This window comes from Mandrillus leucophaeus, unplaced genomic scaffold (assembly GCF_000951045.1).
Source record: "Mandrillus leucophaeus isolate KB7577 unplaced genomic scaffold, Mleu.le_1.0 Scaffold10, whole genome shotgun sequence".
In the NCBI taxonomy this organism is placed as follows: Eukaryota; Metazoa; Chordata; class Mammalia; order Primates; family Cercopithecidae; genus Mandrillus; species Mandrillus leucophaeus.
The window spans coordinates 3,367,989-3,440,077 of NW_012098098.1; the positions used below are offsets into that span (position 1 = coordinate 3,367,989).

General features: G+C 47.3%; 1 long non-coding RNA gene across 1 annotated transcript; it reads left to right on the top strand.

Moving 5' to 3' along the window:
• Positions 1-38,925: 38,925 nt before the first annotated feature.
• LOC105533223 lies at positions 38,926-45,827 on the top strand. Its single transcript, XR_001005091.1, has 3 exons — positions 38,926-39,048; positions 43,137-43,217; positions 44,000-45,827. It is a non-coding gene; the product is annotated as an uncharacterized LOC105533223 (long non-coding RNA).
• The last annotated feature ends 26,262 nt before the right edge of the window (positions 45,828-72,089 follow it).

Here is a 72,089-nt window from a genome sequence, read left to right on the forward strand (position 1 = left end):
CGGCTGCTCACATCCTTGCCAGCGTTTAATTTTAGCTGCGCTGGTGGGCGAAGGCATTATGCATATTTTTAAAAATTAAACAACTTTCCAGCTCTTGCGTGTTCTCCTTCCTTGAAGGCATTCTTCTCAGTCACTCTCATCCTGCAGCCCCATGACACACACACGCAGGCGGGGGGTTGCTGAACAGGGCTCTGGTGAAGGGCTGACCCGGGAACTGTGGTCCTCATGGGAGCGTCGGAGGAGGAGGGACTGGGTGAACTGAGAAGGAGTCCAGGAATCTTCCCCCCTCCCACTCCCTTCTTCTGAGGCTATGCCGGGTGGGCCTTGAGGGGTGATCCTGTGCCGATTTTGATCCCATAAACTTGTGTGGGAGGCCATTGGTTTAACTGAGCCTGCCAGGCCTCCTTGGCAATTTGATTTCGTTGAGGCCCTGGGTGGTGGTCCCTAACGGTTCTAAGGCAACTTACGGGGTTTAGCTTTTACGCCGTGTACTTCCCGGCTGTAATAAGTGAGGTATCAGGGTCGAGTGAGTCCCATGTTGCTGGGCACAGGCTGCCTTCACCCCAGGGCTCCCAGGAGCCAGTGGAAGCATAATGGAGACCCTGGTGGTCCATACCTGTCCCGGCCTGGGAATTTGATCATAACTCGACCTTACAAATGATCCCTGCCAGCTTTGTGTCCATTAAGAACAGAAAAATGGCTCACACAGGAGGAGCAGCCCTCTCCTTGGGTGGCCTGGTGTGCAGATCCCCCTCCCCCGCCCCCAGGCCACCCACATCTGGGGGGAGGTGGGGCAAGAGGGAAGCGGCAGGCCCAGCCGCCTGAGGATTGGGTACCTGGCCACAGCCGGTCTGAGACAGCGGAGGGCCCCAGCCCGCGAGCTCCAGCCCCCCGCCGCTCCCTGTTGGCTCCCAGGCATTGGGACTGTCTCCTCCACAGCCCCAACCAGATGATAGAAAAAATGTTCCTGGTTCGAACCAGAGGGTCTCTGTCACGCCCAACCCCTAAACAAGACCCTCATTCCGCACTTTAGGACCTAATACAGTTACTGTTCCTCTCTGTTGCCCCTGCCTGGAGCTTAACTTCAGGAATACACTGCTCTTCCTTATTCAGAGATGCGTGTGGAATCCAAAACCGTGTGTGGACCCGAGGAGCTGTCTAAGAAGTGGGACTCACGGAAACAGAGAGTAGAACGGCAGTTGCCAGAGGCTGGGGATGGGGAATGGGAGGATGTTACAGTTTCAGTTATGCAAGAGGAATAATTTCTGGAGAACTAATGTACAACAATGTGACTCTGGTTAATAATACTGTAGTGTATTCTTGCAATTTGCTAAGAGGACAGATCTCAAGTGTGTTCACCACAAAGAAAAGAAAATGGTAACTGTATGAGGTGATGGGTATGTAAATTAGCTTGGTTGTGGTAATTATTTCACCAGGCACATGTATATCAAAACATCAAGTGTACACCTTAAATAGGTACGTTTTATTTGTCAGTCATTCCTCAATAACGCTGGGAAAAAAAAAAGTAATGGTTCTCGCCTTCCTTCTTTATCTTTCGTTTGGGACTTGCTAAGCAGCTGTCCTCAGAAGTCCTGCCCAGAAGTCAGGCGCAGAGGGAGACTTTCTGTCCTCCTCACTGCAAATTGAACACTTTGAATTGTTTAAAGCTCTGACAGGTTTGGGCTTCTCTGTCATTACGGCTCCTCCCCTTTTCTGTCTCTCTGCTCCCTGGTTTGTCTACGCTGCTCCACCTTGGTACCCCATGTCTCCTGAGGACCCCCTACAAACACACACATACGTGCACACACAATCTATTTGCAGGAAGTTCCAGGCAATACCAGATGCAAACCATGCCATCCCTGTGGGAGCCCAGGCACGCTGTGCTCACTGCAATCGGGAGGCTGGGCAGGGTTTTGTGTCCCAGGGCTTAGGGGTCTGAACAAATCCACACATGGATGTAGCACTCCATGTAGTTAACATGGAGATTGCTTTCCTCGTGTTAACAGGAGAATGTATATTGATGCATTTATTTATATGTAAGGTCACCATTTAATTTATCATCTAAGTCCTCACACATTTGAGAGTGAAAAAGTGCCTCTAATACTGGTCCCAGTACCAAGATGTGACCGGAACTATCCCATCCTATTTGTATATGGCAGGCAGTGGTGTGTGGGGAGGGCACAGCCTCGCCTCACTTCACCTGTTTGGGGCCCCGGAGCAAGCACCCCTCATCTCTTGAACAAAACCACACGGAGAGCTGCCCCTTCTCACCGCACCTGGGAGAGAGGACTAATGAGTTCATGAATGAAGACCTTAAAAACTAAGTATTTCGTGACAAAAATGCAGACAGATTTCGGATTGCATCTATGACACCTGAAGTCTAGATTTAAGGCATAAAAAATAAGCCACTTGCAAGATACATTTTCTGCCTTAGGTGGATTTTAAAAATCCTGACGTTGAGATAACCGAAGGGTCCAGTGAATTTCCCCCTTTCCATTGAAAGTGCCGGCCTTCCCGGACGTGGAGGGAAGCAGTGTCTCCCCTGTGAAAGCAGCCGAGTCACTAGGCAGAGAGGAATCCAGCTCTTTCTTCCCTTCTCTTGGGAAGGTGCTGGAAGGAGATTTTCCTTTCCAGCGGTTAAGTGGATGCGGCTTGGGATGGTTAATCCGTCCCCAGGCCTGGGGACAGCCGTCCTCCCTGGAAGGCAGCCTGCTGTAATTTATTCTGGGGATTGTTTGAAATGTTTGCTGTTATTGGAGAGTGAACGTGTTCTTTGTGATCAGTTAATGCCCCTCTCACATTTTGTCAATGTGAAGAGAACTGCATATTTTTTAGTTTTTATTTAATGAACCAATTACTTCATTGCCCAAATAAAGGGTGTTTTATTCCTAAGACCCTGAATGAGAATCTATAAACCCTATTAAAATTACTTATTAGATTTTAGCTATTATACAAATTCTTTTAATTTAGTTTGGTTTGTATTGTGTCTAAGTTTGAGCTCCTATGAAAACTATTTTAGCATAGTTTAATTTGTGTTCTGTCTGAATTCATAATAAACCTAGTAATGCATATTACTGCCAGTGTGCTCTACTGCAAAAACTTGGTACCTAAGATGACTTTGTACATTTTATATGCATAAATATGTAAATAGATATTTCTTGAGTGACATTTGCATGAAAATAATTGAAATAATTGAAAGCAAAATTCATGCAGAAGGAATATTTAAAGGAGGTTTGAAAGAAACAAGATGGGCTTTTCTATGTGACTCCTAGGTACTTTTAGAATTTGCAACAAAGTAGGCAAAGAGAATAAACTATATTAGAATGCTTACTTATGATACACACACACACACACACACACACACACCCAAATGCCTGCTGGAGAGAAATTGATGATTGCATACTATTCATGTCAAAAAGACACCTTTGATTTCTTTCTAAATCTTTTAAGAGAAATTGAACAGAGGCAAAAATATTTGTTTTAAAATTTACATTCTTTATGAAAGAAGCAAGGCATGCTTTTATAAGACATATGTGCCATTCTGTATAAATACAAACATTTGCTTCTTACCTTGGCAAGTATGTTTTAATTGTGTCTAAGTATGAGGATTATGAATTCTTTGGAAACTTTATGGCAATGACTTTTATTTTCCCCTGAAGCTTTTTAAAAAAATCTCACTGTAGGTATTTCATCTGTGAGTGTGTGTGGGACACGCAGAAAGAGTGACAGAGATTTAAAAATTTATAATTAAAGATTGAAAAAATGTACCAGATGCATCGTCCCGAATCTTTGTAGCTTCTATGTCCTTGAAAATGCCCCAGAGAATGTTTTCTTCCCTTTTGTAGGATGTAGGCTTCTCTTCAGCTTCTCCACCAATCCTGAAATTCCTTTGTTTAAAACAAAACGAAACAAAACAAAACTTGCGGCTTTTCTCAAAATGACAAACTAAACATGCAGAATCTAAAAATCCCCAAACAGAACCCAGACTATAAACCTTTCTGACTCAACAAGCAGATTTTATGGAGACCCAGTAAAACCCCAAGGATGGCAATAAATAAATCGCCAACCGGTTCTCCCATACAGCTGCCTCTTGTGGACCTCAAGCCTCTGAAGGCAGAGGGAAGATCCCGTGCATCTTGGTTTGGGGAACTTATAGATGAGCCATCCAAATGGCCGAGCTGCCCAGATTTCTTCCAAATAGTCCCGATGGAAGGTAGCTGAGAGTTGGGGGTGAACATTCATCACAAAGCATTTTCCCAAATTTCCACCTCAAACAAGGATGCAAATATTTGGAATAAACAAGGGCAGAACTAATACAATGAAGCAACAAGTAAAAGCGGCAAGGACAGTGGTCACATGGAAAGGATGTGAAGAGGGTAAGAAGCAGAAGGAGATAATTATTTTCCAGAGTTGCATGACCCACTGGTGTGCACCTCATACTTTTAATAGGAAATTCTGTCTCATTCCCATTGCTGTGCCTCAGGGGAGGTCCTAGGTAGAGTAGCAAACCCCTGGGATCTTACCCACCTCCGGCATCTCCACTAACCGTGGCACTGGACAAGTCATTTTAAATTCTGCAGCAAAATATGAGGATCATTTCCCCCATCTAGCCCGCTCCCTGGGTATCATTGTGAGGATGAGAAGAGAAAAAAATAGGAAAGATAAAAGACATTTATGATATTTAAGGAGTTGTATGATCTCTCTGAATGTAAAAGGAGAACTGCTATTGTCCTCATCACAGGTCGCCGGCGGCACAGCCCTATTTTTCTCGTGGAGCGACTGGGAACCGCTGTGCTCCGGGAGCCAGGGTGAGGCACAGAATTGTATTTCTGCAGCCAGATCCCCTCCCAGCTCCGGGGCTGTTTTCTTCCCTCTGACAGGAAGGAGCTTCCTTCTGGAAGTGTCCTGACATTGTTCTTGGTATTCCAGAAATTCCCTGGCTAACTGATGGCATGTCCAGAAGGGAACAGTCCCAGGGCACAGGAGTGCATCGAGCAAATCTGTATTTAACATCTTTTATCTCACACACACATACTTGTGCACACTCACCCACACTTTCACACAAGTGCACGCTCTTGCGCATACACTTAGACACCCTCACACGGTCTCACACTCACCCACGCCGACACCTACACTTACACACACACACACACAAACACCCTCACAGGCTCTCACACTCACCCATGCTCTGATGCACACACATATTCAGACACACACCCCCCTCATGCTCACAGTCACCCACACTCTGACACATATACCCACACACTCAGACACCCTCACATGCTCTCACACCTACACTCTGGCACACGCTCACACACTCAGACACCCTCACACACTCACACTCACCCACACTCTGACATCCACACTCACACCCACACATTCAGACACCCTCACACGCTCTCACACTCACCCATGCTCTGACACACTTTCCTGTATCTTGCACAGTCAACAAACCACCCTGGGCGCTCCCATGTGATTAGGGGGTGTGTCCGACCACCCTTGCCCCCAAGCCCAGAAGGAGGTCTGCTGTTGCTGAGCCTTCGCTGCCTGCACACGGGTGTGCAGGAGAGAGACGTGCTGGCAGGAGACCAGCAGGGTGCCTGGCCGCACCAGCATGGAGGTGGCCTCCAGGCACACTCTCCCCTCTTCCTCGTGGGACCTGCCTCTATCTCCGCTCAGAGCGTGACCCTCCAAGCGATAGACCAGACACGGGTTCCAAATGCTGCTTCACTTCTCCAGTGCTTTCCTGGATGATGCCTCTCTTTACAACCCCAGTCTCCAGGCCCCTGCAGCCCAGAGCCCCATCATATCTCACAAGCCTGCCTGACACGGTGTTGAGGACATGCCATCCTCACCGAGCACCATCCCGCAAGCCTGCCTGGCACGGTGTTGAGGACATGCCATCCTCACCGAGCACCATCCCGCAAGCCTGCCTGGCACGGTGTTGGGGACATGCCATCCTCACCGAGCGCCTGCTACATGGGCAGCTGCAGTTCCTTGGGAGAATCACATGGGGAAGAGAAGCTCTTCCAATCCATGTGCGGTTTCAATCCCAATGACAGTGTGGGACTCAGCAGCTCACTGTCCTTCCAACCGCCCTTCACTGAGCCCTTTGTGCGACCCATCCTGAGGACAAGGGTTGGGGATCCATTCAGGAATCCCTGGATTTGGCATCCACACTTCCCCCCTTGTCTGCTTTCCCCGCCCAGGATCGTTTGCCTGGGCCTCAGACCCCTCATCCACAAAATGAGCTTGAAAGTCACATCTCAGGGGCAGGACTTTCTTTCCCAGTGCTTGCCTTGGGGTGAGGTCTGATATTTGTGCAATTGTTCGGCCCATGCCCCTCTCTCTAATTTCCAAGCTCAGCTCCCCAAGGGGAGGAGTGGGCCACTGATTCCCGTGTAGGTGCTGAGGGCACTGCCTTGGCAGGTGGACAGTGGGCACCTGCGTGCATCTGAATAGGGCAGGCTGTGGGGGTTAAGATGTAAAGTGCACAAATATCAGTGTTGCTTCTATTATTATTATAATTCTATTGTTATTGCTAGACGTAGCCTCTGCTTCTAGGGAAGCAGACTCATCACCATGCCCAGTGAGGAGTGCAGAGAACACACAGAAGGGCAGGCGGGGCCCTGGCAGCTGCATCTCTTGTGTAAACCCTCTCACAGTGGGTTTTGCGCCCAGCTTTTGTGGGCACGTGCAGACCATCCCCTGCTGAACAGTGAGCTGAGTCAGTGGCTTTTCCACTTTCCCAGACCCTAGGGAGCCCCAGGTTCCTGGGGAGGCACGGCTCAGAGTGCACCTGGCTGGGAGTGGGAGTCCCAGCGAACCAGCCTTCTGCAGCCACTGCCTGCTGGGCTGGGGATGGCAGGCGAGTGCCTGGTGTTTCAGGATTCTCATCTTTCTCAAAAACCATAAGGGCACCATGGCCCACCTGGACCTGATGCCCACTGCTGAATAACTTGGCTGCTGCCCTGCCCACTGTCCCTGAAATTCATTTAACAGATGTTCTAATTCTGCTGCCTGGCAGGCAGCTTTCTGCCCAGCGACTGGCACCAGCCCTGAGAGATGTGCCTCTCTCCATCACCCAGAGGTTCCGGGCAGCCAGGCTGGAGGAAAACAGGAGGAGCCAGAGCCACGAGCTTGAAGACAATTATCTTGTCACTGTTGGAGCCACAGACTTATGAATTGTCACTGTCCTTGAGTGGAACTGGCCGCCCCTGAGCTTCAGAGGCACCCTCTGGTGAGAGATTTACAGCCCAGCCACAAAATAAATCACTCCCTTACAGGGCCTCTGGAGAGCCGAAACTTCCCACAGAGGCAGTCATTGCATTGGTTTCTTTGTTAAAATAAAAATGCCCCAAGCATCCGCCCATGGAAATGTGTTCCCCACTGGGGAAGGAAGGCGGCTGTGAGGAAGGCAGCTGGCACAGGGGCAGAGACGTCATGGGGGTGATGTGCAATAACTTCATCCACCACTGGCTCACTAGGGACTTCAGAACAGTCCACAAATACTAGCTGAGCTCCTACCATGTGCCAACGAGTGTCCTAACCCTCAGGGCTGCAGGTGCAAATTGGACAGAGTTCCTAACTCAGGAAGCGCACAGTGTAACTGGGGTGGGGGACAGAAAATAAACAAAAAAGGCCAGGCATGCCAGGTCGTGCTAGGAGCCGAGATGAAAATGAAAGGAGATGAGGCGGGGAGTAGGTGGAGAGGGGTGGGCTGCAGGGGCCATTCCAGCCAAGTAGGAGCCGGCCATGTGGAGATTTGGGGGAAGAACATTCCAGAAACAGGGAATGGCTAGTGCCAAGCATAAGTGAGCTTGATGAGCTTGGGGAATAGACAGAAGGCCCACATGGCTGGAGTTGTCATTGGGAGGGAGGGGGAGGAGCAGGAGACATGACCAGAGGGGCAGCTGGAGGTAGACGTTGAGCCACGAGCCTGATGACAATTATCTTGTCACTGCCAGAGCCTACATTTTTACAGGGTCACTGCAATGAGGGGTTGAGAAAAGGCTGAGGGGGCTGCAGGTGGGTGGAGGCCAGGAGGCTAGAGAGGAGACCTGTATAGCTGCTGGGCATGGCATGGTGACGATGTGGATTAAGGTGGTCTCTGCTGTATGACACATTTCAATACACATAGCAGCTTGCAAAAACACTCAATGACCTCACAGTCTCTGTGGGTCAGGAGTCTGGGCCCAGCTCAGCTGGGGCCTCTGCAAAGCTTTGATTAACGTGTTGGCTGGGGCTGGTCTCATCTGAATGCTTGAGTGTGGAAAGATCCAGTTTCTTGCTTGCTCAGGCTTTTGGAAGAATTCAGGTCTGTAGGGCTGTTGGACTGAAAGCTGCAGTTTTGGAGTGCTTTGTTTTGTTTTGTTTCATTTGTTAGCCATCAGCTGGAGGCTGCCTTCCACAACTAGAGGTCAACTACAGTTCCCCGCCACACAGGGCTCAGCAGTGTCGCCACTTGCTTCTTCACAGCCAGCAAGGGGAGTGGATTCCAGCCGGGTGAGGGCCACAACCTTAGGCAGAGCCAACCCGTAACCGCGTGTATGGAACCGTTCATGTCTGTCACCTTTGCCAGACCCTGGGTCAGAAGCAGTCACAGGCCCTGGCTGTTCTCAGGGAAGGGGATCCCACAGGGTGTGCACACCAGGATGTGGGGTCCTGGGTCCGTCTATGGGTCTGTCTACCATGGTGGTGTCCATAGGTATGTTGAAAAGTGGACACTTCTGCTATGTATTTTTAATTTCCTCTGAGAAACAGTGCATTATCATCCCCCATTTAATATATGAGGGGTAAAGTTTTGTCCTACGTGTGGCAAATGATGATTAAGTTTTCTTCATTAAATCCATAAAATACCAGAAGGAGGACAGACAGACAGAAGCTTGGCAGAAAGGGTTTGAAGGGAAGTTGAAGGGAGCCCCAGGAGGAACCTGGAACTCATACATCACAAGCGGTGATATCACCACTCCTAGTATCCACCCCTGCATAGCAGACCAGCCCAAAGCTTACAAGACTGACGTTTACTTTATTTGCTCCTCTACCGACGGCATCCACTGGGCAGGCTCAAAGGCTGGGGCTGGGTCCCCCAGAGAGCTGTGCACTTACACACAAGTACCACCAGGACCACAGCAGGGGCTGTGGCCAGAGGACTAACACATGGCCTCTTGTGGGGCCTGGTTCCTGCACATGGTAACTGGGCTCTAAGGGTGGGCACCCAAGACAGAGAGAGCGAGGCGGGAGCTGCATCTCATTCATACTCCATCCTGGAAACCACACTGGCTCATTTCTACCTCATTGTATGCACCGGAGCAAGTCAATGTCCACAGGGAAGGAGATCAGCAGCCACCTACAGAAGGGAGGGGAGTCACAGGGTATGCAGCCATGTTTCAGGTAAAACCGCCACACCGTCTGGAAACATACTGATTCCAAACAGGCCACAGGCGAGGGCTTCAGGACATTTGGGTGACTATTTGTAACCTTGGTGATTGATGGAAGGAGAAAAGGCAGGCTCTTCTTCTTCAGTCCCAAGGGTCACTGGGTGGACACCAGCCTCAGCGTTCTCGTTGCGCCCTGAGATTGCCTGGGAGCCTCAGTTACTTCATCTGTGAAATGGGGCAATAACCTCTCTTTCTACTTATTTTGGAAGACATCTTAGAAACACATCATCAAGTGTCGTGGCAGATGTAAACCACATGGCTGTTGCATGGGATGGGGAAAGCAGGTAGGGGGCAGCTGGCTCAGAGCCCCAGGAGTTTCCAGAACATACGAGATGGACCCAGTTCCCATCAGCCCCCCATAGCCTCACAGAGACCCAATGCCTCCACGGCTGACAATCCCCCGCAGGCTCCTGTCCTGCCACGGAGCCCCTTGGGAGGGAGCGGGCACCCTTCACACCTCACCACAGCTGTTCCAACACAGCCACTCCAATTTTAAGATATTCCCAACAACGATTCTCACTCATATGCACTGTACACCTACATGTGCCAAGCACTGTTGCAGATCTTGGCAGCACTGTGCCAAATTCCCTTCCTCACGGAGCTCAAGTGCAAGACCTGGAACCTTCCAGGAACCCATGAGCCACCTGGGAGGTAACTCCTTTAGGAAACTTGGCAGTATCGCTCCACTTTTCACCTGGGTACTCTCACACTCTGTGGGGAGGCTAAATGGTAGAAACATTATGTCTATTTGGGGTGAGGTAAAAGTTTTAGAGATAGATGGTGGTGATGGCTGCACAATATTGTGAAGGTAATTAACATCACCAAATGGTACACTTAAAAATGGTTACAATATTAAGTTTTATGTTATACACATTTTACCACAATTTTTAGAAAGTGAATGACGTAACATACTGTGGGTCATTAAATGTCATGCTTTAAATGAGTGACTTGCATGGTATCTGAATTTATATCTCAATAAAGCTGCTTAAAAAATAAATCAATAAAATTTTAAGAAGATACTTTGAAAACATTTTAAAAAATTATAGCCCAGAATGGTAAGATTAAACTCTATCAACCATCAGGGATGTTTCCGAAATGCATGTTGTGCTCTTAACGACTAATTATTGTTCTGGTTAACCAAGGCTTTGCTCAACAGAAAATCAAAGGTACACCAGGGAATGAGCCAAGCTCAGAATCTCACAGGAGAAACTTCTGGTCAATTGATTCACAATCAATTTTATCTCCACCGACATGCAGGAAGCTCAGACAGTCTGTAGAAATCAACTGGCCTTGAAAGTAACCCAATATCCCACGGACTGCGTCTCTCCATCCTCCCTTCTCCCTTTGTCCTGGTTAATATAACTTGATATTTCATAATCCTGGAACTTACACGTGCCTCTGCGAAGGTGAAAATCCCCACAGCAGAGACGCTTAGTCCAGCAGATGTATGATTCAATTTGCCTATTAAATGCAAATATCCAAGTGGGCTGTTGGTTCAACCAACTACTCAAACAAATTGAACCTAGATCCCAACAAAGGTGAATTGTGCAAAAATCAAAATGAGCACTGGGTGGGATCAGCTACGACACCACGAGAAGGAAACGGAGATGGGAAAGCAGCTGGGGTCAGTTCCCCCAAAAGGAGCCATGTGGTCTCGGTTTGGTTTTAATTAACTTTAGGAACAAAGTTTTTTCTTCGGCTGGCCTGTGCGAAGGTAGAATTGCGTGGCAACTGGCATTTCACATAATTGGCACTGATGGTCACTGAACCCACAGGGCTGAGATCGACACCCCGCGTGCTGCTGATTTCGGTGAAATTGAACAACTTGGATGTGACCGCAAACCCAACTGAAATGTGAATGCCCCGGAATGGGCTGGTTTGCAGCCTGAGAAGAATAGAGGCTTCACTGTGGTCCAAATCAGGACGCAGTCCAAACCCAATCTGTGTGTCCCGCTGCCCGTGTGGGGGTCTGGGATACAGATCCCAAGGCTGAGGACACTCAATTGCCTCCCCTCCCCCATCTCCAGCCACCATCCAGCTGATGGGGGCCTCTGGCAGCCACCCAGGCCATTGTGTGTTCCAGGGTTAACGGCTCTGGGGTTGGGCAGAGGGGGACCCAGCTGAAGGACAATGCATTTACTGACACCATCTACGCAACTGATTAAACAGTCCTTGTGAGTAGAGCTGGGCCTGGCCAATGCCCCCTGCAAGGTGCCCACCTGGGCCCCCAAGCCAGCCAGTGTGCACCAGTCCTGTCTCCTAGTAGGCACATGAAGAATATTTATTATCAGTGATAATAACACTAATGACATATTTGAAGGACCTGGGACTGCAGATGCTACAAATTTGAGTGGGTTTCATTTCTCCCTGGCATTTAGAAAAGAGGAACCTCCCTTTATGCCCCTAGCATGAATGTCGATGTCCATACCCACACACAAGCCAACACACGGCCACTACACTGCACAAACCTCATTTATGTGAGATCATCGGCCATGAGATTCTGTGGGTGCCCAGAGGAAGGGGGTTGATGCAGATGAAGAGGTCAAGGGTCACTACTGGAGGAGGTGACACCAAGGCAGAATCCTCAAGGAAGCATAGGAACCCTTCAAGACCAGGGAAGGGGGTCCAGCCAGAAGGAGCATGCATGCAAAGGTGGGAAACCACCAGGAGTCTCGGAGGAATTCCCAGTTTCCCAGGGTGATGTCCACATAGTTGGCAGGAGGCTGAAAGGGCCAGTCAGGAGTTGAGGGGAGCCCTGGAGGGCTTTTGAAGGTTGGTGCCTGATATGGTTTTGCTGTGTCCCCACCCAAATCTCACATTGAATTGTAGCTCCTATAATTCCCATGTGTTGTAGGAGGGACCTGGTGGGAGATAATTGAATCTTGAGGGCAGTTTCCCCCATACTTTTCTCATGGTAGTGAATAAATCTCACAAGATCTGACAGTTTCACAAAGGGTTCCCCCTTTCAGTTGGCTTTCGTTCTCTCTTGTCTGCCGCCATGTAAGACGTGCCTTTCACCTTCCACCATGATTGTGAGGCCTCCCCAGCCACGTGGAACTGTGAGTCCATTACACCTCTTTTTCTCTATAAATTACCCAGTCTCTGGTATGTCTTTATCAGCAGCGTGAAAAGGGACTAACATGGTGCCATGCCTGGGTGTGCGTGTTAGAAATCTTGGTCTCTTGGCCTCCGGAAGGTGAACTGAAAAGGAAGTGAGGCTGTGGCAGGAGACCAGGCTAGAAGTTATGCTGATAAATCAGGCACAAAGCAATGAAGCACTGAGACTAGCGATGGCAGTGGCGATGAGCCAATGGTGGCAGTGGTGATGAGCATCAGGGGGTAGATGCAATGTGGGCTTAGGAAGACATACAGGATGTGCCCTTTCATGGGCCTCCCAGGCCATCCCTCCATTTTCCATCCTCTCTCTGCCCTGGGGTCATGGAGCAAGCCTTTGGGTCCTCTCCCCTCTGCTTCCGGTTGAGCTCAGCCACTGGGGAGCACAGAGGACCTGTGGGAGGCAGGACAGGGGGGTTGGCATTGGGAGTATTTACTCTTCTCCCTCCTGGAGGTCCTCCTTGGGAGATCACCTCAGGCTGGCATGTTCCTCAATTAAAGGCCACCACTTCTCTCATAGTGGCCACTTCTCCATGATTCTCTCTCCTTCTGAGTCCTGCTCCCCTCCCTTCCCTTGACCCCAGCACCTAGGAGTGGTAACAGCTACAATGCTACTGGCCCCAGCTTCCTGCTCCACCCCTCAGGCCTCCCTTACACCAATCTCCACCTGTATGGTAAGTCTCTCGGCAAACTCATCCTTCCTTCATCTCCTTCCTATTGGGACCCCAACTGAGAACAAACCTCACATTCACTTCTCAGAAGTCTTGAGTCATTTCACAGATATGTGCTGTGTTTCTAGAAGTGTGCGCCAGGTACTGTGCAGAGAGCAAGCCGGGTAGTGTCTCCGTTCCCATGAGGTCCCACCCTGCCTCTGTGGTCCAAGGCAGCATCTGGGGCCTTGGTAAATACGGAGATTTATGAGCCCTGCCCTAGCCCCAGAGAATCGGAAACTCTGGGGGAAGGACCCCAGAGTCTGCAATTTTAACAGAATTCTCAGGGGTTCTCAATGGGCCAGGCTCAAAACTGCCAGTGCAGTGGCTCATGGTGCTCTGTAACACCTTACACTAAGCAGGACAGGGACCCGCCTGACAAGCATGGCACTGGCATCATGGACACGGTCTGCCCACCTGGTCAGCAACCAGCAGAGTGCCCAGAGTCCAAGCCATCCATATCAGGAGTTAAGGATTTGGAAGATCACTCCTGAATTCTTAAGTAAAGAACTAGCTGATGTGTTCATTTTTCTCCACTTATAATTTTCTGCTCTTTGCAATGTATCTCCAATCCCTCCAAATCGTAACAACACAATCATAATCATTTTAAAACCAGTAATCTGTTATGCATATGCTTAGAGTGTGACTGCTCCCTCCCTCCCATGCCCTCTCTCCCTTCTCTGTATCTTCCTCCCTCTCCTTTTCTTTTTCTCTCTCTCCATATATTAACTGTAGCAAGTCCTGCTTTATAAAAATTTATATATTTCTTAAAAAAAACATAAGTTGGTAGCAATTACTTATTTTATTTGAAAGTTGCATTTCTTTTCCTTAACAAGGTCCCTGGCATAGTGACAGCCTGATTCAGGGGACAAGAAAAGCAGGAGGCACAACTACTAGAGGATTCATTCATGTTTTGAAATGACGCAGAGCTGTGTTTCTCATCTGAGGACCTGCTCACCTGGGTGCCCCTGACTCTGGCTCCCATGAAGGTCCCTGACTCTGTCTCTGGGGCTTCCCATCCATTCAAGAATTATCGAGCCCTGTGTTGTCTTCGGGGGGCTGTGATGGCAAAGAGAACCTCGTTCCCCCACCTGTGGGGGACGTTTAATCTGACACCTCTTTACTCTTCATGAATCCATGCATTTTTTTTGTCCGTGAGTTTTGAGATGTTTAAAAATTCCTTTCTTTATCTTGCTTCTTGAATGCAGCATTCAATACATTGCAATCGGTAAAATGTTGCCACCGTCGATCGTGAATTCCATTGCACAATATAAAAGCCCTCATTTGCTTTCCTTTTGGATTGGATTTCCAAATGGGTCAAATGTTTACAGAAATGTCCCAAACTGTACAAATAAACTGTAGCTCCAGTGAGGGAGGCAGTTTACATTACTCTCAGTCAGATGAATATGGAAGCTGCAGCCTGTCCTTTGAAAAGCACTTCACGCACTGTGCCTGCGAGTTCTGTGCCCCGTCTGGGATCCCTCAATTCCATCAAAAAGCTTTGGGAAAGGCGTGGTGATCCTACAAATCCACACATCCATTCACACCCAGCTGGGCGGCTCTTGTCCTCCACTAGGTCAAACAAACAGGGGTTTTCGCCCAGGCATCCTGGAATGCCCACATGCTGTGGACCTTCCCCAAGCTCCCTTCCCCTGAGATCACCTGCGCTGCCTGCTCTGAGCTGCCATTGTTCACCCAAAGCACCTGGAGAGCAGGAACAGGGTCTTGCTCTCATATTTGGCACATGTGGCGTGGAGCCTTGCACATAGTTGATCTTCACCTGTTTGCTAATCCAATCCCCTATTTTACAGATGGGGAAACAGAGGCACTGAAAGTCCTGAGTGTCTTGTATAAGTGGACGTGGGCCCTATCACCTGAGTTTCAGAACAATGACTGTGCTGGTTATATAGCTCTTGTCTCTCAGCTCCAGGACCATCTGCAGTGGGAATTAGAATGGGCCCCAATTCAGTACTGGGGAATACTGGAGTCCTTAAAAGAAGAGCAGATGCACAGGGGAGAGGCCACAAGAGGATGGAGACAGAGATTGGAGCACTGCAGCCAGGGACAAGGACAGCCTGGAGCCACCAGGAGCTGGAAGAGGCAGGAAGGATTCTCCCCTAGAGCACTCAGAGGGAGCTGACACATTGACTTGGGACATCTGGCCTCTAGAATGTGGGGGAATACGTTTCTGTTGCTGTGAGTCACCCAGGTCATGGTATTTTGTTTCGGCAGTCCCCGGGCCCTGATACACTGCCCTTCTGTTCTTTGGGTAGTGATGCTCCAGTGGGGCTGGGCAACCCCACTTCGCCATTGCCAGCTGCTCCCTGTTTGGTTACACAAATAGGGGGCGCTAGAGGGCAACGCAGGAGAAGGCAGGAGAGACAAATTCCTTCCTGTCCCATCAGCATCCCAGCATCAATGGGCTTCACCCTGTCAGAAGCAGCTGGTTCCACTTTCTGGGAACTCTTCCCCAATCCATGCTGCACCCCCCGCCCCACCCCTCAGAGACACCGGCATCAGCTGCTTAGCTTTGTTTCCTCAGGGGTCTGGGTCTTAGCTCCATAGGACCCCTCCTCCAAGCTCCCAAATTCTCCTAATCTCAACATCTTCCCGTTGTCCTCATAGCCCTGCAGGTGGTAGCTGAGTCCATGGGTAATTCTTGCCTCTGCAGTATCTTAAAGTTACCTTTTGCCTCTTTTCAGTCTTCCAATCACTAGATTTTAAAACATAGTTATACTGAATTCTCTCTGTTAAAAATAACTGGTGTGTTTAATGAGTGTTGAGTTTCAGTTTGGGAAGATGAAAAAGCTATTGCGATGAATAATGGTGATGGTTGCACAACAATGTGAATGTACTTAATGCCACAAAATTGTAGTTAAAAATGGTGAAAATAGTAAACTTTTCTCTTTTTTTTCTTTTTTTTTTCCTTTTCCTTTTTCTTTTTTTTTTGATGGAGTCTCACTCTGTTGCCCAGGCTGGAGTGCAATGGAGCAATCTCTGGTCACTGCAACCTCCGACTCCCGGGTTCAAGCAATTCTCCTGCCTCAGCCTCCCGAGTAGCTGGGATTACAGGCATGTGCCACCATGCCCGGCTGATTTTTATATTTTTAATAGAGACGGGGTTTCACCATGTTGGTCAGGCTGGTCTGGAACTCCTGACTTCAGTTGATCCACCCGTCTCGGCCTCCCAAACAGCTTGGATTATAGGCATGAATGCCTATATTTCTGGGCACCTGTATTTCTGGGCACCTATATTTCTGGCGTCCAGCCAGAAAATAGCAAATTTTATGTGATGACTACTTTTACCCCTCAGCGCCCACCCCCCAACACAAGACTGGTGTGGTTTCTATTTTCCTGACTGATGTACATTATTTAAATGGTGACAACGAAATAAACATTACTTATAATGATAATGACAGCTACCACTTTGAACCTTTCCCATGTACCAACCTGTACTAGGTGTTTAATCATCATCACATTTTACAAACTATTCTATGGTGTCTGTTTTAGTGATGGAGAAGCTGACCCTCAAAGTGGTTATGTTGCTTGGTATTAAAAATACCAAAGGGCAGAAATCAAATTTATTGGACTGATTTTTTTTTTTTAAACAGGATCTAGCTCTGTCACCCAGGCTGGAGTGCGGTGGCACGATCATGACTCACTGCAGCTCAACCTCCTGAGCTCGAGCAATCCCGATCCTCCCACCTCAGCCACCTGAGTAGCTGGGACTACAGGCATGTGCCGCCATGCCTGGCTAATTTATTTATTTATTTATTTATTTATTTATTTATTGTAGAAACAGAGTTTTGCCATGTTACCTAGGCTGCTAAAGCATTCCTCCCTCCTGAGCCTCCCAGTGCTGAGTTTACAGGCATGAACCACCACACCCAAACTGGACTGATCTTCTTATCGTTATGTGATATACATCTTTCTCCTTAGCAATTTCCTTTGTTCTAAAGTTGACTTTAGCTGATATTAATATAGCCTTTTCTTTTTAAAATTAATATTTGCATGATCTATCTTTTTCCATCTTTTTATTATTAATGTCTGTCATTATGTTGCAAGTGACTTTCTTTCTTTCTTTTTTTTTTTTGAGGCAGAGTTTTGCTCTGTTGCCCAGGCTGGAGTGCAATGGCACAATCTTGGCTCACTGTAACCTCCAGCTCCTGAGTTCAAGAGATTCTCCTGCCTCAGCCTCCCAAGTAGCTGGGATTACAGGCACCCGCCACCACACCCAGTTAATTTTTGTATTTTTAGTAGGGACGGGGTTTCACCATGTTGGTCAGGCTGGTGCAAGTGAGTTTCTTATAAAAAGTTTATCATTAGGTTGTGGGGTTTTTAAAAATCCATTTGCCAATCTTGTTTTTCAATTATTATACTGCAAATATTTACATTTAAAGTAATTACTGATATATTATAGCTTAAGTCTGCCATTTTCTTGTTTTCTGTTTGTTATATCTATTTCTCATTCCTGTTTCTCTCTTTTTGCCTTCTTGTAGGTTACATAAACATTTTTGAGTTCCATTTTTATTTACTTAACAATGTTTTTTAGCATGACTTTTTTATTTTTATTAGTGGCTGCTTTAGATACTATATCAACTAACTTATTAAAGTCTATTAGTATTGAGGTTTTACCACTTTGAATGAAGTTTAGAAAACTTACTTCCATTTGGGTCCCCTTATGCTCCCTACTTTTAAGATATAATTGTCTTAGCTACTTCCTGTATATACATTGAATACCACCTCAGATAGTGCTATGATTTTTGCTTTAACTATCAAATAGGATTTAAGAAAGTCAAGAAGATAAGTAATATCTGTTATATTTACTCCTACTTTTGTCCATTCTTCTTTCCCTTCTTACGTTCCTTGGATAACTTCCCAAAGTCATTTTTTAAGAGTGAGCCTGTTGAGAGATGGATTCTCTCAGTTTTTCTTCATCTGAGAATCTATTTCCCGTTCAATTTGGAAGGATATTTTTACTGGATATAGAATTTGTGGTTGACAGTTCTTTTCTCTCAATCACTTGAAAAATATTGTGCTACTCTTTTCTGTCCTCTCTGGTTTCAGATAAGAAATCCATGGGCAATTGAATTGATGTTCTCCAACAGGTAACATGTTATTTCTCTTTAGCTTCTTTCAAGATTTTTTACTTGTCTTTACTTTTCAGAAGTTTGCTTGCAATGTGTCTTAGTGCAGATTTATCTGGGTTTACTCTTTTGAGTTTTACTCAGCTTCTTGAATCTCTTAGGGTTATGCCTTTCACCATATTTGGGAAATTTTCAGCCGCTATTTTCTTATACATTTTTTCAGACCAACACGCTTTTTCTTCATTTTCTGACACTCTGACAATGTAAATATTAGATTTCTAAAATAGTATACCACAGGTCCCTGGAGCTCTGTTGGTTGTTTTTCTAAAATCTATTTTCTTTCTGTTGTTTAAATTGAGTAATTTCTTTTGTTCTATCTTTAAGCAAACTCATTATTTCATCTGTCATATTCGTTCTGCTATTACACTCAAACAGTGTTTTTATTTTGGTTACTGTATTTTTCAGTTCTAAATTTCCTTTTGATTCTTTTTCATATCTTGTATTTCTTTGTTGAGACTTTCTATTTCTTTGTTTCAAGTATAGTCATGATTACTTGCTGAAGCATTTTTATGATTGCTGTTTATAATTCTTGTCATATCATTCCAAATAATCTCATTTTTTGTGTTGGTGGTGGTCTTTTCTCCTTCAAGTTGTTATTGACCTGGTGCTTGTGATGGTTAGCAAATTTTGTCTGGATGCTGGAACTTTGGGGGATTGTGTTGTGAGACTCAGGACCCTGTTTAATTTTCTTTTTAAGCAGGCAGTCACCATGTTCAGATGCATCCTGTAGATCTAGGGTAGAGGTGGTTGTTCAGTGCTCCAGAGGACTCCATTGACCTATCCACTGTGAGTGGCGTGGTGATGACTCACACTAACTCATTGCATATGGGTGGGGTAGAAATTCAGCCCCCCACTCAGTACCACTGACACCAACTCACACTGCTTCATTGCTTCCAAATTGAGTGGTAAGCTCAATTCCCCTGCTGTACCCTCACTTGATACTAGGGAGTGGGGGAAACAGAGTGCTGGCTAGCTCTGCCTCATCTGTCCTCCTTCAGCCTTGTTGATGGGGTAGAGGCTCAGCTACCCATTGGGCCTCATCGTCAGCAGGGGTAGGGTGGGAGGAACTAGAGTGTGGACTAGACCTTCCTCATTTTCATACCACTTCATTCAACCTCATTGATGCTGGGCAGGATTCAAGGCTCAGCTCCTACTGTGCTTTGCTGACGTATAGGGTGAGGTGAGGGGTGAGGAATGCCCACTGGCTCCACCTTATGCTGTTGAATTCAGTCTATTTCCTTCCAGATGGGAATGGAGGTTTAGCTCTCCACTCAGTCCACCAATACCACCGCAACAGAAGAATCAGAGCATGCCAGCTTCTGCTGGACAGGAAATGAAAGATTAGGTCACTGTTTGGCTCTGTGGACACCACTGGGTGGGAGACCTGGAGGGCTGTAGAGAAAGAAGGAGCTTTTCCATTGGTTTTGGTTGGCTGGAGCATGGTGGCTGTGGTCATCAAGGTTTTCAGTTCTACTCATCCACACTTTCCCTGGTATGCTTACTAGAGAAAACAGGCTTTCTTAGGATAATTTTTTGTCTGGGTTTGTTGATGGTTTGGGGCTCTGGGCTTCTCCAGCACCCTGTTTGAGATAGATGGGACTCAATATAGGAACTCAGGAAACTTTTTGCTGAGTCATCCCTTAAGTCCTGAGATTCCTAAGCAGCCTGCTGTCTTCAATACACATTTCAGAGTCTTTGCATGTTTGTTTGTTGTGCTATGTTCAGGGCTTTTTGTTATAAGACGTAGGAATTGGAGGAATGGAGTTACTTCATCTTGGCAGGAACCAAAAATCTCCCCAGAGGGAGTCGAACTCAAGTCTATCCACTTTCATAACCCCTGCCTTTTCAACCTTGCTGCCCCACCCAGCTGCCTCCATTATCTTTGCTGTAGGAACGTTCACCAACATGACCCATTTCCTTTTCCTTCAGTGTCAAATTCACAGCTGCACTTGGGACCTTCTAGAATAAGACATGTTGACCTTCTCCCCAGCCTTCTTCAGTTAATCATGGTTGAGAAGACTCACTGGACCACCAGTGTATTAACTCACATTCTTCTGGGGAATAACCCCCAAGTCTTTTCTCAACTGAAGGTTGACTCAAAGCGTGGGCCATCTAACCACTAACTCAGGAAACCTCAGCTGCCATCTGACCCAAGGTTTCTTCACACGACACTTCATGTTCATTTTCCATTACTTAGTCCTCTCCTGAAGAGACACTCAGGAGAGAGGCATTTTAATCCCTCTTTGCTCTATGACTTCTTGGGTGGCCCAAAGAAAATACATCAGCACATACTAAAAACCCTCAATCTCCTCATTCAGGAAGAGAACAAACATGTGGGGGAGAGTAGCTCCAGGCCCACCCAGGTCTCAGGAGGCCAGGAGGTAGCAGGAGAGGTAACTAGAGTCAAAGGTCAAGACCACTTCTCTGGTAGCTTGGTGGTAAATTACAGAAATAGACTGTAACAGGGACAAGACATCTCTTTCTGCCTGAGTTTTCCATAGAAAAGCTGTAAGTTCTGCAGAGAAATTGAGTGTTACATCAATTAATACAACTAAAAATCAATAGCGCTCCCCAACCACCTCCATTTGTAGTATGGAGATAATAACAGCACCCACCTCACAGCACTATTATGGTTAGACGGCATCACGTGTAGACATTGATGAGCCGAGTGCCTGGCCTATTCGTAAACTTCACGTAACAATAATCCTTATTTTTAGAATTATTGTTTCCTTAATTTTTTTTTGAGACAGAATCTCACTCTGTCACCCAGGCTGGAGTGCAGTGGTGCAGTCTTGATTCACTGCAACCTTTGCCTCCCAGGGTCAAGCAATTCTCTTTCCTCAGCCTCCCAAATAGCTGGGATTAGGGGCATGCACCATGATGCCTGGCTAATTTTTGTATTTCTAGTAGAGATGGAGTTTCCCCTTGTTGGCCAGGCTGGTCTCAAACTCCTGGCCTCAGGTGATCTGCCCACCTCAGCCACCCAAAGTGCTGGGATTACAGTCATCAGCCACCATGCCCAGCCCCTTAGTCTTTCATTCTACCAGTTTTCCCTTTGGTCATCCATCAAAACTACTATAGAACAATTTTTTTCAAGTACATGAGAGTCTTTGTACACTTTCTTTCAGTTCTAAATCCTTATGACTTCAAATTCATTTTTCCACATTAAATTTGGGAAAAGGGGCAGAATGTGGAAAGTCCCATGGAAGACCAGAAACTGGAAGTTATAAAATCCTGAGCCATGACATCAGGATGTGGCAGCGTTGTTTACATGAAGGATTGTCTCTTCCAGTAACCGAGGCCTCCCAGTCATCAACAATAGAGGCCAAAGGAGGTAAAACTATACAAATCTGGAAACCAAGACTTGGTTTTCTCCTAGTTAGTATTTGAAATTGGGCTTAAGACATTGGTACAGCCAGGGAAATATTCAAAGCATCTTTTAGCTCACCCCTAAGGCAGCTTTGGATTTTGTCCGAGAATGGTCTGGTGTGAAAAGGAAGGAGGTTCTTAAGGACCTGAAAAATGCCTGAACTCAACTGAAGAAGTTGGAATTTTTTATGAACTGAAACTGTACTTCTGATTATACAGCTTCCCTGAGGCTCCCTGTGAGTGGGGAATGCCAGCTCTATCCCTTTTAGTGATTGCACAGAAATAAAAATATTTGCCTATTCATGTTCCTCTTCCATCGTGGCCACTTCGAAATCGCTGTATTCCATCTTGACTGTCACTTGGAAGTCTTGCTGCTATTGCATGTCACCACCACCGATGGATTCCACTATTTTTCCTCTACCAGTGAGAGGGGCTTTAACCCTGGCCCCTCATCTTCCTCTTCACCCCATCTCCAGCACCCATCGATGAGCCTTCCAATTTGTGGGCCTCCCAAGGACCTGGCCATCCCAATTCTGGTACTCTTCACATAGTTAAGTTTAGGTTGGGTTGCCTGTGTCTGATATGAGAGTGTGGAATCAATCTTTGTCTGGTCTAAGCCACTGTTAATTTGGGTCTCTGTTATTAAGCGGAAACTTCTTCCTGAATATTGCAAATGAGAGCCTGTTCTCTCCTAGCAAACAATAAGACCGAGAGAGGAAATGGCTGTGAGTTGACCTATGTGGGCAAGGGAACAGATGACTTTGCAGAATTCTGGTGTCCTCAAGCTTGGCATGCAAATGGTCACCACACCTGAAGGGCAAAATGGACAGGAAGAATGGGCATCTCAGTGCACATCAACTTCAAGGGCAGGTGGAATTCCCTCTGACACTTAGTGCTACATGAACCTAATAGCGCTCAGATATTGCCCTGGCAAAGGTGCATGGAAGACCGCAGAAGTGATTGTGATTTAGTGAAACAGAAGTTAAAATTTGAAGTCAAGTTATTGAAAAATTAAGACATATTTAATGCACAACCAAAATGTCGACTAAGAAAGTAAGAATTACTGTCAGTATCCTCTTCCCTCTCACTGTCTCCTATGGTAATCACAGATGCTACATTTATTCAGGTGAGTCCTATACCCCTCTTCTGTAGCTCCTCCTACATCCTCAGATTCCAGAGCTGCAAAACATTTCACCGCAAAGGGATCTTCATTTTATAGATGAAGAACCTGAGGATGGAGAGGGTCTGGAACTTGAAACTGAACTGAGTTCCAGGCTCCTACCCAGAGCTGTTGCAGCTTCATCACTCACCTCTACAGCTCCGTGGGGACTGACATTTACAGATGGGGGCAAACCTGATCAAATGCACCCAGCTGAGTCAGGTGGTACAAGGCACCTTCTGAAATGTAGATAAATCTGTTTCAGGGAATTACTAAACTAGGGTGCTGGGAAGTTTGCTTCATTCACTCAAGGGACATTATTACCTTAGACAACTAGAGACTATAGGGCCCATGGCACACCCTACAGTCAGTTACTCAATTACTTTGCTAATAGGTGAAGTGTGTGAAAATCAGTTATTTCTATGCAGACAAAGTGAGGGAGAGATTCAATAATTATGTAAAAAATATCAGAATAAGCAATATATTTGGATATATTAAGGGGGAGCAAATGACCAACAACCATCCTTTTTCTGGATATCAATAAATGTAGGTTTAAATTACCCATATGTTTGAATATCTGTCTATGTGTGTATTATCTAGCCATCTATCCACCCACCCAACCATCTGTCTATCTAGCTCTATCTAACTAGCAGCTCTGGAATCTGAGGATGTAGGAGGAGCTATTAGTTATCTAATCTATCTATTATCTATCTACATCAATCAATTATCTATCTATCTATCTATCTATCTATCTATCTATCTATCTATCTATCTATCTATCCATCCATCTATCTATATAAACCAGATGAAGCTCCTCCATCTCTGTCTTGCTAAAATAAAATAAAATAAAAAACAAAAAACCAACTTTACTTAAGTATCCCTCACAGAGGTGACTCCAACACCAGCATGGAAACAAATCTTCATTAGTCCAAGCCAACCATATAGCTCCACTTCCCCCATCAATGGTTGGTTTAGCAATGACCATCTGACCTACCTCTGGCCAATGAGACATGGGACACGATTCCCTTATCAAATGAAGGCGATAGAAGAGAAAAAGATTTCCTTCTTGCTCTCTATCCTGGAACTGCTGCAGCCATTGTGACCAGCCTGAGGGTGGAGCCAAGAGCGAAGATGTGGAAAGATGGAAAGAACACGGTTCCTTGATGATATTGTAGAATGCTGCAATCGACCAGAAACCTGAGCCAACTTGAGAACCTGCACCACTTCTGAACTTCCCTTGCATGACATTATACATTTCCTTGTTGTTTAAGCTAATTGAGGCAAATTCACCTAAGGCTTCTTAAGTGATGCCAATGTGCTGTGGAAAAACCTAGTGTTTCCAAGATTTTAGTCATTCAGTTTCCACCTTTCGGATGCTTTCTTATCTATATACCTCCTGTGGTAGATATTATTTGAGCTGATCAATATTTCTATTATTTTCTGGACATATGAAAGACTTCATTTCCCAGTACTCTTTGCAGTTGAGCTGGGCCACATGACTAGTTCTGGCCAATGGGGTGCGTGGAAAGGTTATGTGTCACTTCCTGCTCAATGCTTCACTTCCTAGTCAAAGGATTTAATTGCTTGTGAAAGACGCTTCGGAGCTACTTTCCCTGTCCTATGGCAAACCTTGACACTTAATGCTGAGCTAGCACTCAAGATGAAGCTATCACTTCAAGATGGAAGCAGCCTAGAATGCTGCTCTCCACACAGGAGTGATGACTTGGAGGGCTGACCAGGCTCACACAGCAAAATAAACTTTGGTTGTGTTCAGTCACTAAAATGTTGGGGGATAACTGCAGAATAATCGTACCCAATCTTACCCTTATCTCTGCTTTTACTCAGTGAACATTTCTTTTTAACTAACTGACATTTCTATGTAAATAAATTTAATAAACTTGATACAACTACTGTGAACAGAAAACCAATGTCTCTTAAAAATAAATAATAAAAAGAAAGCAATGTTGCTAAGTTCTGGCTAGATGTTGCCTCCTCCCCAAGATCAGCTCACCTTGTTATGAAGGGAGACAGGTAAATAGAAGTGTGAAAGATATATTAGCTCCAAACCAAGATTTCATTCTGCAGCTAAAAAGGTGTATTGAAAAATAATTAGGAAAAAAAAAAAGACTTTCTACTTGATTCAATAACTACTGTGTCTGTTACCACCTAAAATCATCTTGTGCCCCACTGACATGCATCTCACTCTTGGGGACACAATGTTAATGGATGAGTGTCCAGCCCTTAGGTCTTAATATTCCTTCATTGAATTTTTGTGGTGTGTGTTTCAATAATTAGGGTCCCTCTCTGTTTCTTTCAGTGTTACTTGTATGTTTACAACTGTTCCCATGAATTCCACTTCCTGGAGTGGTCATTTCATAGCATTTTTATAGCTGCTACTGCGAAGCTCCTGTTCCTCTTCCATGCATATATCCAACGATCCAGTTCATTTCCAAATATCAGCAGTGCCTACTTGGTTCTAGGAATGTGTCTGGGGAACCAAAGGGCATGGAATTATTCTCCAGGTGTGGTATCAAGGGAAAGTGTCTTGGTGGAAACTGGGGAACTGTTTGAAACCTAGTTCAGCTGAGTCTGGTGACCCCAACAGCCTTTCAAGGTCTCTCCTGAAACCTTAACTCAATGTAACTCTTTAATATTCACATTCTCCGGTTTATTTAGAGCAAAATAGTGTTTTAATGCCAGAAAATCCCCATATTTCCTTAATGACTGGTATTTAAATTGACTGAATAAAAAATATGATTTGGTACCATCTTTCTTATGGTAGAGCACTGCATAATGAAGGGCTGTAAGAAGACAGGTATCTTAGTCCATTTTCTGTTGCAATACCTGTGTACCTCAGATTGAGTAATTTATGAAGAATAGGGGTTTATTTAGCTCACGATTCTGGAGACTGGGAAGTCCAAAAGCATGGTGCTGGCATCTGGTTGGCTTCTAGTAAGGGCCTCCACTGCATCATAACATGGAGAAGAAGCAGAAGGGCAAGTGGGTGCTTACAGAAGGGGCAAAGATGAGAGATATCCTCACTTTATAACAACCCGCCTTTGAGGTGACCAATCTAGTCCTGCAAGAGCAATAACTCATTCCTTTCAGAATTAATCCTGTTTTGAGAGAGGGGCATTAATCCCTCTTAATGAACTGATCACCTCTTAAAGGCCCCACCTCCCAACATTGCTACATGAGGGACCAAACTTCAAACGTGTACATTCTGAGGACATATTCAAACCGTAGCAGCAAGTTTCTGTATAATTTGCTTTTTCACAGGGGTTCTCTATCTAGGGTTTACTTCAGATATGCTGAAACTTGACTCTGAAGAGTCATGAAAACTATAAAGTTACTGCATCACTTTTATTTGCAAAGAGGCATTCAGGTTTCTTAAACACTGACTATGTGCTGGAAACAAGGAAGCATCACCCAGCCGTAGGTGCTTCCCGTGTACCAGGTGCTGCTCTGAGCCTGTGTGCAGTAACCAACACAGCCCCTACAATAATCCTATGTGGCAGATATTATTATTGGTCTAGTTTTACATAAGACAAATGAGGGCCAGAAAGGTTGAGTTAGTTGCCCAAGGTCACATAGTAGTAAGTGGTAGAACTGGGATTCACACCCAGGCTGTGAGTGATTTAGGAAGGAAAAGAAGTTCATTCCTACAGCAAATACCCATAAAATGACCCTGATTCCATCTTGGGGTCAGGGCAGGAGAAGTCTTGAGTGAATGAACTCTGCAGGATTGGAAGTTCTTTCCAGACTAAGGGTCCGATGAGGGAAGACATTGTCAGAGCATGCCTAGGTACACAAACGTGCCAGGAGAAGAGTGACCAGGGAGTGCCCTTTCTGCACTCTGTGCCTGAGAAAGTGGTGATGTTCGTGCACCAAAGGCAGACTCGTCCCATAGCTGCTGATAGAGGAAAGAGACCAAGGGATCGCCCTGTTTTCTGGTGCCAGAAGAGGGTCAGAGATGAAGGACTGCGGCACATTGCCTAGGAATTCAAGTGCCCTGAGCTCCCAGGTGCTGAAAGGCAGCCGCAGTGGGCCTTAGCGGCCGGTCAGGGGAATGTGGAAGTGTGGGCCTGCTCTCCTTTACTATAGAGGAAGGTGTAGGACCCTCCCAGACAGGGATGAGCCTCCTGGAGGGAGTTCCAGAACTGGGGCACTATCCTTCTGGATAAAACCCTACCCTGTTATTGCCCTGGTACTAGAAGGCAGCACAGACCCTGGGACAGGATCCAGCCATGTGACCCTGGTGAGCCTCAGAGTTCCTGTCTGACCTCACTTTCTTCATCTCTGTAACAGTAGTAAAGACAATCCCAACCTGAGTGGGTGTTATGAAGATTCAGGGGGCATAGCTGGGGTCTTGGCACATAGCAATAGCATTCTTAGGCCTCATTAACATGGTGTTTTCTAGAATTTTCTTAGAATTTTCTAGAATAATTTTATTTTTATTATTCACACACACGCACATGCACACATATACACACACAATTTTATTATTCACACACACACATGCACATGCACACATACACACACAATTTTCAGTGGGAAAATTGTTAATTGTTATAGAATTTTCTAGAACAAAACTATGTGAGCATGCATATGCATACGCTGTCTCTTTCTCTTTCTCTTTGACACACACACACACACACACACACATGCACACGCACGATTTCCAGTGGAGAAATTGTTAATATTTCATGAGGTTGTGGTTAAGCCAAGAACTGAATTCTCAGCCAAGGAAATCAAATTTTAAAACCCCAGGGGAAGTCAATATATAGGCATTGACAAGACTTTTTAATACTCTTTCTAAAATTACTGTATTTGACAACACTCCAACTTTTTTTGCTTTAAGCACTTTTCACCCAGGCATTTGAGCCTTCTTACACAGCATGGTGTGTGCACCCTTAATGATGTCACTGTGCCCTCCTTAAGCTGGACTCAACTGGAAACATGTAGGGCTGTCCAGCAAGGGCAGGGGTGGTATCCCTTTCAGTCAACTCTCCATACTCCTATCTAGAAGGCACATCCTGGGGGAGAGGAGACAGCTCAAAATGGGGAACTGGAAAATGCAAGGATGAAGGAAGGGTTTGTGGGGAGAGGGAAAGCTCTTTGCTCCCAAGCAATTCTGTTTTATGCATTGTTTTTACACAGCTTCATAGCCAGTCAAAATACAATGGATGGTAACAGCACTGGCTTACAATGGGTCACAAGAGTCCATGATCATTTCCACTGAACAGATGAAGAAACTGAGGTCTGGAAAGGTTAAGTCACCTTGTCCAAGAGGACGCAGCTAGCTAGAGGCAGTATCGACATTCAGATTTAACTGCTGAATGTTGTCCATGGATGGCTAGCAAGGGTCTCACTCCCCCAGGGTCAGCGGGGCATCAGCTAGATGGAGCCTACCCTGAACTCGGTGCCAAACAGCCCCATCATCCTGCTTACCCCAAGTCCCTGAAGGTCCCAGAGACACTGGGTGAAGTAGTCCCGATGGACAAATGCCAGGCATCCACTTGAAATGATTTGGTGCTTAAAGTTACGTTGTATGTTGGTTGTGTGCTGTGTTCTGCAAATTCACAATTTTTTAAAACAGAACAAGAACAAAATTAAAGCTCTCTGTGAAGATCTAGCTTGGGTGGAGCTGAAAGTTTTTCTCTTTCTGTGTACTCCCTTAGAATCGTTCTCTCCCAGCTGGCAAGGGCATGCCTGTTTGACCCAGCTGCAAAGCAGGGGGCTGTGTGTGTAGCTCTCACACCTTCCCAGGGCTGGAGGAGGGGATTGCTGGGTATCCTGGTTGTAAATGTAAACAGGAGTGCTCTGCTTTGTACAGTCACTGGCTTAATTACACCAATGAGAACTTGAAAGCAAGCCTTGCCACAGAAAACTGCAAATGCCGATTTAACCTCAACACAGAAACTGGAAGGTTTCCCACCAGCTCACTGTAATTATTTAACATCCACCAGCATCCCAGGAATTGTGCTCCTTGCCTCCATAATTAGAACGATTATGGTGGCCAGTTACCCAAAGCATTTTGAAATGTAGGTATTTACGTATGAACAAGACTATGGCAAATTTTATTATAATTTCAGCTGGTTCTTACTACCTGGCTTCAGAAAGAGGAAAGAGATAGGTGTAAGGGTTTCTATTTATTATTATTATTATTACATACTTTCCTTATCTTATGCATTATTGCTGTTGAGATATAAGCAAAAACTATTTATTGTGTAGGTCTTCCAAGAAAATATCTCAGAGAGTTGACTCATCTGATAAGGCTGCCTTCTATCTTTCTCCCTCCCATTACCACATTTTTCTGCCTGGAATGTGGATGCAATGGATGGAGCTCCAGCAGCCTTCTTGGATCATGAGATCTTAAAGAAAGAAGCTTGCAAAGCAGAACAGAAAGACTTCAGGAGGCCTTCATGGAGCTAAACCCAGATCCCTCATTTCTTATTTTATTTTAATATGGAAAAAGAAATGATGTTCCAGAGACAGACAGCTTGAGTTTAAATCCTGACTCTGCTGCCTCTTACACTAGTTGCTGGTAACCTTAGGCAAGCATTGTAAACTCTCCTGCACCTCGATTCCCTTCTCTATAATATGAAGATAAAAATATTACTGACCTTATGTGGTTGTTATGAGAATTAAACACACACATGTGTAAGTAATAAAAAGCACTATATACATACGTATTAAACTAAATACAAGAAATGCCCGCAGTGGGGACCTGCAGAGACCATCAGATAGTTATTTTCTCTTAGACTCTGGCATATCTCTGCTTTGTTGTGTTTTGTTCTGAGCCTGGTTTTCCATCTTCGTAATTGGTTGTTGAGCTATCCAGTGCAGTAAATTCCACTTCCTAATATTAATGATGCACACAGAGCCTACCCAGCACAGCCCTAAGCTGGACTGCTGGCTCTGTGTCACTGCAGCCTGTCAGGACTGTGAAACCAAAACAAGGAATCTTGCCTCTGTCATCATCAGGATGAGAGTGTCCATTGCCCATAAGTCCTTCCACAGTGCCCAGGCATGGAGACTTGCTTGTAAATGTCTGGTGAGATGAGTTCCTTACAATGCTGAGCCTGGCTAAGCAGGGTCTCCACACTCCCCAGCGTGGAGGGAGCCCCCCCCCGAGAGAAACAGCTGGCACCTACCAGGACCCCCTTTCCAATGTCAGCTAAAAGTGCCTTCTCACAAAATCCCTGCGTTTATTCCTCACAGCCAAGCACCCTGGCCGGCTGGGCAGGTCTCCTTTTGCTAAGAACAAAACCCTCCCGAAGACTCCAGAACCTGGAGCTGGGTAACTTCCAGGAAGGTTATTTCCACGACATTCCCTGAGTTTCACGTGGGACGGTTCTCACCGTGAAAGTTGCCAGGAGGCTGTGAATACTAAATTTTTGCTTCCTTCTTAGGAGCATCTCACATGGAGGGCTGGTCTGAGGGAAGCCTTTGTGCCTGAGATAGGTGGCCAAATTTTTGCAGGACTGTTTTAATTTGGGTCCCTTCCCAAGAGATGCAGAGGAACCAAGTTTGTTTAGCTGACGATCCCAGGAAAGTTAATGCATGGGTGAGGAAGAGAAATGAGGACAGATAGTGAGCAGCCATTGGCCTGCTTAGCAAAGTGGGCACTAAATTCAACCCTGCTTGAAACCCCGGGAGCCAGTGTAGACAGATGCTCAGAGTTCCCCAGGAGATGCAGCTGCAATGCACCAACTCCGGGTGGTCATTGCTCAAAGATTGCTGGTGCCTACATGTGCACGTGCATGCGTGTGTGCATGCGTGAACTCCCAGGATCTCAAGCTTGCTGTGCAAGTGGCAAAATCCAGAGGCAGACCCATGCAAAGAAAAGCAGGTGCTGGCCATTTGAGCTGGGCAGGCCAACTGTCACAGTGAAGCTGTGGTGGTCCCTTACTCCCTGCCCTCTGTTCTTACCTCTGACCAGGTCCCCAGCTGCTCTCCCTAGAAAGGCCATGTCTCTCCCATAGAGAAGCCCAGCCTTACAGAGGGCAGGTGCATAAGGGAGGCACCGTGAGACCTGCCCATTCTAATTTGGAAGCACTAGCCTGCCATTTTATGAAACAGCAGTGAGTAAATTGAAGGTCCACAGTTGGCAAAAACAAAAGCAAAAGTCTGACAACTCTAGTTAGCTCCCCCAAGTTATGTCTTTTTCCATTTGAAGGGAACTTGTCAAGATTTGTGAAATCCCAAAGTCTGGAACCCAGAGCCCCAGGTGGCTGAGCCTTCCCTTCCAGCCCACAATTCTGTTCCCACTGCTCAGCACCTCCCATGCTCTTCTCTTTCAAAGACGTGACCTGTCATCTTTTTCCCCTGGTAAAGGCCACGTCCCCTCCCTGTGTATGTTCTATGCTTGTGCACGTTCTGGGGTTGGTTGGCCAAAGGCCTGTCTCTTTAGTTGGCTGTGTGGATGCTCCCAGAGGGAGGAGGCAGAGACTTAATCTCTTTCTGTACCAGCGCTGGCAAGTGCAATGCTGCCCATGGACAGTGGAGGCAACACATGTTTCTGGCATAAATGAATGAATGAAGCATGTGTGCACCTTGGATTCATATCCTCAGGTGGGCCCTCTGGAGAACAAGATGCTGAGAACTCAGAGGGTGGGAACATTACCTGGTCCGTTTCAGACTGCCCTGAGTGGATGAGGAAACCTGCCTGGCTTCTGGTGATCCTTGCTAGGTTTTTCCTGAATTGAATTATCTGGTGTTTGTTTGCATTAACATTAGGACCAGGTGCAGCTGAGTATATATGAGAAATGTCTACATGAAAATCTATGAAACAGGAATACAGTTTTATTTTTTTGAATTATTTTTTAGCCAGTCAAATTTAGCAGTGAGGGATTGTATACCAACTTTAGTGACGCTAATTTTAATAAATTCTGAAATCCACTGCCACTGGACTAGCCAGGAATACAGTTTTAAATGATTGTCTGTGGACAGCATCCTACAGATGTAGCTGTACATCCACAAACATTGTTATGCATAGTGCACATATTATCATGTAGCTCATATACTTTATAATGCACATATGTAAAAATTACTATAACTTAATAATAGATACATGTGACAATATTAATTATAACTTACATTGATTGGTTGCCTATTATGACTTGCAGGTTAGGGGTTCAAGTACAGAGATGATATACAAATCCCAGCTCTGCCACCTTGAATACATGAGTTACTCACTCTGGGCCTCAGTGCCCCCCGCCATAAAATGGAGATAATAATAATAGCATCTAATTCATAGGGCTAGCACAAGGCTTATATATGGAGATAGAAGTAAAGTGCATAGCATTTAATAGGCAACCAATCAATATAAGTTATAATTAACATTGTTGCACAATTAGTCAATATGAGTTATAATAATTATTGCATTATAATGCGTATGAGATACAGTACAATATAGGCACTATGCATAACAATGTTAGTTGATGTACAGGATTTTCATAACATCTTTATTCTTTGTTAATTATTTTCCTATTAAAATCATCATATTCAGGCTTTTCAAAGAACTGAAAGTATTTTTCTTGCATAATCTTCCAACATATTCGCCGTGTATATTAATTACTTAAACATGCTTTTTTCCCCTTTGGAAAGTATACTTGCTTAATAATGATTAAATGTGCTGCAGTTAATTTGGCAAAATGTAGAATTGCAGAACCTAAAGTTAGCCAGGGGTGACCTTGGTGATCGTTGAGTCAGAAACGATTTGACACAGAGCTCATTGTGGATGGATCTGGATATCATCCTTATTAATTTATGTATGTATGTATGTACGTATGTATGTATTTATTAGAGAAAACATGTTTCCATCACCCTCTAACTTAGCCTAATTCCCTAATATGTGCATATTTCTATGCACTAGTTCAAACAGCAGCTTGGTACTGGCCACTGAAAGAGAATAAAGGAGACAGCTGAAGAAATGGCATCAAATATTCAACAGCACTGATGTAAAGTGGCTTATTCCCCTGATAGTCGCTTGACATCAGGGAGAACAGGTGTATTAGTCCATTTTCACACTGCTCTAAAAAAAAAAAAATACCTGAGACCGGGTAATTTATAAAGAAAGGAGGTTTAATTGACTCACAGTTCTGCATGGCTGGGAGGCCTCAGGAAACTTACAATCACGGGGAAAGGCAAAGGGGAAGCAAAGCACATCTTACATGGTGGTAGGAGAGAGAAAAAGTGCAGGAAAAACTGCCACTTTTTTTTTTTTTGAGACAAAGTTTCGCTCTTGTTGCCCAGGCTGGAGCACAATGGCGTGATTTCGGCTCACTGCAACCTTCGCCTCCTGGGTTCAAGCAATTCTGCCTCAGTCTCCCCAGTAGCTGGGATTACAGGCATGTACCAACATGCCTGGCTAATTTTGTACTTTTAGTAGAGATGGGGTTGCTCCATGTTGGTCAGGCTGGTCTCGAACTCAGGACCTCAGGTGATCTGCCCGCCTCGGCCTCCCAACGTCCTGGGATTACAGGTGTGAGCCACCGCACCTGGCCAAAACTGCCACTTTTTAAAACATCAGATCTCATGAGAACTCCCTCACTATCACAAGAACAGCATGAGGAAACCACACCCATGATCCAATTTCCTCTAACCAGGTCCCTCCCTTGACATGTGGGAATTACAATTTGAGATGAGCTTTGGGTGGGGACACAGAGTCAAACCATAGCAACATGAGACTTTCGTTAGTACATTCCCGAGCGCGTTCCCCGGTCTCAAGCATCTCCAAGAAGGAGAGCTAACATCATGGTCAAGTTGCCAGCATCAGCAGCTTTCAGCAGGAGCATCTGTGTGCACCGGTGGAGAGGTGAGGAGAGTGAATTTGAAAAAGAATCATCATTGCTAATCTGCTCAGAGCAACATTCACAGGCAGTTGAATTCTGTTCAGATGCAAAAGGGAGCTGAATGCACATTCCACCAGCCATGTGCATCTGCTTCGGTGTGACACAGATTTCATAGCTGGTGAACCAAGCACAGGGTGCCGAGTGCAGACGCATGGCATTCCAAGCTCCAGACACTGGCATATTGAGAGCAGGGCTTAGGGTGCAGTGATTGCTTTTCATTTCACTTTTTTGAAAGATCTTATTGCTGTTTTGTTTCCTGCTCAGATAGCAGCTATTCAGGTAAGTAAATATGTAAGTGGAGACAGGATGTTTCCTCTGCCTCCCCAGCCTGGAGACCAGATCCCCAGCTGCTCTCCCCAGTAAGGCCATGTCTCTCCCATAGAGAAGCCCAGAACAGCCACTGAAGGCTCATCTCCAAACAGAAACTGAGAAGTCAAATGACCAAGGCCACTTGACCAGAAAATGAGAGGCTGGAGCTCCATCCGAGAGTCCATTGCTCTGTTTGCACATTCAGGCTCTCCCTAAATGATCGGCTACAGAAATGAGCTTCGAGCTCACGTTGCCAGATCCAGTGGTTGCCAGGACAGGAGACAATCATGCCTGCTGAGAAAGGAGCAGACAAGTGCCACCAGCCCCCTTGGGTTGGAGCTAAATTTAAGAAGGTGTCCTATACCCATTTTACAGATGATGAAATCAAGGCTCCCCAAGGTTAAGTGGCTCTCTTCAGACAACAGAGGACTTTCTAACTCCAACCACTTTCTCTCAGACCCAGCCAGGCTGCATGGGGCGTCAGCTTTAAAGACCTTAATCCTTTTGAAAGGGCAGCTTTAGAAATCAGATAATTAAGTGGTTTTTCCCTCCCTAGAATGTCAAAACACCATGAGCTCAACATAGCTCTGAAGTAGAACGGTTAAAAGAAGGGGGCTACAGAGCATTGCTCATGTCGGGGTGGCATGCCCCAGGCATGGGGTGCTCTGGGCCAGCTGGAAGGAGGCTAGAAGGACCTCCTGGAGCACTGTCACTGCTGCAGATGCCTGCCCGAGCCAGCGCACAGCTCTGCACACCAATTCCCATGCTTCAGCCAAGGGTGACCCGGCTGTCTGCCTGGCCCTTTTGATGATGGGTCCAGGTGCCACGTGCTCACAGGAACGGGAGCTGTTGAGAACACCTGAGGCTGCTCACACATTTGACTGACGGCTAAGACCGGGCCTCCACCCTCAGTCACCCACATTTCCGGCTGGCCACTGAGCCAGCCCATCCCCCTCTGTATGAGCCAAATCTCTTCTGAAGATCTGAGTTCTGGGCTCTGAGGACTACTATAGGGTGAACCTAGGGAAAATGAGACCCAGAAATATAAACGGGCGACGTTTCAGCCACTCTTCACTGCCCCACGATACTCTCCACTCTTCTTTTTCTAACAGAACCCTAGTTTTGTTTGAGGGGAGCAGTAAGCCCATCTGAGCGCACGAATGCCACTAGATTCCTCCAAATTACAAGTGGTTCTGTGACAGTTCTGGTCAATGAGGCATAAACCGCGGGTTTCTGGGAACCCTGAATCCTCCTCCCTCTGCCCTTCTTTCGCCTGCAATACTGTTGGATAGAGGTGACAGAGGTGACAGAGGTGATTTTTTGCCTGAAATGCTGCTGGTGTGGTGGTTAAATCCAAGTGTCTGGAGCCAGTCTCCTTGGTTTGATACTCAGAACTGCCACTTGCAGGTCCTAAGACCCCGGCAAGTACCTTAATTTCCCTGGGCCTCAGTATTCTTGCTATAAAACAGCACCTTCCTTGTAGGTTGCTGGGGAGGGTTAAATGAATTCAAGCCACTGTGTGACTTCTCAGGCCAGTTTATGAAATACCACACAGCTTCTGCCTGGTCCTCCGGGACACTCGCCCTGGGGGAAGCCACTGCCACATAAGAAGTCCCACAGCCCTGAGGCTGCTGTGCTGGGGGGGCATGTGTGGGCGCCCCAATCCATACTCCAACCAGGCTCCCAGACATCAACCAGCATTTACTAGCAGCTATAAACATGTGTCATCTAGAATGTCCAACCCAGTCAACATCTGACCACAGTCAAACGAGAGACCCCTAGTGAGAACCACCGAGCTGAGACCTTCCTGGATTTCTAATCCACAAAACCAGGAGCAACATCATATAGTTCTAGCCACTACGTTTTTGGGTAATTTTCACATAACAATAACAACTAGAACAGAAGGAATCCTCCATAACGCTCAGTATGTTATTGTGAAAACGTGTTACGCTCTCTGAGGACATTCCATTACCCTAGGCTCACAGTAATTACACTGAATCTTCAAGAAAACGGAGTTCTCACTTCTGTCTTTTCCCAGGCAAAGACATGGTGTACTTCATCTGCATTTCAAGGGAAATGCCTTTTTTATTTTTTAAATTTTGAGATGGAGTCTTGCTCTGTCTTCAGGCTGGAGGGCAGTGGTATGATCTTAGCTCACTGCAACCTCTGCCTCCCGGGTTCAAGTGATTCTTCTGCCTCAGCCTCCTGAGTAGCTGGGACTACAGGTGCATGCCACCACACCCAACTAATATTTGTATTTTTAATAGAGACAAGGTTTCACTATGTTGGCTAGGATGGTCTCGATCTCTTGACCTTGTGATCCACCCACCTCAGCCTCCCAAAGTGCTGGGATTACAGGGTGAGGCACCCCCGAGGCCAAGGGAAATACCTTTGACAGTATTTGTTTCTTCTGAATGTTCACAGAACCTCTGGCGAGCTCTACACAATATTGAGCGGTCCGGTCCCAACCTCAGCCCTGATTGCAGCCAAAGCCAGGGAGGTCCCAAGGAGCCTTTCACGTGCCAGATTCCCAGCCCCACTGCTGGCAGCGGCGGTGACCTCGAAGGTCACAGAGACTGAACTGCCATATGCAGGCAGGCAGGCCAGGATGAGTTCAGAGTCTGTGTCCCTATTAGCTACGTAATGCGGATTTCACTGACGTTAAATGTTCTTGTGTTGGGTTTTTCCCAAGGAGCTAATTAACACACATCAACTAATTTGGCATCCTGGGGTCTCCAGGTACTATTTACAAACTGCTATTTAACTCTCTCAACAAAGGAGAGGAAGACATGACACAGTTCTTCTAAGACGAGAAGGTGGAATCCTCTCTCCTCTCTGCTCCCCATCTTTAAATGGCCCCGTTTTAAAATTTTTAACTCTTCCCATTAAACATTTTTTTAAATCTCCCCATTTAAAAATATCTGGGTAAGAGGCTGTGGAGGAAATTCAAGAGTAGGAGCCAGAGGTCCCAGGTGCAGAAACTCTGGGGTATGGCAAGACCCCTGAGGCAGGCGTGACTAACTTTGAGATCTGGGTACTGGATGCCCGTCTGCTACCCTGTCTCATGAAAGTTGCCCAACTAGAACTCAGCTGGTCATGGGGGAGGCAGGGTAAGATGCCAAGAGGAGAAGCTGGGCATCTGCTGGAAGCACCAGTATAGACTCTTAAAGAGCCACCACAGGAAATGGCCTCCAGGTGGTGCCTCAGTTTCCCCTTCTGTGAATCAGGGAGACTAAGAGTGCTTCATAGGATTGTCATGAAAATTTAATGAGATAAAAATGCAAAGTTGTGAGCACAGTTCTTGGCATTTCAGAAGAATCTGATAAGTGTCATGCTGCTGCTGTTTTGGTGTTAGCGTGGTGATCCACAGCAAGCACCTCTGGCTTCCGGACCATTCCATTCAACTCACAGCCTTGGAAGGAGGCAAGCTCCAGGCCATCAGCTCCCTGTTCAACCTCTTTGGGCCTCAGTTTCCCCATCTGTGTGATGGAGGTTCTCAGCTGCTGCATTATGGGGGTGGGGGTGGTGTGGGAAGGGTGCCAGGGATTGGGCACAGGAAGGCACCCCGGGCCCAACTGCTGAGCTGCCAGAAACCTGGAGAGCATATGTGGTGCCACTTTAGGGAGTTCCCTGTTCTGTTTCAGGGTTCCTGTGTGGAACCTGAGACCCCCAAAGGCACGCTGTGGTGCTAAGACCTAATGCCTGCCTCTCTCAGAAGCACTGTTCCAAAGCCATCACCTCCTTCCTCCCCTTCCCATCCCCCACCTCTGGACTTAGTTCATGAATCTCCCTCCCCTATTCCCTTCTCCTCATTCGGGCCCACCCAGCTCCATGTAGTTTTAGCTCCCGGTACCCTCCAGGACATTCTGCAGAGATGGCAGGTCTGTGCTCCACACTCTTGCCTTTCATCTGGGTTCTCAGCAGCTGCAGGGACCACAGAGACCACCTTGTGCCCCACCCACCTTCCTGGGTGGACACCCAGATGCTAGGTCTCTGAGACCCCTTCCTGTGAAAGCACGAAGTCCCCATTCCTGGACTGGCCCCGCTCACCACTGTGCTGTCCACACTTTCCGGAAGGGGGTGGGTACCTGTGGGTAGAGCTGGGGAGCCCCAACTCACCAGTTCAGGACTTGGAGAAAATAAAATAACCTGGTCGCACCTCAGTTTGCAGATCAGTAAAGTGGGACGATAAATAGTACCTTCCTCCCAAGGTCAATCGTGAGGATTAAAACAGAATATTCACAAAAGTCCATAGTTCTCTAGACTACAGTAAGCGCCTGCTTCATTCGTAGCAGGTGCTGTGACTATTCTCATGATTATTTCACCCTAAAACACTTTGAAGAGGACAGTGGAAAGACCCTTGACCCCTCCGGAAACAATTCAAGAGCCCCTTGGTTAAAACAGAGCCCCACTGGGCTGGGGTTTGAGACTAACCTCACCACCACCCTCAACCTGGTGGCCCAGCACAGCATGGCTGTCTCGCTGTGTAGACCCGGGTGTAATCTATGTCTGGAGATAGAACATTGGAGTTCAGTGAGGCCTGAGTTTTCTGGAGTGAGGGTCACCGCAGGGCATGCACTGGAAATCCAGCTCCCTGGGCGCTGCCTGGGAGGTTCTGATCCAATAGGTCCAGGCTCCTTCTGGGATCTGTGTTCATTAAGCATCAGGATGATTCATATGACTCCGCAGTTGGAACACGGGAGCCTGTGGGGGTGTCAACGCTTGTTCACTTGTTACAGGTGAGGTCGCCCCGTTGTCATCCCTCTCGGGCCCTGCGTCCTGGTGGTCCAGGGCTGGCGCAGTCTGGTCCAGAGGCTTAGGTGCAGCCTCTCCCATGTGCACCTGCGAGGCCTACCCTTTCTCCCGTCTCAGGGCCTTGATGCCCTCGCCTGTAAAGTGGGCATCAGCGAAGACCCCAGACGGGAAGGGCTGAGTGAGCAGGCGTGTCCCAGGGACCCTACGCGCCTCCCGCCCCTTCACGCACGGAGGTCGTCCTGCGTCTTCGGGATCCCAGGACAGCGGGAGGGGGGCCGCAGGGGCGCTGCGGGCGAGGGGAGCCAAGTGCGCAGGGCTCCAGAAACCCCCACCCTCGCAGGGGAGAGCCAGCCGAACGAGACGTGTGGGGGCAGCAGGCGCCGCGGAGGTCTGGGGCGCGTGTGTCGTCTTCCACGGGATCTGGGTCCAGGGACCCAAGACGGGGATCTGGGAGGAGGGGGATGCCCGTGGGGCCTGAGACCTGGGCGGTTTCGGAAGCGAAGTACTTCCCCAGAACCGCTCCCTACCTTCTCCCCGCCTCCCTGTCCTTTTGTCCCTCCGTGCCCTGTAGCTGCTCGCCCCTCCCTCCTCTGAAACCCACCGCCCGCCCGAGGCTCCCTCCTTCCTGCTGTCCCGCCCGCGAAGCTGCTGCAGGGACGGTGCGCCCTTGGGCTGCACTCACCACCGCCCCTCGTCCGCGACGTCCTCCTGGGCCCCCAACCCCAGCTTTTCCGCCGTTGCTCACTCCCGCGCTCCGCTGCAGCTCAGCCCGCCCTGCAGCTCTCCCTCTGTTTTCTGCCCCGCTCTTCAGTTCTGCGCTCTCCTCTTCTCCAGGCTTCCCTCTCCTCCTCCTTCCTCTCCCTCTCCCCTGTCCCCTCTCCATTTTCCTGCGCCCCTCGCCAGCGCGCTCGCAGCCCATCGGCACCTGCCAGGGCCCTTCTGGTGCCAGCCGCCTTCAGGCTGTGGGCCCGCCCGCTGGTGGAGGGGAAGGTCCGGGCGGACCCCGGGCACCGCGCTGCTGGGCCCCATGGGCAGTGGAGACGCCTCCCAGCCTCCCTTCAGAGCTCCTGGTCGGAGGAGTCATCGGAGGACCAGGAAGGAGGACCCCCCCACCCCCTGCTGCAGCCTCCGCTGCGAATCCCCCCACACCACACCTCTCACCCCAGAAGCACAATCATCATTCCCCAGCCCCTTTCAGACAAAAGGAAGAGCGCGGTGCGGTTGATCAGAGGGAACCTTGACTCAGTTCATGGCGCGCGCGCGCGCGCGTGTGTGTGTGTGTGTGTGTGTGTGTGTGTGTGTGTGAGATATTTATTTATTTATTTATAAGTAGAGGGGAGAAATTCCTAAGAAAATGGGCAAAAATTACAGATAGTCCCATTTTGTCCGGTGTTATCATTGGAAAGGGAGGAAAATGAGGAAAGAGCCAATATTTGTGGAGTTTGTTTCGGGCTAGAAATAGAAACAGACTGCAGTGGATTAAGGAGGTGGCCAGAGAAGCGAAGCTTATTGAGCCCTGAAAATCACCTTGTAAAGGTGGAGTTCCTCAGGTTTACTCCTCCGGGATCCCTCCGTGGGGAGGAAGAGAAGACAGGGTCAGTGCTGAGCCATCCCGGGTGTGTGGACCTGCTGGGCTAGGTCTGGTCTGGGCCGTGCTGTTACAGCCCCCACTGACAGCGTCCCGGTGGGACAGGGGGATGACAGAGCCAGGAGGGGCCAGAATGAAAGTCGCAGAAAACCAGAAACAGGCTACAAACTTCTCCAGTCTGCCCACCCTCCCCTTCCCTTTGTTTCATTAAAACCCATTTCCAATTAGAGGGGCCACAGGCCAGGGAACATGGTGAGCCCAGCCAAAGACACTTTTAGGACAGGCGGTATAGAAACGCGGTGCTTTGGTAAAGAAATCAAACTTTAAAGAGATCATCCCTCCCTGGACAGCATCTTGAAAAAGAGTCCCAGAGCATCAGCAATGGTCATCTCTGGCTCAGTGGGGACAGAATAGTCTCTTGACCTTGATCTTAAGTCATTTCTTTGTGATGCCTGAAACGTGGGCACTGAGCATTCATCGTTTCTTAATAAGAGGGGACAAAAGAGTAATATTTTGGACTTTTTTTTTTTCAAATAAAATGAACAAGGATGGGTGCCTGGGGGTGGAATGGAATTCTGTGCAACCTCAGATGATGTAGAATCTGCAGCAGTCTCTGTGTGGTACAGAGAAGACCCTGACGTGCCTACCTGCCCCAAAGGGTGGTTGCAAATTGAGTTCAAGCGGGAGTTTAGACCGCTGCTTGGTTCGTAGGCAGGGATGGTCAGTGTCATTCTTGTTATAGTATTTAGCACTTGATCCGCGACGCAGAAGTGAACTGAAATTCGGTTTTCTTGCCTCTCACTGGGGACTGTGCTTGGTGGTAAGCTGCTGCTCTACCTAAGGTGATGGGGGTGCCTGAGCAGGAGGTGGTGCTCCGTCCGCTGGAACTGCTCCCTCCCCTAGAACTCAGCCTGCCTGCCCTGGGTCTGCCACAGCTGACAATTCCATCTGGAGTCTCCCCTAAGGGAGGCAGCTCCCAAGTCTTTGCTGTTAGCTCAACCTCAGCCACAAAAATCCAAGCCGCTCCAGGTCCCCACTGCTCTGCTCCTGTGTCTTCCTTCTCCTGGAGAGCACCCTGCAGAAGGCGATGTGGCTTCAAATAACAACCACATTCACTGAATTGCACAGATTCGGCCAATTTGCCAAAACGCCTCAGGCTTTCCACCTTTCCGAAGCCCACGCACGGAGCCCTGAAATGCCTGCCCACCCGCGGGACACTCACACCCCTCCAGATCCTAGCAAGGCTGGAGGCTGAAGGTTTTAAGGTGGCTTTCAGTTCTACTGCCATGAAGGATTCCCTTGTTGAAAAATATTGAAGGGTAAAGGGAGATGTTCAGGCAGCTAAATGAAGAAAGTAATTTGCAAAACAGCACCTGCACAATGTGGTCCTGTTCTTACAAGGACATGGTAAAATAACTGACAGGAATAACAACAGCTAATGCTTACTGGGTGCTGACGCGATGCCAGGCAGTGCTCCAAGCATGCACCCTTCCATGTGTGTGTGTGTGTGTGTGTGTAACTTACACACCAAAACACCAAACTGTGGCAAGTGGTTCTCTTGGTGGTGGCTTTGTCATGTTCCTCTGCCCTTGTGCAGTTGTATATGGTCCAGGTATTCTATAAGAAACACGTTTACTTTGTAAACCATTCCTGTGAATTTTTTAAAAATCATGTAAAGTCCATTTCTAGCACCGTTCTGAAGTGGAGGCGCTGGTATGGGAAGCTGCAGCACTGAACTGGCTCTGCACTGACTCCTTTCTCCCTCAGGACTGGTTTCTCAGAATTCCGTCTGTGAGTGCTGCAGGACTGGAAGGGATTCATTTTGGGATTTTCAGTAGTAGCTTAGCAGAGGCCTTAGTCTACTCTCGATGATCTATACATAACAGTAAATAAGACTTCTCCAAAATGATGTTTCAATCAACCTCCCCAGCCACATCGAAGCCCAGCAAAAACCTTTCTCCCTCTGGCAGGTGGCTTTTCTCTTCCTCAGGAACAATGTCACCTCTCTGCACCGTATCTGTTGTGATGGAAAGTGGGGAGGAGGAAGCCCATCCCATCTGATCTGAACCTTCTGGAAGCTTCTGATCTGAACCCCTTGGAGCTTACAATGGGGGGACTGGTCTCAGGTCCTCCCTTCCCTTTTGCTGTCGCTATTCCCTTTCCCCTCTATTTTAATGGTAGACAAGTTCAGCTCAAAGAATTGCTCAATTCCGCCAAATAATTGCACTGTTGTTGTTTTAACTGAATTGGTCAATCAGTGTAATTAAAGCAGGCAGGCTGATAAGCCCCTCACGGCCGGGGCTGTGCTGATACTTCAAACCATATCCTTAGTAACACAGAGTTCCATCTTGGTGTATGTGTGTATGTGCAGTGTGTGTGTGTGTGTATTTGTGTGTGAGCATGAGCATCTTGGTTTAAGAAAGTAATCATTTCATTTAAAAATGATAGACAAAACTGTTTGGTCAACGTGAAATCAATTTATAAAAGACTCTTCCAAGCATCCTAAAAACTTTTCCCTCTCCAGATTCCGGGAATCTGGGTTTTGGAAATATTTTGTCTTAAATAATTACATGTTAAGTAAAAGGTGGGAAATGTTTTGTTGTTAATATTTTGGTGAAGTGTATATATTGAAGTATATATTTAACATGAAAGACACGACTCCTCTCCATGAAACTCTGTGTTCCAGGAGTGTGAGTATGTGAGTTTCGAATGGAAGCATTCTTATGCCCAGCATCAGACACCCTGCATTGATAGAAGTGTGATTCCGGTAAATGTTGTGTTCCTTGCTGACCTCAAACATGGAATTAAATCTTGTGACAGGCATTGGGAATAGAGGGGGAAAGGGCTGAACAGATGGAAAGTTCAAACAGTGACTGCATGCCAGCATCTTCGGTGCAGGCTGCCCCCATGCACAGTGTATCCCCTCCCTCCAGCCACTCAACTCAGAAACCCAAGGTGCCCAGAAATCGAGATTGATGCTGTAGTGAGACTCAGGGGTCCAACTAGAAGCGGCAGCTCTGCACCAACAGTGGCAAAAAAAAAAAAAAAAAAAAAAAAAAAACTCTAGCAGCCCAGAGCCCTGGGTGCAAATCTCCGCTCCACCAGTCACTGGTAAGATGATCCTAGCAGGACCAGGACTGGGGAAAGTGAATGAGACTCTTAGCTTGGGTACAACATTAAAGGCAGCACCGAAACACTCAGCCATCAAGATAAATAATATTTTAATGCAGTATCTTAAAAAATCAAAATGAACGCAAAAGTCTGTGATGCACAAAATATCAGCATTTAAAATAAAGATGGGATCCATCTCAGCACTTTCCCGTGCTCCCTTGCTTGCCTTACCCTGACCCTGACCCTGTATGCCATCTTGATTTAAAATTTCACATTTTGTTCCTCATGGATTTATTTTTGGATGGATTTACATTTTTTTTGGTCTCGACGACTAAATGTGTTGGTGCCCCCAAGGTGAGGGTCTCTCTCTTGCCTCACCCTTGTCCTCACCCTGCAAATAATCTCACATTTCTGAACCTTAGTTTCCTTGTCTAAAAGGCAAGGTAATAACTGCCTCTCCCTGGGACTGACGTGACTCCAGGAGCACAGGTGGTGAATGAGGAAGCTGGCAGGCCACCTGCCACCCACTGTGAACCCAAATGGAGAGGCCTTCCAGACCCATGCAGCAATTCTGGGGGACTGGGGCCCGAGAGCGAGGTTCGACTCCCAGTCCATCCGTCCCTGTCTGTCTGACACACAGTCACCACATGCATTCTGCTGCAAGGCCCCGGGGCTGAGCCCTGTGAAATCCTTGCTCCAGGGGTCACACAGCGTAAGCAGGAGACAGGAATATGACAGGATGGGAGGTCCCAGGGCTGTGTGCACAGCGACAGGCGTGATTACAAGAGTGCACGGGGACTCACCCCGGCCAGAGACAGGCATACAGGAAGGTTTCCCAGGGGAGTAGAGACTTGGTCCAGACTTCAGAGAATTTGGAGAGGAGACTGAGAGTGAGCCTGTATCTGGGATAACTGAAAAAAAAATAACTGGCTTAAAAAAATCTCCATGTGTGACAACTTACGTCACTAAAGCAAAGTGTGGATTTGAGTTACTAGGTAGTAATAAGAGTTTTGGAAAATGGACACAGCCCTGCGTTTAAGGAAATTGTCTTTTCATGCTGGCTGATACACATGTAAGCACACACACGCACACACGCACGCACACACACCCCACCTGGCGTCTCCATCTAGCATCCCAGGGCGCCGTCAACCTTTCTGCTTCCTCCCTCATCCCGTGTTTCCTAGAACTGCCATGAAGCTGACATGCAGCACGTACTCGCTGCTGGGCGTAGGTGGCCAGCCCATGGCTCCTTCCTGTACCCATTGCTGGCAGATCCCGTGCCCCAGGGCAGCTCCTACCATCAGTCCTGTCCTCTGCCCTTGCATCTACTCCTTAGCCGCATGTCAAGGGGCGCTGAGCAGGTGTGTCTGTGCTTCACTCAGGTCTCATTAGTGGCTGTCAGTAAGCCCTGAATTCTTCCATAGAACCCTTAAATCCTTCCTCAATCCCCGCAGCCCACGAGCAAGCCTCCTAAATCCGATCAATTAACACAGCCCAGAAAGTGGATCCATTTGCAGGAAAGCTATAAGCTTGCACCTAATCGTCCTTCCCTAGGGGACTGGTTAGAGCAACTGTAGGACGGCAGGAAGGAGCCCTCCATGGACATGAAAACATCAGGGAGAATGGTATGTGTTGACGTGGAAATATGTCCATGACATATATTGCTAAGTTTAAAAAATGTAGGCTCCAAACCAGCAGATGAATATGATTGCACTAGATTCTGAAACGGGTGTGTTGGGCGAGTGTTTATACAGAGATGTCTGGGGCAGGAGAGGCCTGGGGGCCACCAAATATTCCCAGCAGTTACTGACAGTAAGACACCAGGAGGGTTCAATTTTAAAAATTGTCTTCTTTATTTTTAGAATTTTTTTTCAGTGGTTGAATTTTTGACATGGGTGTGCCTGTCTTCATAAGAAGAAAAAGAAAAGAAAAAAAAAAACCAGCTAGGCAATTTATAAGCTTCCACGGAGCATTTTTAATAAATAAGCAGTGTGGGGTTTTCCAGGTAAATGGAATATGCAAACCATGGGTGCCGGGGCTGGGAGGAAGGGACAACAGGGGACACTGCTTAGTTGTGTAGGGTTTCCTTTTGGGGTGACGAAATGTTAGGGAACTAGAGAGGGCTGGTGCACGTTGTGGTTACTCTGAACATTCTGCATTTACTAAATGCCACTGAATTGGACACTTGGAGACGGTTAATTTCCTGTTACGTGAATTTTACCTCAATAAAAAAGTGCCAGATTCTCTAGTAAAACAAGTCACCTAATCAAGTTATCTGCGTGTCTTCTAGTTTTATATGTAATAATTTACCTGATTTGGAGCACGCTGGTGTGGGTGCTCCAGAGGATTGGTCTGTCCTGAGGCTGGAACCTGATTTCTCAGCCTGCTTTTGTGGTGCCCAGAGGCACTGACTGCTAATGAATGGGATGCAGGGAAATAATTTCCAAGATTCCTTTAGGTTCACAAAAATAGAGTCTTCAGAAGAAGGAAACCTCTCCACATATGACATCTGATCATTTTCTTATAGTCAATGTCGCTCTTCATTTCTCCTTCACACAAAGTTCTAGTCTGACATCCATTGAAACCAGAACTTCTAGAACTTTCTTTTCAGTAAAACGTTCTCTCTCTCTCCCTTCCATTCCTCTTCATTGCATACAATATTTGAGATAGCTTATAGGAAACCACTGTTAAAAAGGAGTAAATCATCAATGTAAGAATACAACTATGGGAAAATATAAATTAAAGTTGAATATCAAGATTTAGAGAGGAAATACTTAGAACTCATCCACTGAAGCTCTGACATTCCGCACAGCTGCTGTGGCAGGCCATGCATTCAACCCCCCGCTATATTTATATAGCATGTTTACCTCTGGAGGACATTCACTCATTTTACCCTCAAGAGTTTCCTGGGAGGTGGACAGAGGCTGAAGAACTCTGCATGTGACGGACGGACACTGAGGGCCCTGTGGCCCCCGCCAGTCCTTATCAAAACCCTCCAAACTGATCAAACTGTACGTGGGTTTCTTCACCTACATACAGCAGACTCGCACATGCCACTGTAATGGGTATGGCCCGTCTCACACACACATGCACGCACACAGACACACACAATGGGGTTCTTACACACACAGACACAACACACATCCAGACCGGACAAGCATGCATATTTTTATTTCAGTGGGTAGGAACAGGAGCACCGTTTCGGCCAGGACTCCACAGGGGCGATTTATGGACCTGGAGCGTCTGAGTGCATGTGTGCTGCTGGGTGGGGTAGGGTGGGGCAGGAGCACACGGAGGGAGGCTGGAGGGTGCTGGAGAGAGGATGGGTCGTCTTGATTTATACAGAACCACATTTACAGCCTGTCCATTGCGGAGCTTCACGTGAACATCATCTTCTTTTTTATCTCTTCCTTTTAGAATCCCATGTGTCTCCCTCCTCCCTCCTGTCTTTCCCTCTCCCTCCTCTCCCCTTCTCTCTCTCCCTCTCCCCCTGAGGAGGCCCAGCTGGAAGGAGACAGGGCTCTGAGTTCAGTCCGTGCAGACAGGACTAAAGTAAACATGCTGGTCATCGGGCAGGCAGTTAGCAGCATTTGGACAGATGATCAGTGCTGGGCTGGTGAGGACCACACACGCAAAGCCCCCTTGGACCACACAGGCGTGTGCCTGCCCGCCCTGCCTACGCACACGCACACACTCGGAGTCACACACAGGACGCCCTTCCCATGCCAGCGTGGCTCTTCTTTGCCATGGGACATTTGGAGAGGTGTCTTCTCAACACTCACAAGTTACAGGCCCATGCTGGCCTTGCCAGAGCCCCCACACCGAGCCAGATCCCCTTGAAGAAGCAAAAGGCTGGGGGCCTCCCAGTCACATGCTCTGTGGGTACCCTGGGCACGTCCCTTCACCCTTCGAGACTTCTGCCTCCATCTGTGGGACGGGGTGTTCACAGTGGCTGCTGTGCAGGGGTATGGACGGTTGCCTCCCGTGTTCTTCACTCCCTGTGTGGACTTCAGCCGTGTCATGATTTCACTTCAAACAAGCGGTCTACACCCTCCCAAGGCCTGGGGGTCAGGACCCCCGCTCACATGCCTTGGCTCTGCACCACTTGGTCACCTGGGACAGCCCCTCCACTTCTCTGCCTCAGCTTCAGCACCCCTGGAGCAGGGAGAGCAACGGGCAACCCGGCAGATGGACTAAGGCAGGCCACTGGTGCCAGCCACAGATGCTAGGCATGGATACTGGCCCACAGATGCTGGCCACAGATGCTGGCCATGGATGCCAGTCACAAAATACTGGCCACAGATGCTGGGCAAGGATACTGGCCCACAGATGCTGGACATGGATACTGGCCCACAAATGCTGGCCACAGATGCTGGGCGAGGATACTGGCCCACAGATGCTGGACATGGATACTGGCCCATAGATGCTGGCCACAAATGCTGGGCATGGATACTGGCCCACAGATGCTGGCCATAGATGCTGGCCATGGATGCCAGTCACAAAATACTGGCCACAAATGCTGGGCATGGATACTGGCCCACAGATGCTGGCCACAAATGCTGGACATGGATACTGGCCCACAGATGCTGGCCACAGATGCTGGCCATGGGTGCCAGTCACAAAATACTGGCCACAAATGCCAGCCCACAGATGCTGGCCACCAGTGCCAACCACAAAGGCTGGACATGGATATTGGCCCACAGATGCTGGCCATGGATGCCAGTCACAAAGTGCTAGCCACAAATGCTAGTCCACAGATGCTGGCCACAGATGCCAGTCACAGCTGTTTATAGGCTGCCACTATTCTGTGCAAAGACAGCCTGGACTCCCACCTAGACAGTGACTCCCTTAGACCTTTTCCCACCGTATTTCCCTCAAAATCTGCACCCCTCCTAGGAGGCTGGGCATTCATGTCCTGTCTGTCGTGTGCCCTGAAAGAGTCACCAAGGGGAAGGTCTCTGACGGAGGCGTGCTAACAATCGCATCCTGCGCAGCATGTTAGAAGACACCCCCGTCCAATAAAATGCCCCCCTCCACTGGCACAGATGGGCAGGCAGCCGAGGAAAGAGACTTAAGAACTGGTTGCTTCTCACTGTTCAACTCCTCTTCTTAAACACTCCCCTAATCCAATTCCCGCCCCCAAATAGTCCATGTCTCTGAGAGGGCTCCCAGGTGCCAACACCTGCCTAATGAGAAGGGGGCCAAACAAAGCCCCTGCCTGCTGGCCAAGGTGGGGCTGGTGGTGCTGTTGGCTGGAGGAAGGAAGCCCATCTCCCCAGATTCACTCTGCTTATCAGGGTGATGGGGGAACATGGGCTGGGCGAGGAAGTTCCCATCCGGGGGACACCCTGAACAACGTTCCAGGATGGACTATATGGCCCCTGGCCGCCCACTGCACCATCTGCGAGGCATGTGACACTCCCAGCACGGCCAGTGGCTGAACAGGGCCATCTGTCTTCGTTAAGCGGGTTTGTTTGGAGGAGGTGAGCGCTGGGGGCTGTCACAGCTGAGGAAGCCTGATCTATTGGCAGAGGTGCTTTGAAGCCTCCTCAAGGATGCAGCTCTGCAGACCATAGCACGCGGATGCAGTCCCAGGCACCTTCCCACACGATGGGGGATTTCTAGTCCTGGGGCTCCAGGGAGAACCCCTCCCTGGGGGAGTTGGGTGTGGACTTGGCCACTGCCCTCCGCCCACTCGTCTCCCTCCACCTGGTTCATTTGTACTGCGCACCTACCATGGAAAGGTACAATCCGGGCACGGAGAGCAGAGAAGGTACAGTCCAGGCATGGAGGGCGTAACCGTGGGGAGTCTCCTAATCTCGGGGGAGGAATGAAGTCTGAAAAACTCCCTGGATTCCCAGAGTGGGAGGAGAACACCAAGGACAATGAACCAGGATCGCAGGACAGACAGCAGGACTTCAGGGCCAGCGGTCAGGGCAGCCCTCTTTGGGGGCCCCATTTGAATTCAGATCTCAGAAACTCCTGGAGAGATAGCATTACTTGAGAATCCGTGTGTCCGTCACTCTGAGTCAGCCTTCAAGCCCCAGCCTTTCTTGCCTCTGAGGCCTCTGCCTGGCACACCAGCCTCAGTTCCCTTGTTGCAAAACGGGCACGATAAGTATAACTAACTCCTAGAGGTGCTTGGAGGGTTGAGTGAGATCAAGCATGCACAGCGTGTGGCCCACGGCGAGACCTGGAGAAATGCCAGCTGCAGTTACAATGACTGTGCGAGAATCTCCACATTTAATCTGTGGGTGGTGACACGCCAATGGGAGAGGAGCTCTGCTGTCTTGGGCAGGGAGGAAAGTCAGGACCCCTTTGTCCTGTTCCTTGGGATAGCATGATATTACTAGCGGATGACTCTAGGTGGAAGAAAGCCTTTCCTTGGAGCAGGGACCCCCGTATCATTTTCCTCTTGGTACCTCCCAGAGTCATCGAGAGGAGAACAAACCCACAGTGATGTCCTGGAGAGAGGCTGCAGCTAGAGAAATAGGGAATCCACTGACACACCTTTAAGAAATGCCGGGTGATCACTGTTGTTTAAATTCCAGTGACTCCCCTCACTAGACTTCCGGGGTTAGAATCCTGGCTCGATCCCACATGAGGGTGAGACCAAGGCAAGTCACCTATCTCCCTGAACCTCAACACACTCATCTGTGTAAAGGGCCCAGTCGCCCTACACACAGAGGGCTTGCAAAGATAGAACTAAAAGAAGGGAGGCGTGTGCCCAGCACATCGTGGGCACACTGTCAATCTGCTTTCTATTTTCCCTTTCCCTTTCCCTCCCTTCCTTCTCCTGTGGCTCACTCCTCCTTTTTTCTTAAACCACTAAAATACACTGCAGAGACACTCAAAAACTGCCAGACATGACCAGCAAGGACACGCAATGACTTCAAAGTGAGGGTCAGAGTTTGTCCCCTCTGTCTGCAGAAGCAGATTTGGGTTAGGATGGGAAATCTGAAATACAAGCTCTGAACGTTGCGTTTTTACATCCAGTCTTGCGGGTGCCTGTGCTCCATGCCCTCCCAAAGCCAGGCCCCTGAGCTGAGTGGCTTCAGAAAGTAGAGCCCCTCTGTCTTTGGTTTCAAGGGGCAGGCACCATTGTCATCAACTGAACAATTGAGACTTACTCCGTGCCAGCCCCTTGAGTTGTGCAGGCTCCAGTGCACGGATCCCTCCCACCAGTAGGACTCAGGGACCACCCACACCCCTCTTTCACTACTGGAGAAACCAAGGCACAGAGAAGAAATGAAGCCCCATTCCAAGGGTGGGCTGCTACCAAAACCCACCACTCATCCCAGCCTAGAACATCCAGTATGGGACTTTTCCATTTCCCACCAGATGTTAGTGGAACAGAGTGAGCCGCGCCAGGCTGTAAAACAAATCCCAGCGTTCCCTGCAGCCACGCAGGAATTATATTTGCCTGTCAGGGCCCAGTGCAAGCATAACACAGACCTCCTCTCCCCTCGCCCAGCGTGGAAGGCGTTTTGACCCCCGCTGAGAAACATGAAGGTCGTGACCCACTGGCTTCCCCATCTGCCCTTTCCTCACCAGGGGATATCTGACAACAGCCCTGTTATTTATGCAGCTTAATGCAATCCAGAGGCCATTGGCACATTGCAGAAAGGGAGAAAGGCGGGGTGCCTGGCTCCTCAGAAACCGATTTCACTGGCTGCGTGTTGAGCATGACATCCTACTGCACGGCGAGGACAGGATGATGGCTTTCTGCAGCAGGGAGCCTCTCAGGTGGCTCTTGCTGGATGCAAACTTGAGGAAACCAACAAATATTTACCCAGGGTCTGCTGGGTTCAAGGCATATTTTCACAGGGTAGCATCGTTAGCGGGCACTCAGGGAACATTCCTGGATTAATTCTCTTCCAGGAGTGGTGCAGACTGGGCTGCACTGGCTCCCTGGAGCCGGCGTTTCTGTGGGGGTGATGATGTCCGAGCACTTGTAACACAGCACAACACTTTCAAGTAAGAGCTAAGACCCTGGCCCTTCCTGGGAGCAAAGCTAAGTTGCATTTTTTAAGGTAATTTTTTTCTCTCCGTAAATTTATACTCTCTTATGACTCAACCGAGACACACAGAGTCACAATTGCTTAACACAGAGATGCAGTTTGTTTTTCTACGTTTTGTTGAAAGGACACAATGAACAGTCACGGACAGATCTCACCAGAGCGTCACACAGACCCGGCTGTGACTCCTGGCCTCACTATGTCCTAGGTCTGTGATTTGAGTAGGTTGCTTGATGTCCCCTCACTAGTAAAATGGGATCAGAATAGGACCTGGCCCCACGCAGTGTGGGCCCATTAGAGATGAGAGTGCAGATATCCCCGCATGGACTCCGCCCCAGAGCAGGCTTTACGGACTGGTGCCTGTCATCATCTTCATTCTCATCTCCAGTTGAAGGCCATGTGCCAACAGAGTTGAACACGAAGACAGAGCTCAGTGGCCGGGGTTCAAATCCCAGCTCTGCCCTTTGTCAGCTGTGTGACTTGGGGTGAATGACTTAACCTCTCTGTGTGTCTTGGTTGGCTTCCTCATCTGCAGTACCAGGATAATTATGGTTGTGAATATCAAGCTCATTAATAAATGCAAAGTTTGTCTTGCATTTACTGGCCAACTGGCTCATAGCTAGTTGGTCATTAGTGCCATTACAGGGAGAACTGCTCTTCTGGAATGCTTGATTTAAAATTACTTAAAAATATTTATTGCACAAAAAATAGCCTGGCAGACATGAATATAATAAAAAGAAGAAAATTAAAAACTTCAATCTTATTTTAAGATATTTTTGTAATATGTTGATGTTTTTGTGGCTTTAACATCAACTATTTTTATAATCATTTTAGGGAGAATTTTTATTCTCAAGCCCTTGATTTAAAGTCATTTAAAAATATTTATTGCACAAACAATAGTATGTAAAAACTACTGATAATTTAAAAAACCAGATGAAACTTCTGTTCTAATAAATCTTATTTTAAGGTGTTTTTGGAATATGCAGAAGTTTTTGTGTCTTTTGTCACAAAATAGCTTCCAGAGCTGTTCGTTTTGGACAAATACCAGCTTAAAAAATGCGCTGCGTGTGGCTCAGGCAGGGCGGTCCTCTTTTCCGTGGGACACCTCCCACCTGTGCCCTGGGCATTGCAGATGATCAGGTGTCCATCTGTGAGTCCGAACCAGTGCTGCGTGGACTCAGAAACTCCACATTACAGTGTCAGTTCAGGATTTCGGTTTTCAATGTCATGTTATTCTCAAGCCTTTATTCCTCCTTCTCTCCTGGAATAGACGACTTGTAACCCTCACTTGCTCAGAATTGATCATCCATGAAATATTTAAATGAAAAGTGATTGCAAAACCTCAATTACTTTTGCACCAACCTAATAATTGGCTGCCGCGGGCTTTGTGGGACCACAAATGTATCGTTCATGGCCGTTGTTCCTTGTGGAATGTGACCCTGTGCAGGCAGGGATTTGATCTTTTGTGTACGGCAACATCCTCCATGCTAGGACAGAGCAGGGAACTTAGGAGGAGCTCAACAAATAATCGTGAATTTATGAATGCAAGAACAAAAGAATGAAGACTGAAATAAAGCTTATGAATAGGGTACTTTCTGTGAGTTTTTTACAGAGTGCTTTTTTGGCTAGAAAATTTCTTAGAGTTTTTTTTTTTTTTAACTCAAAGTAATCTAGAATTTAATTTACTTAAAGTAGCTCTAGAATATAAATGTAATAGGTATTGGGGCAACATTTTGTATTTTTAAGTGATTTTACATCCATGCTCATCTCCTTTAAACCCCATGTGCTAAGTACAGCAAATAGGATTTTGTTTCCCCGACGCCCAGGATGAGCGTAGCCAGATGGGATGACTTGACAAAGTCACAAACGCTGACGAATCCCGGCGGGGGAGTTGTGGCTTCCTCCAAAGGAAGGTAAGTCTGTGTTTGTCAATTGATCAGCAGTGGCCCTGAGTGAGGAAAGTAACTCCGTAGTTACTTAATGAAACGTTAATTTTAATTCTGAGGATTTTATTCTGATGGCCGTAGTTTTAATTCTGATGATTACTTCCTGAAAAAGGACCTTGCACTGGCGGGTCCAGCCTCCTCCTTGCCTCTGTCTCTGCCTGTCGCTCAGTCTCTGTGCTCCCCTCCAGCTCCCTGTCCCTCCCCCTCGATGGGGGCTTAGGGGCCCAGCTCACCACTCACGCTCCCACAACGTCCAGCGTCCATGCCTGCAGCCTGTTTCCTGGGAATTTCAGTCCATGTGGAGCGAGAGGCCAGGTCTCCTGCTCTGAGCCCAGGAGGGCACGTCCTCCGCCAGCTCTCAGCACTGGCTCTGCTTCCTGTTTACTTCTGCAAGTAGCCGGGATTGTGGGGTCTGCAGCCAGCCCTGTGGTCCGAAGCCAGCCAGGCTCGAGGGGTTATCATCCTATCAGCCGAGATAGGCTGACGGGCTCTGCCATCCGTCAACTGTCTTCTGATGTAATTGAAAGTTCTCTGTCCTGGAATGTCATCTTATTAGGTGGATCAGGCCTTGACGTGTTAACTGGAGAGTTGCTGCAGGGCTCAGCTAGTTATTTTATTTTCTCAAAATTAAGAGGCGTATAGTCTTTTAAAACTCTCAGAACAAGTTCTTATGAAAATTTTCCAAAAAATCATCAGAGCATAAAGAAAAAAGTAATGATCACCCAAAACCGTATCACTCCGAAATAATATTTTGGTAACATTTCATTAAACATCTGTCTATGCAAATTATATCCAGAGAGATTCATGTGTATGTATGTTTCGAAAATGGAATCAGATCTCCCATGCTGCTGTTGACCTGCTTTTCCTTTTGACGCCACAATATGGCAGGGATGTGTCTCCATGTCAATAAATACAGATTTACACCATCTATAAACAGTTATATAGCATTCTCCAGGTGTGGCATTTAGACTTTTTCTTTTCGTTTTCTTTCTTTCTTTCTTTCTTTTTTTTTTTTTTTTGCTGTGATATGTTATAAACAACACCACAATGAACATGTTTTGCACATTTGTGTAAATATTTCCTTGGGATCAACGCCTAGAGTCAGGATAACTGGAGCATGGGGCATTCACATGCACGGTGACCATCTGAGCAAACTACACACAGGGAAGTGCCAATTTTCCTCCCACAAACAACCTACACTGGGTCCCAGTTCTCAGCCTTGCATCACACTGAGTGCCCAATTCTTTCATTTAGCTGCTTCCAACAGTAGAAAGTAGCATCTCATTGTTGCTCTTTGGTCTTTAAAAAATTACATTGTACGTATGTATCAGGCATTTATGCACCTGTGAACTAGCCCAGCTACTTAAAATTAGATCCTCATGCTACAAGAGCTGTAATGGTCAACAGATCCACCCCACTCCCAAACCTCCATCCACCCACCATCCACATACTTGGATCATCTCAACTGTTTCACTCCAAAGAGCTAGCCTTGCCTCTGGTCTGTTCGAACACTCCCATCCACGGGAGCTCATCGCTGTCTGAGATGGTCCACTGTGTTCCCAGCTCTAATTTATTAACCTATAAAAGCCAGTACATATGGAATAACCACGCTGGGCCAGGAGCGACAGGAAGCCCTTTGCTGAACAGTGTCTCCAGCCTCAAACAGTGCTGAAAACATGTATCACTCTTTCCTTCTTTGTTCCATCAGGGTCACGAGATGCAGGGGGGTTAAGTAACTTGCCAAGGTTCACACAGCTCTAAAGGAGCTGAACAAATAACTGAACATGAGGAAACCGTGCACAACTTGAAAGGCTCACAGAGGAAACTTTAAGCTGGTTAGAGATCTGACAAAAATAAAATAATTTCTCAAAGTATAGGTTTCTTTAAAGACTTCCTTTCCTTCAGGTACTTTATCTTCAGCTGCCCAAGGATACGCAGCAACTGTCAAACACCCACGGAGTCTGGGCTTTGTGCAAGAGCTGCGCTAGTCTCTGCAGCTACCAGAAAGCAGGAAGGCCTGGCCTCAAAGATGTTCCAGTAGACTCGGGTGTCACTGGCCCGTGTGCTTATGGCTCACAGATTACCAGGCCAAAAAAAGCCTAACTTAATTGATAGAGGTGTCAGATTAATTCAAAGCACTCACCTCTATTTCTTCCTACTGTAGCTGGTTTCAGAGATGAGATTTCCTAGGCACAGAAATGCCCTTAGGCAAATCAGAGGCCCAATTTGCAACAATCCCACTTGGCCCTCATATCCTGATGGGGTGTATCATTCTTGGGGTGTCCCATCCTCAGGTCTCTTAAGGAAAGGCTCTGGCATCAGTCATTCACACTTTAGTATGAATCAGCCCAACAATTTAAGTAGTTGGACTCTATGATGAACACATGAATTTTTTTAATGGGGCTCATTTATTCATGAGATGGATGTCTGTGATTTGGACAGGAGGCTTCTCAGCTTCCCCGAAATGAATCCTTAAATTTCATCTCACCCTCCCTTTCTGTACAACTTACCTTTCTTGAGCACTGATCTGTCCTTTGGACAAACAGGTAACAAGCTACGGGTTGCTACTCATCTGAGGAAGGTTAGGCCACAGAAATGAAATCTTTCATTAAGTTTCAAAGCAAAACACACAAAACTCAACCAAAAGAAAAAAAAAGGGGGCGGGGGACGGGTACAACGATGCCTTTTAATGTAAAGAACCTGCCCTGTGGTCTGAATCCTTCTCATCATCAGCCCAGTGTGCAAGGGAGGATGAAGGTGCTGCATGGGTTTCCTCTGGGGCTGGGGATTGCTGGCTGGGAGCCACCATGGCTTGCAAACTAAATTTAAAAGCTTGCATCCCAAGACCCTTAAGCAAAGGTTACTCGAGGTCTATTCCGGGTTCAGGCGGAAAAAAGAAGCTTGATTTGGCAAGGAAATGCCTTGTGAAGAGGCGCTTGGCTGACCAGGGGCATGGAGGAAAGCTGGGGCTCGCTGCGTTTTCTTTTGGCATTTACAGCCCTGAAAAATGATTGCAGCTTCCTCTGGCCGCAGAGCTGGAGCCTGAAGAGGTGACCTTTAAGGGGAGTCTGTTTACTGCAGCCGCAGGCCCAGGGCCCTTGCGTGAGCTCCACGAAGTCTGCGCCGAGCCTTGGCACTGACCCTGGGGGGCCTGCAACCCAAACTCGCCGGTTTCTGGGAGCTGGCGAGGGGCTGCGCTGGGGCTGGGGCGAGGGCCTGGCCGTGTGGGGAGACCAGGGCAGCCTCCCCGCTGGGCGCCCGGGCAGGGAGCGCGGGGGCGGGCGTGCTCACTGCTCGCGCCCGGGAACATCCTGCAGGGCAGGTCTGCCTGACCGGCCGCCCCATCCCCGGACGCTGGAAACTGTCGTGCAGCCAACTTCAGCCTCTCTTGCTCTGCCGACAAAGCAAGAGGCGGGTTCGCCTGCGTGGGGTGCTCCTCTCTCCTTTTGGGCCCTGCCACAAATCGGATTCGAATCTCTATCCCCCGGGTTACACAGAGGAGAAATTGGGGATAAAAGTTAACCTGAGAAGCATTCAGAACTCACCCTATAACTGTCTGAAACGAAACCATCCACATATTTTACGGCAGACAAGGAAACTATAATCCGATTTCTCCACTTGGATCCTAAATGTGAAATAAATAAGCACATGTAATGGTATCTGCTGTTTTTCAAGAGCATGAGTAAAACTTGAAGACTTGGATTTAAATTTTTAAAGATGGTTTTGAAACCTTTCTTACTGAAAACAGGATCACTATTCATTTTCTCCTTGTACCCTCATTCAACACTCTTTTCTTTTAGAGAGACTGTTTTTAGAATCCTTTGGTTTCTATTAGGAACATAATATTCTTTCTTTGGGGAAAATGTAGAAGAGAATAAAAAGGAAAATAACAGTGACATAAAATTTCACCACTCAGAATTAACCTTGGTTAACATTGTAGTAGATTTCAACCTGTTTTAAAATATATATATACATGTGTGTATATGCATATATGTGTGTGTGTATATGTATATGTGTGTGTGTCTGTGTGTGTATTTGTGTGTAGAAATAAGTATATATAGGTGTGTACATGTGTATATGTGTGTCTATGTGGGTGTGTACGTGTGTGTATGCGTATATGTGTTTATGTGTGCATGTATGTACGTGTGTATGCATTTGTGGATGTGGGTGTGTGTATATGTATGTGTATGTGGGGAGTGTATGTGTGTAAGTTTGTGTGTATATGTATAAATTTGTGTGTGTGTGTAGATATGTGTGTGTGGATATATGTGTGTGTGTGCGTGTATGTTTGTGTGTATATGTATAAATTTGTGTGTCTGTGTAGATATGTGTGTGTGGATATATGTGTGTGTGTCTGTGTGTTTTCTACAATGCATCCTTTATAAAACCAGTATCAGGAATTTATATTGTGCTGCTCTCACCTGTCAACATATCATAAATACTCTGCCAAGTCATTAACTGTTCCTTATAGACGTCATTTTGATAATTGCCTAATACACCGACCTATGGATGTACCATAATTTCCTCCACTATTCCCCCATTATAAAAAATGTTTTAAAGTGTACAAACTTCCTTTCCCAGTGGGGGAAAATGGAATAGCTGGTCTGGTCTGGAATGGTTATCCGTGATTTCCTGAAGTTAGGTCAAAAAACATTAGACATTTTTTGTTAACCCAAGTACTTACTTCCTGGCAGATTCCAAATATTGACCCGACGGAGAACAGGGGAGGGGAGCACCCAGACCTTTGCCTTGGGAGAAGTGAGGCAGGCCCGGAGCTGACTCTAGGACAATGTCCCTGTGTGAAGGTGGCAAACCAAGTCACCCCTCAAGGGAGGAGGGAATTGGGGCCCCCATTCTTAGGTGTTTATGAATCATGAGCTCCAATGAGAACAAGATGACAGGAAGCCACAGAGCCTGTCTAGAAGAGTCTGTTCCCAGAGTCCACACACGATTTCAAGGGTTTTCAACCCTTGACCCCTGATGGAGGCCCTTTGGGATCCCAGGACCCATGGTTTAATTACTGGGGGGCCTCAGTGACCAGCTCCCAAAGCATCCCTGGATCCCTTTAGTCCATAACTCTAGGAAGATCATAAAACACTTTTTTTTTTTGAGCACTGATGTTAACATTTAACAGAGAAAACTTTTGTTTTTGCAGCAGTTGAGAAACTATAAAATTCTTCCTGAAACCTAAGACTTTGAGCGTATCACAAAGGCAAGAGTTACAAAAAAGTGAAACTTTTAGGTAATTTTATGAGTTTTGCAAATCTGCCACAAGCATATGTTTAGCACCCTCAGAAGAATTCCAAAAGGAGTATTGCTTCAGTCAGTCAAGAACTAAAATAGTTACACATGTTTATTCCATGTGGTTTGATGTATTATAAGCTATTTGATGGAATTAGGAATGACATGGTTCCTTTTTCTCTCCATAAAAACATTAGGCAGCGTGTCCTCTGATACTTGTGGTCTTGAGCTGTTAATTTGTTTCTTCATTCCTTTCGAATGTAATGTTGCATTTTAGCGTTCAGGCTCTGTGGGTGGCACACTGGCTCACCACAGACTTGTGTGTGACATTGGAAAATGTACCAAGCTCCCCAGAGCCTCAGTTTCTTCATCCATACAATGGGGCACCTGCCTCATGGAACTCTTGTGAACATTAAAGGGAATAAGTCATGTAAACCACTTAGCACATGGACTGGTGTGTGAAGAACATTCTCTGCCTTAATTAGGATTATTTGTTAGTTCTCACCAGAACATCCAGAGATGCAAACAGAAGGTTGAACTAAAGATCAGTGCCTGAAGCCTTCGAGAAGAATGGGTGAAATAAACAATGACCGCATTTGCATTACTAAAAGTTTGGGGCTAATTATGCTACAATTTCCTATTACACGGTGAATGAGTTGTCCAGAAAAGAGAGGAAAAAAACAAAAAAACAAGAAACCACCCACATTCACAGACAGGGGACAACTGAGAAATTGGGGGGTAGAAACTTTCTCAAGACGGGTTTCACAAAGCACTAGTCCCATTAGATGCCCCGTGAAGGAATGTCAAGGAGTTTCTCTGGAGAGATCAGTTTGGGAATGTTGCTCACTCTTCTCTCATCTTGGAGTGTCTTTGTGCACCTCAGCATAGTAAAGACTCTGAGCAGTCCTGCAGTGAAGACACTGACGCGGCTTTGTTCAGTCGAGTTTGGGAAAAGGATTCCTACTTTGGAAAAGGCTGAACTCGAGAACGATCCCAAACATCCCCTTCAAATCACAAATGGAGACGAGGCTCAAGGGACACATTTATAAATATCACCCTGTGGCCACACAGTCTTTGACCCAGTGCTAGGTGCCTCAGAGTCAGGGTCTGGTGAGGCTTTGAGATTGCTCAACAGTTTTGTTGAGAAGTAATCCACACGCCATAAAATCCACCCATTACAAAATGCACAATTTGATGGTTTCAGTACATTCCCAGAGCTGCACAACCCATCACCACAATCCATTTTAGAACGTTTTATCACTTCAGAAGGAAGCCAGTACTCACTAATAATCACTCCTCCACTCCTGTCTCCAGAACCCCCGGCAACCGCTCATCTACTTTCTATCTCTAAGGATTTCCCTGTTCTATGGACATTGCATAGAAATGGAATCACACACCCTGTGGTCTTTTGTGTCTGGCCTCTTTCACTGAGTGCCATATTCCCAGGGCTCATCCTGCCACAGCATGTATCAGCCCTTCGTTCATTTTTTACGGTTGTATAATACTCCATTGTTAGGAGAGACTGCCTTTTATCTACATATCAATCAATGGGCATTTTGATGGTCTCCCTCTCTTGAGTAAGGCTGCCGTGGACATTTGTGAGCATGTTTTTGTAGGGGCATGGGTCTTCTCTTACGTAAATACCTAGGGTAAAACTGCTGAGTCATAGGGTCACTCTAGGTTTAACATTTTGAATAACTGCCCAAATGTTTCCGGAAGAGTCTGTACCATTTTATAACCTTACCAGCAACGTACTAGGGTTCCCAATTTTGAGTTCGCTTTCGATCAAATACCTGGCACAAAGCAATATACTTGTTGATTAATCCAAAGTATTTTAAAAATGCTCATACTTAAATGACAATTGCCAAGTGTCAGGGAGTGTACTAAACACTCTGTGTATAATAACTCACTTAATCTTCACAACAACCCTAACAGGTAACTGTGTGTCCTCCCCTCCAGGCAGATGGGGAAACAGAGGCCCAGAGAGGCTCAGCAGCTGATCCCGGGTGCTGTGGCTTGGGAGCAGTGGATGGAGGGATCAAGCCCAGAAGTCCAGCTCCACAGCCCATGCTCTCAGGAGCTCTGCTGGAATCCTAACGTGTTCTAGCTTTTCTCTTCTAAACTCTACAAAAACAGAAAACTATTGACAAACACTTATAAAATTCAAAGGATGTAACTCCTCCCCTGGAATGTAGGAGGCTAGAGGACTGGGTACAATGTGCTGATCATGAAGAGCTGGATAAACTGTGATGAATTTACACAATTCACACTTTCTTTGGGGAAAGATATTCAAATCAACTCCTCCCTGAGGCACAGGAAGAACTCAGGCTGTTGTTTGCTTCTCCGTCTTCAGGCTCCTCTGGAAATGGATGGAAGGTGCTGTCTAGCAGCGAGCAGCAGCACGGGGGAGGGGAGGGGGGAGCTCGAGCCCTCAAACCCCCGGTCAGACTCTGCAGGTCAACCCTGGCCCTGCCCTTTCTGTGCTGTGCCGCGCAATCTCTGTGAGCTCCCAAGCCCATTTCCTCCCCTCCAGACCGGGCCCGTGGTACCCCCTGCCTAAGGTTGTGCTGAGATGATGGTGAGCTAATCAATGCAAATGGATCATGGTCCCCGCCCAGCACAGAGTAAACACCCCCTGTGTAGTTGCAGCCATTGCTATTCTAATGCACTCCAGTCTTGAACTCTAGGTCTAGGGAGAGGCCTGACCACTCACTCACTCTACCAGGAGGCCCGTCCCCATATGGGAAATGTTTTAAGACTTCGGGGCTGGGTGCGGGGGCTCACGCTGTCATGCAAGCACTTGGAGAGGCTAAGACAGGAGAATCTCTTGAGCGCAGGAGTTTAAGACCAGCCTGGGCAACACAGCAAGACCTCATCTCTGTAAAACATTTAGAATTAGTTGGGCACGGTGGCACACACCTGTAGCCCTGTCTACTCAGGAGGCTGAGGTGACAGGATCATTTGTGCCCGGGAAATCGAGGTTGCAGTGAACCGTGATCAGACCACTGCACTCCCACCTGGGCAACAGAGCAAGGGGTGGCCTCAAAAAATAAAAATAAAAGGGGGGTGCTAATAAAAGTTGCGTTTCTGTAAGTGTATGATTTTTTTTCCTTTTAGTAAAATTGAAAATTATGCCATAATAGTTTTTCCCTTCCCTGGGCCACTAGGAAACTCAGAACCAATGCCGTGACCGTCACGGTGCTGTGTACTCTTTGACCACTGGGCTTTGGCAACAGAAAGGAAGAACGTGGAAGGGGAGAGGTTGGAGTATTTATGGAGCATTTACTATGGACCAGGCCTTGTGCCAGTTCTGCCCTTATACATGGCCCCTCTTCAGTCCCCAGAGCAGCTCTATAAAGCCCGTAGTATTTCCATTTCAGCGGTGAGTACCCCAGCCCTCAAGTGGTCCCTGCTGAGAGCAACTGGTCCTGTCCTCCAACTTTAATTCTTCTAATGAGCACCCCCTCGCTGGGGTGAGACACAGGCACTGCGGACTCCAGGGACATCCCCATCCGTTTTAGCAACTTGGGGTTCTGTTTAAGGCAGGGAGCACAACGAGGAAGAGGGGGATAGGAGGGTTCCCATCACCATCACCTTCTACCCAAGTGGCCTTGGCCAAGTCACTTGTCCTGGGCATGGGCACGCATCTGCTAAGTGGGCAGTGGATGTTGCTTGCTCTGGACACCCCAGAGTTTCAGAGCATGAGATGAATGGGCCAATGCTTTCCCAGCACTTGGCATTCTCCTGCGTGCCCTGGGTGTCCACCATTAATTCCCTGGCAGTTGGGTTCATGGCACAATGTCTAACCTGATGGGTACAAAGATGAAAAGGGCAGCTTCAGGAAGCAGACAGACACAGGCTTGGCTCCTTGTCGTATTGCCTCCCAGCTGTGTGACCAGGGCCTCACTTTCCTCCTCTGTAAAAAGGGCATATAATGATACCCGCCCAGTAGGTGTTGGGTCCATGCCATGAGATGATGCCCTTAGAACACTTCCCCATGCCTGACATGCGGCCAACTTGCACTAGCCAGCACCAGCCAGCTTGTCATGATCATGTGTTCGAAGCCTGTTCCGAATCATAGTGCCATGGGAACGTGAAAGACCATTATCATTTGTATTCAATGCAGACAGAGCAGTGATGATAAACCTAAGCTTGGGTATTACCCCTGAAGTAACTGGAGACCAGAGTGTGGGATTTGCTTTGAGGTCATCAAAGAGAGAATGCATTTACAAACCAGCAGGTTAACGTTAACATAAACTTTGGAAAACATGAGGAAATTAGGGATATCACTTTAAATTAACTATCTTAAGTAGACATGTACTCTAAATGTGATAAGACAGCTATGGCATATTAAGTCAATGCCAATTGGTAATTAAAAGCGGATTTTTTCAGACTTAGCTGCCCAGGAGGAGAGATCAATGTCTTCATACAGAAGCTGATGGTCCTCAGGAGCTATGGTTTTAATAGCCCTGGGCCCCACTTGCCCTCCTCTTAGCAATAATAATAATTTGTTCTTGTAATGAAATAATATTTCTTTACTGCAAATGCAGTGTGCACAGGAGTTACAATGTGACCAGTGTTGCAAGCCCTGAGTATGACCTGATATGATGACGATTTCAGGGGATTCTGGAATCCCAGAGCTGGAAGGGATGGAAATCACGTCAAGCCCCACTTCTTCACTTCACAGATGTCACCAAGGCTTTGTAGAGTTGTTCATGGACCTAGAAGTACCTAGCTATAAACTTCCGGGGGGTTCCAGGAAACATTGAATGGAAGTGTTTCCAGGTAGCTGGATGTCCAGTTTTGCTCTTCCCTCCCTTTCTCCCTTCTTCCTCTTTTCTTCTCTTCTCTTCCTCTTTCTCTTTCTCCTCCTCTTCCTCCTCTTCCTTCATCTTCCTGGTTCTTCCTCTTCCTCCTGTTTCTCCCCATTCTTCCTTTCCATCCTCTTCCTCCTCCTTCTCCTTTTTTCTCCTCTCCCTCCTTCTCTCCTCCTAAGCAGCCCAACCCACTTATGGTGAATGCCCTACTGCCCATGTGCAACCTCAGTCTTCTAGCTGAGTCAGCTTGCCCAGCCTTCCTGGGACATCTGGTACCTGTTTTAACCTGGCGTTCCTTGTGGCTGAACCTCTGGAAGCACTTGGGGAGGGTGGCAGCATGCATGGGCCTCAGGGTAGACACCCAGAGCCAAGTCCTTGGTTTTCCTACCAGATGATGGTTTACCTTCAACCAATTGAAAGTTACTTACCTTTTGACTCCACTTTACCTGTCTGTAAAGATGACCAAGTGTAAGAGGTGGCTTTATTTTTGGTTATCTTCTCCAAGAAGACTCCAAAACAGTCCTAATATACAAAAAACATCTTAAAGCCCCACTGAACCGCTGTTCTGGGAGCTGGCTACAGGACCCCCTGATGTGAGGAGTTTGAGTCATCTCTAGTCTGCCTTAGGTGCTGCCCCTGGGTACCCACTGGACACCTGGACACTGGGTTCTCTTCTCAGGTCCAGGGCTCTGGGATAGGGAGTCAGTGCCCTGGATCCCCAAAAGTTATGTGGGTGAATCCAGGGGTGGCACCTCAGTTTTTAAGGCAGTGTAGACAGGCAAGCTGAAACCCTGTTGGATGGAGCTGCCATTGGAAGCAGCGGCCGCAGATTGTAGGGATCCACAGTGTGGTGCCTCTCCAAGGCCGCACCTACAATTCTCTTTCAAATGACTGGGGCTACAGTTAACGGACACACTACATACGAAGGCAGGACACTGAATGGAGAGGAGAACTTAGTGTGCTTATGGATTGAAGACCATGAAAATGCAATATGTGTTCACCCTGGGGCTGTCTCTTTGACTGTCTTGGTCTCTCTCCATCTCTTTCTTTCTGTCTGTCTCTCTGTCTGCATGTGTGCACTTCTCTCTCTCTCTTTTTTTTTAAGACGGAGTTTTGCTCTTGTTGCCCAGGCTGGAGTGCAGTGGCACGATCTCGGCTCACTGCAACCTCTGCCTCCCAGGTTCAAGTGATTCTCCTGCCTCAGCCTCCCGAGTAGCTGGGATTACAAGTGTCTGCCACCACGCCCAGCTAATTTTTATATTTTTAGTAGAGATAGGAGTTCACCATGTTGGCCAGGATGGTCTGGATCTCTTGACCTCGTGATCCGCCTGCCTCGGCCTCCCAAAGCATTGGGATTACAGGCGTGAGCCACCACGTCCGGCCTCTATCTCTTTTTTGTCCCTTGTCTTTTCTTTCCTCTTCCCCACTCTGCTTTCTCCCTCCCCGCAGCTGTCTGTCTCCCTGAGACTCTCTCCTGTCTCTCTGACAGTCTGTCCCACCCTCTGATACCATGCATCAAACTTCAGACCTAGGGTCCCTGCCTTCTTCAACACACTCCATCCTGGCTGCCAGCATATGAGTCCCTGGAGCCCCACAGCTGCCTACACTAATACAGGAGGCTTCATGTGGAAATGAGTGAAGTTTGGACAGCTCTTGCCTTGGCTCCGGCCAACTCCATCCAGTCCAAAAATGCACAAACCACTCACTCACAGGAGAATAATACATTACAGAAAAAAGAAATAAACTCAAGTGTCTCAGTTAACACTGGACTTTCTTTTTCTTGTTTTTTTTTTTTTTTTGTTTGTTTGTTTGCTTGCTTGTTTTTTTTTTGAGATGGAGTTTTGCTCTTGTTGCCCAGGCTGGAGTGCAATGGCGTGATCTTGGCTCACCGCAACCTCCGCCTCCCGGGTTCAAGCGATCCTCCTGCCTCAGCCTCCTGAGTAGCTGCGATTACAGGCATGAGTCACCACATCCTGCTAATGTTTGTATTTTTAGTAGAGATGGGGTTTCTCCATGGTGGCCAGGCTGGTCTTGAACTCCCGACCTCAGGTGATCCACCCAACTTGGCCTCCCAAAGCGCTGGGATTACAGGTGTGAGCCACAACTCCAGGCCAACACTGGACTTTCTTCTAGCAAAACGTGTCTCCTGCATCAATCAAGGGATGCAGTTTGCACTTGCAGCTGAAGCTCAGATATGTGGGCTTGTTGTGTTTAATGTTCAGAGGAGAAGTCAACTCAGGAAAATTCCAAAGAAAAAGCTAACATTTCTGGAGCCTCTCCCTGCCATGCACAAGCATGGGGGGTCTAATAGTGAAGATGTCTCTAGAGCATGACCCCTTGGCAGCTGGTGGCAGAATCTTCTTCTTTTTTTTTTCTTTTTTTTGAGACAGAGTTTTGCTCTTGTTGCTCAGGCTGGAGTGCAGTGGTGCGATGATCTCGGCTCACTGCAACTTCCACCTGCTGGGTCCAAGCAATTGTCCTGCCTCAGCCTCCTGAGTAGCTAGGATTACAGGTGTGTGCCACCACACCCAGGTAATTTTTTGTGTTTGTCGTAGAGATGGGGTTTCACCACGCTGGTCAGGTTGGTCTCGAACTCCTGACTTTGTGATCCACCTGATGGCAGAATCTTTGGGATTGCGTTAAGTGCGTAGATTCACAGCACCAGCTCCCACAACATGGCATAAAGGTTTAAAAAAAAAAAAAAAAAGAAAACAAAAACGAAAGCCAAGTTGAGCAAGAAACTACAAACAGTATAATCCAATTTTTTAAGTGATAAATGCACAGAGAAAGTCTCTTGGAAGGAGGAAAGCATTGATTCCTGACCACCTGCAGGAGCCTCTTGTTATCTTGGGGTCCTCCCGTCCTATCTGTAGTAGGAACTGTTTATTTTCACAGCAGGGGGTACTATTATTAGCATCTTGTTTGAAATGAGAAAACTGAGGCAGAGAGAGATTAAATTATCCGGACTCCTGTGGTTAACTCCAGAATCTATGTGATTAGCCCTGCGCTAGATCAGATGACAGGTGCTATCTTAGCAGTAGTTGTCTTCCCCGGGGGTTGGGATTCCGGATGGTGTTTTTTCCCTTTTGCTTTTTGCATATATGTACTCTCTTTTCTTTTTCTTTCTTTCTTTCTTTTTTTTTTTTTTATGGTGAGCATACAGCAACAGAATAATAAGCGAAGAAACAATAAAACAATCTAAGCACTGAGGGCAAGTGAAGCCTCCTTGGCCAGCATTACCCACAGTGCCATCACACTGGTAAAAATTACTGTGATATGAGGTCAGGAGATCGAGACCATCCCGGCCAACATAGTGAAACCTCATCTCTATTAAAAATACCAAAATTAGCCGGGTGTGGTGGTGGGCACCTGTAATCCCAGCTACTGGGGAGGCTGAGGCAGAAAAATCACTTGAACCTGGGAGGCGGAGGTTGCAGTGAGCCAAGATCATACCACTGCACTCCAGCCTGGGCGACAGAGTGAGACTCTGTCTAAAAAAAAAAATTAAAAAAAAAAATTCCATGACAGTTCGGCTCCACCCACCCATCTTTCGGGGTGTGGACAGGGGCCATGGAGCCCCCTGGCCTCCGAGGAGAGAGGCTGCCTTGATCCCTCTTTATCTGGGGCTGTTGAAACTGCACCTGGATTCTGTGTACAGCTCTTAGCTGCACATCCCTGGAGATGTCAACAAATCGGGCGTTGTTTAGAGAATTGCAGCAGGAATGATTAAGGAAAGAACAGAACGGATTTGTCAGGAGGGTTTTATGGAAGCTAAACACGAGGCTTGCAGTGATGACAACGGTCTGCAAGTAGGAGAGGGGTTGGGCACGGGAGGGAAACTGCTGCGCTCGTGAGGAGAAGACCCCAGGGCAGTTCGTGGGACAGAGCAGCAGCTTCCTGGCTGTGGAGCAAAGGAAGTGTGCTCGGAATGGGCTGGCACTGGGACTGTGGAAGAACTGTTCCCACCGGCCATCACAGGTCTGGCTGCGTTTTGCCGGGCATCACTGGGCATCACTGGACGACACTGGGCAACTCTGGGTATCACTGGGCTTTACTAGATATCACTGGGCCTCACTAGACACCACTGGGCTCTACTGGGCACCACTGGGCTCTACTGGGCATCACTGCACATCACTGGGTCTTACTAGCCATCACTGGACATCACTGGGCTTTCCTGGGCATCTGGATATCTCTGGACATCTCTGTGTATCACTGGACATCTCCATCACATGACATCACTGGGCATCACTACATATCACTGGGTTTTACTGGGCACCACTGGATGTCACTGGGTATCACTGGTGATCACTGGACATCACTGGGCTTTAGTGGGCATCTGGATATCTCTGGGCACCACTGGGCATCACTAGGGCATCACTGGACATCACCGGGCGTTACTGTATGTCACGGGGTTTTACTGGACATCTGGGTATCACTGGGTTTTTCTGGGCATCACTGGGCTTCACTGGGCATCTGGATATCTCTGGGCATCACTGAGCATCACTGGACCTTGCATAATTGACGGGTGCATCGTGGCCATGAGAAGCTGGAGACCTGCCGAGGAGGAGGAATCCTCTGGCTCAGCTTTGGCTTTTCAGTACAGCTGGGTCATGGATGCTTACAGAGAGGAGACATGCACAGGGGCAGGCTATGGCAAGGGGTGGTGATGCCCGCCTCAGCCTCCCAAAATACTAGAATTACAGGCATGAGCCACGGTGCCGGCCCATTTTGTCTCTTGAATAAATGACGGAGCATGACGGGGCCTTTCTCTGCTCAGGCTGGCCTGACGTCAGGATCATATCACCGTTTGGGGAGCAATTTCTATGATTATTTCCTTCCTTCATTTTACTGCATTTAGTCAACCTTCAACCTGTTTTTGCCCAATGGAAACTCTCCTCTGCTTTCTACTTTCTTGCTATAGCTCTTTACTAGAGAAAAATTAAGTGTTTATAAATGTCATTGCTTGTTTTCGTGTGGTGTAATTCTCTAAATTGAAAAACAAATGCAGACGCAGGCGTGCCCAGCCCTCCGGGATGATTTAGAATTGATCTATCAGTTCATTCCATCATTTTGATGGCTTTCTTTGCTTTTAAATACATTTAAGTTTTATATCCTATCTGGTGCCAAGAATAATTTTGCACATCCTTTAAAACAAAGCGGAATAGAAATCAGCATAAATGGAAAGTTCTACCAGACCCAAAGCCAGGGAAAAGGCGAAAGGAGCAATGACTCTGGGCTTCCTGGGCACCAGCATTAATCATTAATAAGCAAAACCCACTGGGCATATGCTGGACACTGGATGGAGGGAGAAAGTACACTATAAAATAAAGCAAACAAACATGTCTTTTCCTGGTGAGACACTTACAATCCAGAGTGGGAAGGAGATGCATTTAAAAATAAATCTGTTGTTATGACATGGAAGGGCTCGGTAGGGCTATCTAGTTCCAGGAGAGAACAGAGAAGGGAATTCATGACTTCAGCTCTTAATGAAATTTAACTTTGAGCTTCCTGGCAGCCCAGGGAAAAGATGAAATGGGTTGGGTTGTATAATTCTCATTGCTCAAAGCAAATGACTGGACTTTAAGAAATTGCATTAACTGGTTGGTTCACTAAATTAACCCAATACTCTGACTGCAAAAAAAAAAAAAAAAAGACTTTCTCATAGTGATTTTGAGATTTTTCCATGATAAATAAGTGAACAAAGTAAGTTGAAGGACAATGTGTAAGGTAATCCCCTCCCTGAAATCCCAAAATAAAAAGTTTTGAGCACGTGGAGAACATTTCCCAATGGCGTTCCCCAACCTGCCAACAGCTGCTCTCCCTGCAGGGCGTGGCTTCGGGGAGGAGGCCTGGACTTTTTCCTTGTATTCATCTCTACTGGTCAATTTGTTCAAACAGACATCTCTTCCTTTCCTAATTAGAAAAATAAAAATCAAACAGGGGAAATATACCTGAAAACCGTACATACCAGGGGAAGAAAGCTTCCCCCGGGACATTTCTCAGAGCGGAGGTGGATGAGGCCTTGGTGAGCCACCCTGGGAAGGGCTTCAGGCACCGCCAAATGCAAAGGGCAGGGCCCTTCCGCTGCATGAGACCCTGAAAAAGGCTGCAAAGGAGGTGGCTGTCCTTGGCTCCCCTAAGCCAGCCCTGCCCCTGAAAGTAGGCGCTGGTGACCTGAGCACAGCAGGCCCACTTTAAGACTGTTTTTTTTCTTCTTTTTTCTTTTTTATAAAAAAATCAAAAACAAACCAAGAGGTGAGTGGCAAAGACACCGATTGCTCGCTGCTGGTCTCCTCTCGCCTCTGCCTGGGAGGATCGGGTCTCCTCTCTCCATCCCGGAGCCTAGAGGCTCAGATCAGGATCCGGAGCTGCGGGTCACGCAGGGTGCCAGAGGTTTAGGTTGACAACAATTAGGGAGGCTTTCCTGCGATAAACGCCTCAATCTTCCCTGGAATCTGCACTCTCTCAGCTTTATGGCTGCCCATGCTGGAGCTTTGCAGACTGAACCATGTCAGAGGTCACTCTGGGCAGAGATGCGGAGGGATCCTTCCCTATCGGATGTCCCCAGTGGCCCCAGCAGGACGGAGCCAGGGGGACCATCTGCGACCTCACATGCAGACACGGAGGTCCAGCCGGCTGTCTGGGCTTGGTAGGGCTGCTGGCAGATTACTTCCTGGGCCTCCGTTTCCTCACCAATAAAAGGGACAATCATTTCTGTGGGGGGAGGGGGAGTTTTGGGGTGGGGCAGCCACGGTGTGAGAAAGCAAGTTAAACTCTTAAAAACATAATGTGCTAAATACAAATAGTTGAGAGCTTAAATACTGCATCAGGCAAATCTGAATTGTTAAAATCTGAAGGCTGCCATCTGGATGGCCTTAGGCTATTCATTCAACTAACAGCTGAACATCAGTTCCCTCACTTGTAAAATGGGCAGAACTAACCATCCTCGCCTCAGAGCACATACCAGGCGTTCGTGCACATTCTCCAAGCACCTATCTACAACCGTGGCTCCTGCCGCTCCATTTACTTTTCTCTTCTCCATGCATCACCATCCAGCCTCATCTTATTTATCTCTTTATAATCTTTTCCTGTCCATCCATCTCCATAATGAAAATTCCACAAGGACAGGGATTTTTGTCTGTTTTATCCTCTACTGTATCCCCAGTGCCTAGTACAGGGTCCAGCACATAGTAGATGCACAATAAATGTTTGGGAAATAAACAAAAGATTAGCTAGTTTGTTGTTACATCGTATTATAGTGTATCTACAAGGTAATTATTAAATCAACTCACAATAAATATTGTGTATTTAATGCATTTTATTTTGAAAGTTCTTTATTCTAAAGAACTTTTCTGGAGACTTTAAATGTTTGGGTGTAAAGTTCTAATCTAGAAGCAGGAAAAGGGTGAGAAAAGGGTGGTTGCTGTAGTATCTTTTAAATGGTTACATTCACATGCGCGAGAAAAATTTAAATACGACTCCCACTGGGGTCACCCTCCCTTCCACCTCCTCCTGCCCTAGGTAGAGCTGCCTTTCTCAGCAGCTGCATTCACCTCCACTCTCACCAGAGCTCTCAGGCCAAATCGTTCTGTGTTCTCAAAGCAAACTGAGCTCTGGAGGTGTGCACATTCCTAGGTTCCAGAAAATTCCACCCTACAGAAATCCCATAACTGAGGCATTGCCGCATCCAGGCTGCAGGTCTGAGCAGAAGGTCCTGCATGCAAAGCAGCTGCTGTGCAACTTTCTTCCAGTGAGGAGCAGAGTTCAGTTCTTTGGGGACCTTTGCAGATGTATCCGCACCAGGGCGCAATCCAGGGGCCATGGGGGAGGGTGGGGATGAGAGCCACCAAGAATGAGTCCAGTGAGCTTAAGTCAGAAAAGAAAGACGCAGCCAGAGCTGGATTCTGGAGAGGATTCTGATTAATTGGATCCATCCTTGCCCTCCCAATTCCAACGTTCTTTTCAAATAGAGTAAAATATCGCGGGAGAGGCCAGCCATTGAAACATGGAGTTTTGGGGACAGCCCTGTCATCGGAGCATCTGCTGCATCTGATCTCCGTGTGTGCCTACCGCTTCCCACCCCGGCATGCGAGCATCTGGTTTGACTTTCTTGCTTATCTGAGTGATTCCAATTGCAACACCATCTCGTCTGTGGTTTCACTGTTCATTATGAAATCCTGTTTTACTTTTAAAATGCAATAATGGTGGAACCAACCTAATTAGGCTCCAAAACCAAAAGCTCATAGTAAGGAGGGTTTTCCTTTTTACCCATGACAGGAGAGCTGAGATCAGATTATTACTAAATCTGATTTGCAGTAGGCTCAGAGTGAGGTATCGGCTTAAGTGTTTTCCTTGATTTCGGTGACCTTGTGCCAGAAACAAAACTTTTTAGGAAAAAATAATAGCAGAAAATAGCGCAGTTATAACTCATTGGAATGAGAGATCGGACATCTTCCACTCTCAATGTCATCTTTAAAACTGCGACAGAAATCTCAAATTATTTCCT